Genomic DNA, 72,089 nt, shown 5'->3' on the forward strand with positions numbered 1-72,089 from the left:
TTGGTGCGTAGCATTATTTGACGTGCAGCCTTTTGGATAAGGTGTGTGTTTGAAGCAAAATGCCTTCTGGCTCTTGGCCTCCAGCCTATGGCTACTCTCCAGGAACAAGATAAAGACTCTGAGATTCTTATGAAAAAGGGAAAAGATTCTTTCCCACAACCATCACCATCCATTAGTGTTCTAAGAGAGCTTTGTATAATTTTCTGTTGCCTCTAGGAAGCTCATGTGAAAACACACTTTCTCATCCCTTGCCCGACAAGGAGATTGAGATAGAGCCCTGCTCCAGTTTGGATCACCCAACATGTCCCAAAAGATTTGAGCTGTAGGGCAGTCACAAAACAGGTGCAGATAGAACACAGATGAATCCCGGCTAGGCTTTGGCAGTGTTTCATTCAAATGGAATTAATTGAGTGCTTACTGTGAGCAGAGGACTGTACTAAGCGCTTGGGAAAGTACAATACAGCAGTAAACGGTATTTCAAAAATGTCTCAAATGAGTCATTCAAACGTGCCCTCGTTTTCAAAATGGCAGCACCTGGGGTACCCGGGAGTGGCGCAGTCTAATATATTGAGTTTTCCTTTAGGAGAGGTTATTCAGGCTGGCTCAGTGGAAAGAGCCCGGGCTTGGAAGTCAGAGGTCATGGGTTCGAATCCCGGCTCTGCCACTTGTCAGCTGTGTGACTGTGGGCAAGTCACTTCACTTCTCTGGGCCTCAGTTACCTCATCTATAAAATGGGGATTAACTGTGAGCCTCACGTGGGTCAACCCGATTACCCTGTACCTACCCCAGTGCTTAGAAAAGTGCTCTGCACATAGTAAGCGCTTAACAAATACCAACATTATTATTATTATTCAGAAAAAAAAACCCCACAACATAATAGGAGAACTGAGGATTTCTCTCCATATTCTCTCTCTCTCTCTATGTTCTCTCCACCTCTATCTCTTGTTCACACATTCTCTCTGACTTTTTATCGCATTTTCAGTAGTCTCTTGAAATTGTAGTTGCCTTGGGCTGCCAAACTCCTTTCATTGGGCCTATATTTTCTCTATACGGAGGCTCTTGGCCTCACTCCCTGAGCCCCACTTGCCCCTCCCAGGGGCCTGGAGGAAACATTCTCCCAGCGAGTGCTCCACAAAGGTGGTCTCACTCAAGGGGTGGCTGATCCTTGACCTATGACACGAGGACCATGGCTATAACAAATGTAGCCTCCCTTCTACTGCAACATTAGAGCATTCTGGATTACCGTCCCAAGCTTTGATCACTGTAGGACTCGGGCAAGGGCCATTTTCCACAGGGAATCCACCTCTGAAATTTGCTTCTGTTCTTTATATGACAAAGCTCCCAACTGTTGGGCTTCAGGGCACAAGGCTAGACCCATCTGTTCAATCAGGCGTTTGCTTGATTGTGTGTGTGTGTGTGTGTGTGTGTATGTGTATGTGTGTATGTGCACATTTGTGTGTGTGCACATGTGTGCATGTATTTGAAGGGAGATGCCACTGGCTGAGGAGCATTGGGCATCTTATTAATTTACTTTGCATCACTGGTCAAATGAGTCCAGAGGCCCAGGAGTCAGGTGCCTAAGAACAAATGGAAAGGACAAATCACTAGAAAGCAAGAGCCCGATCACCAGGATCGATGGCTATTAATTCATATTTCTATGTGCTGATAGTGTAGGGACAACTGTTCAAAGTATCAGGGGCCTGATGGAGACAGAACAATTCGATCTGTTTCTCTCCAGGGTGGAACTGAAAACTTGATGGGAATTTTTCTGTTTATCCCAGGAGCAGGTTCTTTCTTTCTGATCCATCAGTCTCCAGGGCAGAATGGCAAGAAAGAGAGAGACCAAACAGTGGACAGATGGATGAGCAAGCTGCTCCAGGGCCTGGGGTAATGTGGTCCTTGTTTCTTGGATCCAGAGGGTTTAGTCAAGATACATACTGGAGCCTAGGAAGTCAGTCAACTCTCAAACTTCCTTTTAATAACTTATATTCTTTCCTCTCTCTCTTTATGCATTTATTCCACTCGGTCTTTGAATTGGACTGCTTTGCGGAGATGCATCATCGTAATTATACGGTGCTGCACTGAATAGAACTACTCTTCATATTTTACCCGTTTCGAGACAAGGGAAATGAATAGATGAAGGATCTTTATGCAGGGATTTTTCAGGGGAGTTCTAATATTGCTTCTCACAATGAGCTAAAGTTATTTGTTTCTCTGACCAGCTACTCCTATGGGTAGAATCAGAGGTCGCAGATCCTTTCCAGATCTGGGGAAGGTATTGACGGCTTTCTCTTGGAGTTTGGGAAAAGCTGACCTGTTGCCGTGGATGGATGACTGGCAGATACTCTCCATGGGCTGGTGATCATGGAATCAATCCAGTTCCTGGGTGTGAGCCCAAGGTTTCTACGCTTTGGGTCCAGCTTGGGGACATCCTAAGGGAGCATTATTTACATCGCTGAAAGCAAGGAAGGTTTTGAAGTCCTTCCTCTCCTCATCTATCCTGGCGGCAGTCGATCAATGAAGGGTATTTATTGAATGTCTTCTGTATTCGGGTTACTGCACTAAGCCCCGAGGAGAGTTCAACAGAATTAGTAGACGGCAGCCCTGCCTTCAAGGAGATCGCAGTCGAGTAGGGGGAGACAGAAGCTGATAAGTTTCAAATTATGTTTAAAAATAAAGTACTGTCTTGAATGAATCTCTATCCTCTAATAAATGGCGAAGGGGAAAAAAATGGAAGGGAGAGCTCTCTCATTACTGCCAGCTTAACTTTGCCAGAAGAGGAGAGGGAACACTGACGGTAAAGAATCCTGGGCTTTGTTTCATTTATTTATTTAAATATTTATTAAGGTATTTGTTAAATGCTTACTATAGGCCAGGCACTGCAGTACTAAGCACTGGGTTAGATACAAGCTAATCAGTTTAGACACAGTCCATGTCCCACACAGGGCTCACAGTCTTAATCCCCATTTTACAGATGTGTAACTGAGACTCAGAGAAGTTAAGCGACCTGCCCAAGGTCACACAGCAGACAAGTGGCAGAGCCGGGATTAGAACCCAGGTTCTTCTGATTCCCAGGCCCGGACTCTATCCATTAGGCCTCTATTCTTCTTCACTTGCAGATTTGGCCCCAGTGCAGTGATGATACCTCCTTGCCCTGTATCTTCAGAATTCATTTGTTCTGGAAGACAAGTAGACATTTTCATTTCCATTACAGAGCTTTGGACTTGGTTGACCAGACAGCTCAAGGAGTTGGCATGGGATCCTAAAGGGCGATGGTAAAAACTGAATTGATCTTAGCTGGTGGTGACTGAAAGCCTAGCCACCCACCAGATATAGGAAGAGGTATCCCTGGGATTCTCTATCTCCTCCAGAATGGCCACACTTCTCCAGGTTCCCTGGGAAAAGAAATTAGAGAATTAAGATATAGCCCAGACCCCCTCTTTCCTCGTCACATCCACCCATGCACCTTTTCGCTTGAAACTTTGGAATGTTTAGGCAGTTAAATAACAAAAGCCTTTTGGGCCAGAATTATGTCAACTCTTGTCTCAGTTAATGACTTTGATGAAGAATTGGCAGATATCTGAGATACCCAGGATGGGTAGGCAAGCTGGACACTTCATTCTTGATGGGGCAGGTTTAGAACGGCTGTCTACACAACCTGAAGTCACTGGATCACCTTCAGCCCTCCTCATCACTCTAAATGGGGGATTCCTGCTCGCGGCTGTCTTCTTCCAAGCTTAGGCTAACAGGACAACAGCGGGAGGCATGACAGCTGTCTGACCTCTCTCCCGTTTCTTTCTTCTTCAGTGTTGTCCCGTTACCTTTTTCTTTGCCTGTTCTCCTGTTTCACGAATTTTTTTTTTCTTTCCTTTTTGCAGCCTGATGCATTATGGAAAGGGAGGCTAAGCCAGTGTATTCTGTGCATAAACAAAGGATTTCCAAAGCTGTAAATGTATTCATTTAAGAATTTATTTTCAATGTTGACAGATGTGAATGTGAGCATTACTGAATGTTTAGTTTTATGTTTGCATTCCTTTCGGTTATATCAATGGGGACATTTTTATAAAATAAGACTGCGTTATTGCTGTTCCTGCAAGTCTTCTGGCTGACTGGGTGCTTGTGTGGATTTAATTAGCTTAAGCACTGTGTTCTTGTGTGCACTTTGATTTGGGGCTCGCTGTGGCAGTGGTTCTGTTTAGGGGTAAACTAGAGAGGGATCAGTTTGGGTTCTCATTATCGTAATATTAAGGCCGTGCAGATGCTATACGTATGAGAGAACTTCAGCGCATACTGAGGAAAGGGCAAATAGACTCCAACGAACTCATAATGCAGTCAGAGTTAGGCTTCCAGAAAAGACTGAGGCAAAGACTCTCCCCCTCTTCAAAGCCTTATTGAAGGCACATCTCCTCCAGGAGCCCTTCCCTGACTCGCTTCCCCACCCTTCCTCTTCTCCCACTCCTTTCTGCCCCACTCTGATCTCCTCCCCTTGTTCTTCCCGGTCCTAACCCCACAGCACTTACCTACATATCTGCCATTTATTTATTTATATTAATGCCTGTCTACCCCCTTCTAGATTGTAAACTCACTGTGAGTAGGGAACGTGTCCGTTCATCGTAGAATTGGACTCTCCCAAGTGTTCGGTACAGTGCTCTATATTCAGTAAGTGCTCGATCGATACCATTGAATGAACGATGAATGAATGAATGAAAGAGATGAACCAAAGTGTGTTTAGGCCTGCCGAAGCCCCAAGGGCCGTGTCTTTTTTCCAGGTGGTTTGCTGAATAGATGGGATAGGAGCTTAGTTTGCGGAAGGATCTGGGTGTGTCTACATTGAATGTGCGTATGAGACTATTTGGGACACATCACCCTATATACACTCTCACGTATCCTTAGGGTAACAGAAGACAATCCCGTCTCCCGAAGGCAGATACATAAAGGAGGAGAAAGACATAGACTTCACATACATTCTGTAGCTGGAGTTTGGCAGCACAAAGACTGAGCAAAACCTTATTCACATACCTTAAAAGACAGTATCAGCCAGTGCTACGAGTGTGCTAAAACCATCTGGCTGCCGCTAGAACAGCACCTCATGGCCCCCGGTGGTCTCCACTGCTGCCCACCTAGGATTAACCTGTCTGCCCTGTAGTCTGAGTTGGCAAAAAAAGCTAATTTCCCCTTTCGGTGAATGAGGGAAAGGAAGGATTTCACAGAAACCCGTAACGAGGGCTTCAGGCCTCAAAACGGGAGGCCAGCAGATTCCCAGAAATTGCCTCCGAACGGAATCCGTTCTCCACCTTTATTTGCTTTGTAATTCCTGACAATCTGCTGGCTCTAGGATTTGGGTGGGGGGAGGGTAAGGAGGAAGAAAGAAAAGAGGATAAGGGAGGTGTTTAGCTTTCCTTTGCAAGCGCGATACCCGCTGCTTTGTTTATGGATTTGATGCTATTCATACAGTCTTTGCAATATTAATTTTTAATTTATGGTGCTCATTAGGAGACACTTAAAACAGAACAATTATCATTTATCTTGATATATTATTTACTAGGACTGACTGTCATGGTTAGGGACTCGTGATTAGTGGGAGGGGAATAGAAAACACTCTCCAGAAGGTGCTAGGCTGAAGGGATAGGAGCTTAGAAAGCAGTTGTCACAACCCAAGGCCCGAAGTTCTGATGTCCAAGCAAAAGCCACGCTGTGCCTAATCAAAACTCAGGAGGACCTTTGAATACAAGCCGGAACAGTACTTAATGAACCTGCAGGATCATATTAATGAGACTCTCTGTTAGGCCACCAGCTCATCAATTATTCATCTAGCTGTATTCCTGATACTTTACCGTCTTCCTCTTCTTTTTGTCTCAACGTGATTGTTTTTGCTTTTAACCCTCCGTCGTCTTACCTGGAAATTAAAGGACATCTCTCGGCTCCAGGTTCAGGTGTCCTTCCCGAGAGATGGTATTATTTCATAAATATCTGGATACAAATTCCCAGCAGGAATTGGAGAACTTTGCAGGGATTTGAAGGGATCTGAAGTACTGGGAGCGTTGGTCCTTGCTCTGCGCTTGTTAGACCTGCTTTCTTAGGTCGGATCTTCCGTGAACAATCACACCATGGGCTGGGAGCTAGGTATTTCAGAGAAAAAAAAGGCTTTTGCCTGAACAATCCAAGATGGGCACCTGTACAGATCTGGCAAGAACACCAGCGAATATTTTAGTACTCACCGAGGCTGGGGTTTCTTAATAAGATAGCTGGTATTTTTTTAAAATTGCCTTTTTAAAGGGCTCTGTCCAAACTCCAAAGTCTTCCAAGAAAATAATTTTCTCTAAATTTCATCAGGATTAAGAATATTTTTTAATAAATTCCTGTTTGTGGGAGAAGGCTGGGTGGAATTTGTTTTTTTATATAGTATTTATTAAACACTTACTGTGTGCCAGGGACCATACTAAGCACTAGGGTAGATACAAAGTAATCGGGCTGGACACAGTCCCCATCCCACATAAGGTTCCCGGTCTTAAACCCTATTTTACAGATGAGGTAACTGAGACGCAGAGAAGTGAAGTGCTTTGCCCGAGGTAACACAGCAAAAAGTGGTCAAGCAGGACTTAGAACCCAGATCCTCAGACTCCCAGGCCCATGCTGTTTCCACCGGGCCACACTGCTTCTCTAAATTAAATTTGGACCATCTGAAACTCGAATGGGACTGAACTCATAACCTGACATGACAAAGTGAAGGATATAGGATAACCAACTATTTGTTCCTAAGGGCAGGGATCAAGTCTACCAACTCTTGAATTGTACTTTCCCAAGTACTTGATACAGTGCTCCGCAAGCAGTAAGCGTTCAATTCATTCATTCGATCATATTTATTGAGAGCTTACTGTGTGCAGAGCACTGTACTATAAATATCATTGATTGAACTACTTATGAATTTTGTCAGGTAAAGGTTTCCAAATATAATAAGAGGATTTTACTAGCAAATTCCCTTCCTCGTTAGAATTTTTGCAGGAATGAGGGTGGACCTAGAGTTAGTTCAGTTCAAAATCTTGATCTTCACTGCCAAGGGTAAATTAGTGTTGAGGAAATTATCCAAATAATTCAGGCAAAAAGAAGCCTCTGGGCAATTGCTTCAATTCTTCACTTTAGAGGTGGAGATTTGACCTGAGTTTTCTGATCTCTTAAGCCAGACTCCTGTTGTTGTTCTACTACGGTCATTTCACCCTTTTGTTTTCTTTCAAGTTTATTTAACTGACATTAGACTGAATTTATTCTTGACCTAAAAATGCATCCTCTAGGGAAGCCCTCTGAAAATGTCTTGAAGCTGGTGTCCGGCACAGCGATCTTGAAACTATAGAGCCGAGAGCTAGAGAGAAGACTGATGAGCACCTTGTCTGATTCATCTCAGTTCCACCATCTCAGAAATGTTGTGAGTGTGCTGATTTCTTTGGAAATGTCTTTGGTCCAGAAGGCAGATTTTTAAGGGCTCTTGCCCATATGAGCAGGCATTTGTTGCATTTATTCGTATGAAGATTGAATAGCTGTTGTATCATTCTTTTCTACCTTTGAGACCAACTCCCTTTTCCTATTCACCATTGCATCACCTTCCCCTTCCCACCAGTCCAGTCCATTATTCAATCATTCACTCTTGTTATATGCAGCTAGTGTTTTTAGTTTACAAAATACGTTCCAAACTGCCTGCTGGGTCCAATCACTCAGTCATATTTATTGAGTGCCTGGACTGGAGTTATGATATGACCCCCTTCCTCTAGAATTTTACAGTTTAGCAGGACAACCCTGGCTATGACTGTAAACTCTTCAGCACAGCAGACGCTTCACTGGCCTGCCCATAATAGATAAATACAGTCAACTAATCAACCCCCGGTGTTTATTGAGCATTTACTGAGTACAGAGCGCATTAGCATTGCTGGGGAATAATAGAGTTGGTAAGCACATTCCCTGCCCAGAAGAAACTTACAGTCTAGAAGGGGAGACAGACATTAAAATCGATTAGGGATATGTACGTAAGTGCTGAGGGGCCGAGGGTAGGGTACGTACCAGGTGCCTAAAGTATACAGATCCAAGTGCACGGGTGACTCAGAAAGGAGAAGGAGTAGGGGAAATTAGAGCTCATTCCGGGAAGGCCTCTTGGAGAAGATGTGATTTTAATAAGTCTTTGAAGGTGGGGAGAGTGGTGGTCTGTCCTATATAAAAGGGGAGGGAATTTGAGGCCAGAGGGAGGATATGGGCATGGGGTTGGTGGTGAGATAGAGGAGATTGAGGCAGAATGAGTAGGTTGGCATTAGAGAAGTCAAGTGCGGGGGCTGTATTTTTTTTAATGGTATTCGTTAAGCACCTACTATGTCCACCAGGTCACACTGCTTATAAATAACGGTGCTCGGCACATAGTAAGCGCTTAACAAATACCAACATCATTATTATAAATCAGCGAGGTAAGGGAGGAGGGGTTGAGCATTGAGTGCTTTGGAGCTGCTGGTAAGGGCTTTCAGTTTGATATGGAGTTGGATGGATAACCACTGGAGAGGTTCTTGAGGAGTGGGAAGACATGGACTGAATGGCTCCCCTCAAGACGTATGCTCCTTGTGGGCTAGGAAGACTTTTACCAATTCTGTTGTACTATGCTCTTCCAAGAACTTAGTACAGTGCTCTGCACATGGTAAGCACTCAATAAATATTTGTTGATTACAAATATCACTGATTGATAGGCATGGTTTTTCCTGCTGCTGAGTGCATAGTGAGCACCCACAGTGAGCTTTTACATCCCTAGTAACAGACATATCAAACCTCTTCTGGTGCATCATTCAGAAAAACAATACCCTGCAAGTGTGTATATACCCCAGTGATGCCTACCCCATAGTATATGAAACCCAGGACTGCCTCCTATCTGCTGATTAATCTCAGTATGCCCTGGACTAATATTGCAGTCAATCATTGCAAGAAACAATATTGTATATAGTGTATAGATATATGTATATTTTTGTGGTATTTCTTAAACGCTCTACTAAGTGCCAGGGTGGATACAAGCAAATCTAGTCGGACACAGTCCCTGTCCCATGTGGGGCTCATAGTCCTGATCCTTATTTTACAGATGAGGTAACTGAGGCACAGAGGAGTGAAGTGCCCAAGGTCACACAGTAGATAAGTGGTGGAGCCAGGGTTAGAACTCATGGCCTTCTGACTCCCAGACCCGTGCTCTAACCGCTCCACCATGCTACTGTTTTTATCTACCTGTGAGGTTTGTCAGTCACATCAGGGCTGTTGTAGAATGTATTTTAACTAATTGCTTGCAGATCTCGGGCCAAATGTACCCCTCAATCCAACCATTCATGATATGCTCAGTTTTTGAAAGACTTTATAATCCATCTGTTTCGTGGTGAATGCTTGTTCTTTCCTGCTTGTATTGTAGGTCTATTTTTCCAAGGGTGTCTCTATCTAGTGATAGTATTTTGCAGGCTGTTCCACTCAGAAGATACTTTTGGGAGATGATGATCATTTATACATGCAAAACACAACCTTGACTTTGGGCAAATCATTTTACTCTCTGTGCCTCATTTGTCTCATCTCTAAAATGGGGATCGAGACTGTGAGCCCCACATGGGCCAGGGACTGTGTCCAACCCGATTTGCTTGAATCCACCCCAGTGCTTAGTACAGCTCCTGGCATATAGTAAGTGCTTTACAAATACCACAATTATTAATTATTATCATTAACCTTTTCCCCAGGCATATCTGTATGAGACCTGTTTGTGCATTTAGGATATGTATTACATTTTGCATAAAACCTTCATTAAAGTCTACCCCAATAAAGCTTCACGTAACTATAACCTTTTACTAGTGCCTCTGCTTAACATTTATTGAGACTTGCCATGAGTCAGACGTCTGACTGAGGACAGGTTCAATCTGAGATCAGTCTTAGTTTGTAACGTAGTTCTAAGATCAGTTTCCAGATCCAGTTGCAACTTTTAAAAATCTTAAGGATCCAATTTTTTTTTTTTTTTGGAAATTTGAGACTTGAGTAGCTCCATCGTCTTTTTAGAACCTCAGATTTTGTTAGCTGGAAAAACAGGGTGACATTGAACCTGGCATTTGGGAAGAGCAACATCAAGAGGGTAGGGGTAGCCATTACAGTTCTGTGAAGAGGGAATTCTGCGTTCTCCAACGTCTAAATATAAGGTGGGCTGAAGAAGGGAGAGATACTGGGGATGGGAGGACAGGAAGGAGGCTGTGGCTTAAGTCCATTTTCCAGAGATCTCAGCCCCTCAACCACCCATGAGCCTCCTCCAGTCTTAGAAATGTGTCATTCCTAAGTGTAGCATTGTGTTCTAGACAGATGCAAGGTTAAGGAAAACCGGTGTTGTAAGACTCAACCCAAGCCTTAAGTTAAGTACACAACCTCCATGTGTACTTAACCCTTTCTTCCCTTCCCACATTCCACTCATCTGGGCAGAGGTGCATTCTCAGAACTTTTCTCAATTCTGCCACCTCGAGCTATCCAAAACGCAGAGTGAAAACATGCACTGAGGCAGGCCTGAATGTATTGAATTACTTTTCAAAGGATGAAAAGAGATGTCTTTTAAATGAATGAGTGAAGGCCACAGAGAATGGTAGCTTCTAAATGCCCGGTGGGTACCAGGTTGTAACTGAGTGTTTTAAGGCCACTCAACTTGGGCCTTTCAAACATTAAGCCCCTCGAAGAAGGAAAATGCAGTGCCCTCAAAGTCTATTATCCAAACTAATTGGCACCAAGATGAATTTAAATAATTGAACATCTGGAGAGCTGAACATATTTGGATTTGGCTGAGTCAGGCCTGCACCTGATTTTGTGTGCTTTTTAGATTTTTTTCTTTCCATTTGTCTAAATTACTCTCCATCTATAGAACTTGTCACCAAATGTCTAAGGTTTGAAGCACTGGCTTTCTACTCTAACAGTAAAGTGGCTTTCCATCCACATCATTTTAGAGAAAGAATTTTACACTCGTATCACAATTACGTCGTGGGGATTTGATGCGGGCATTGATATTCAAACCTGCATCGGCTCCTTTGCTTACATACAGCTACTTAGCTACCTAACAGTAAGAAGTTGTTCTTTAGTTCTTGGGAAAAGTCCAAGTCCCTTTCTCAACCATCCAAAGACATCTCTGCAATTTAAAAGATAATTATAGAATCATTCAAAAACCAAGTGGCAACACCTACTGTAATATGCAATCTCAGCTGAAAAATTGAACTTGAAGCATGCGTGTTGCCATTTAAGGATGATTTCCCTGACTCAGATTTTATTTTGCTATCAATATCATATATTTTTGACTGATCAAAGAGAAAATTCGCCTTTTTACTTCAGATGGCAGATAATGTGAAATGTTGCCGGAAAACACGTATCATCAAAGGAGGACATGCCTCAGAGCTTTCTGTGTCTCGGGCGTTTCACTAACTGGCTTTTTTGTAAATCTGGTCTTGGTTTTGAACTGCTCTCCTTTTTGATAAGATTCTGTTTTCAGAGGAGCTATTAAAGGGGAAATTCAATAAGAGTTTGTGTTACAGAGTAGCGTACCTCACTACTTTTAATCCTAGCCCTTTTTAATCTCGGTAAGGTCATCCAACTTTTCAGATTTTTGCCTAGGGAGAACTTTTCCCTTATTTTAACATATTTCCTTTTGTCTGGTTGGCCCGTAATTGACTTTGTCCTTTTTTCATTTATTTCCCTGCCTCCTGGTTGTAGCATCTTCTCCCCAGAGTCTCAGGTTAGAAGTTTTCCCTTTTGTGAAACCATGACAGGTGCCTAATTGAATGATGAATGTCCCTTTATTACTCTGTAATTGAACTGCCAGCTTTTTGATTGGTTTGTAGAGATGCTCCACTCCTCATCAAACACTGCAGGGGGCTTGGAGGCTGGCAGGCGAGGCCTACACTCCATCTGTCTAATCACATCTATCCCCCACCCGCTTTTTTCGGGGGGGAGGGGAGTCAGGGGGAGGAAAGTCATAATAAATTATGCTAATTCAGTACGGCTCTGACAATGAGAATATCGTATTGTTACGTGCATCGTGGTGGGATACGCTAGAAGACGTTTCATCGTCATGGCTGCCTAGTCTGACAGGCCCTCGATGAAGATTAATGGTCCTCACCTGAGTGACAGAACAGGGGATTGTGGGGCAGAGAGGGTCATTCATCATACTCTGACAGGTGTCATTCAATCCGACAGCAGCCCCACCGTCACCCTGCTAGCGGTTCCATTTTTCTGCCAGTTAAGCAAGGAGTTTAATAACATCCCCAGAATTAAAACTCATTCTTTGTAGCAGTCCTGACAGCTGAAAATAAGAAAATCAATTCTTCACATGTTATAGCCCAGTTAACTGACTGGGGCTCTGACTTTAATTTAGTCTTTGGGCTGAATTTCAAGCAGGGAGCTTTTGTACGACATCATCTATTAAAATTTACCAATATTGCTAACTTAGCTTTTGGTGTTTTCGGGGAGGGGGCGGGGGGACACCCAGGGTTCCATCTTTAATGCTCAATGTCATTTTTGCCAGTTGCGTGCTCACACCCTTTCCCTCTCTTCTTGGGTTCTTCTACTTCATCCTCATTAGCGATGTTTACTGCACCTCTCTTCATTAATATTGATCCCTCCCCACTACCGAGAATAACAAGACAGGCACTAATTTGAAACATTTCGTGTCATTAAAGTGTTTGGATTTTGAGTTTCAGCCACACAAGATATTTCAAAGATTGGGGAGAAAAAAAAAAAGACAGTCAGACCTTGGCTGTGACCAAGGGTCCCAGCTGTCAGTTTGACAAGTTAGATTGGCTAGCGAGTCCTGGCTTCTGGGCCACGGGCTAATGGTGCCAAAGTGCAAGACACTTCTCCCAAAGGGAGAAGGATGTTTAGTGTAATGCAGACGTAGGTCTTTGGAATTAAGACCCCAGGAACACAAGGTAATGCTCTCCTGGGTCAGATCAATGGCCCAACCAGTCCAGTATTCTGTCTCTGACAGTTGTACCGAAAGATGCTTGGCGGAGTAATAAAAAGGTTGCTTTTTGTGAAATCCGTCTTTACAGTCGGGGCAGTTAGGGTTAGTGATATTCCTAACTTTTATCTCTATTAATTCATCATGGGTCTCTCATCCATGAATCTGACTAAAATCTCTTTAAGCCTTTAACGTTACCCTCTAACATCCCGGCCTTCTCCTTTTAATAACCCATTACGGATTTACCAGCCGATGAATTCAACTGCACCTACTGGTATTTTTTCTCTCTATAACTTCCTGCTGTGACAATTTTCATTTGTCACATGAAGCACTTTCTACTTGTCTCAACCCTGCCACTTTCTGGGCCTCAGTAGGGCTCCCCTAGTTCCAGATTTGTGGAATTGGACAGCCAGGTTTCCTCAGCAGCTGGCCAGGTTCAGAGACGTATCTCTTGTGGGGCTTGACAAGTCCCCACTTCCTTGGACTTTTGGCTCACACTAAAGAAAGCCTTTGCGTCTTTGCGTCTTTCCTGAGGAGATAAGAATCTTGGTGGGTGAGGAGAAATGGGGAGTTCAGCTGCTCCACTCCTTTGTGAAATCTTCGTTGTTTGATAGAGAAACTCCAGGAACGGGACTGGCTAATCTGTGGTGCAACACTGAATTGACTGAAATGGGAAATCTGCTGACACTGCATACATTTTCATGGCAGCAAACAAGTATCTGGGAAAGAGCAAACCGGTACATATGGGTGTGGGCCTTAGGTGGGAATTAGTTCTATCCTGGGAAACATTTCTTCAAAATGTTGGTCGCCAGTTTGTGTGTTTTGCTGTGCTGAGGGAAGGATTTCAGAGAAAAGCCTCTTGAATGAACCACACCTATAGGGCCCCCTCCCTGCCTTATCTTTAGCACCCCTAGAGTTCTATTCATTCATTCATTCATTCATTCAATAGTATTTATTGAGCGCTTACTATGTACAGAGCACTCTACTAAGCGCTTGGAATATACAATTCAGCAACAGATAGAGACAATCCCTGCCCATTGACGGGCTTATAGTCTAAATCGGATTGTCTGTTACAGACAAGGTGTTTCTAGTCGACCTCAGGACTCCAAAATGGAAAAAAATCAGTAAGCTTTTTATTAGGATGTGCAGTTGTGTGATGCAGGAAAGGCTAATTCTTTCTCCTCATTCACGTGTATTCATGTGCACCATTGAATTTATTGCCCACACTGCTTGGTGATGTTTTCGTTCCTCTCCTTCTGTTGTGATCTGGTTCTGAGAGCGTCATCCCACTTTTGTTCTTTGATTCCAAAAGGAAGCTTCTGACAGTAGAATAAGGAACTTTCTAGATTATCTCCATCCGTGGTAGGAAAAGGGCACAAATGGTTCGAACCAGAATCTGTAAACCAACTCTGCGAAGCCAAAATTAGAGTTTGACTCCAGTGAATGCGTCGTCAGACATCCTACATACAGCTGGAGTAGAGCCTGAATTTGGCAGCTTTTCATATAATGTAATCTATTTTCTTATTGAAACGATTGTGTTCACTGAGCACTTACTATGTGCCCAGCACTGTATAAGCACTTGGGAATGTACAGTGCAATGGAATTAGTTATACATATCAAGTTAAGGCTCGTGCCCAATTTCTGTCTTTCATTTTTTATGTTTTGGGTGATCGCATTCTGAACTGATGACAAACAGTTGTTCTGAGACTTCAGTATGTTATCACATTAGTTCCATGTATATTTTCTGAGGAAGTTGATGATTTATAACGATTATACCGAGAATACTCATGGACTCTAGTCCAAGACCTAAACTGATGACTTCGTTTCTGTGTTGGCTGTTGTACTTCATCATTAAATCAAAGTCTGGACATGTGGTCATAGCTCACCGAAGAACAATGGTTCTGAACATTTATTATGGGGTCTAATCAGGCACCATCCTAACCAAAGCTAAGCCTGTCATGAACTTTCAATTTCATATGAGGACTTCTAAATTGTAAGCACAACTCGCTGTGGGTTTTGGACTTGACATAGTTTGTTTTGTTTGTTTCTTTCTTTGGTATTTGTGAAGAGCTTACTATGTGCCAAGCACTGTTCTAAGCGCTGGGGGAGATACAGGGTAATCAGGTTGTCCCACGTGGGGCTCACACTTTTAATCCCCATTTTACAGTTGAGGTAACTGAGGCACAGAGAAGGTAAGTGACTTCCCCAAGATCACCCAGCAGACAAGGTGGGATTAGAGTCTTCTGACTCCCAAGCCCGGACTCTTTCCACTAAGGCACATTGAGTTTGTGGTAAAGAGGTGTGCACAGATGCAGTCCAAGGGTTGAGTACAGTCCAAGCACTTAGTACAGTTCTTGCTCACCGTAAACGCTCAATAAATATGGTCGATTGATTGTATAACTGGGCATACATAATGGACTGGATTCTGCCGGGGAAAGCAAACCAGCTGTCTAAAATGGCTACTCGTCACTCAACCTGATAACGAAGTAATTATAGCTGTAACGGTGGCATTCGGTAAATGCTTATTATGTGTCAATGCAAGCAGATCAGTCACAGCCCCGACCCACATAGGGTTCATAGTATAAGGGGAGAGGGAAGAACAGACCCAGCCCAGTTAAGTGACTTGCCTAAGGTCACAGACCGGCCATGTTTTGTAGCCACATTAGAACCCATGTCTCCTTACTCCCAGTTCGGCACGCACAGTTGGACGAGGCTCTCCTGGAAAGTGTAGAGAGAAGTAAAGTAGGATAATTGTAATGCCCAAGCCAATTCAAGTGAATTAATTCCAGTTCCCTTTCTGTTTGTCAAAAGCATCCTTCAAGCTGAACGGAGCTCCATGTCTTGGCGTGTCCTAAAAGAAGCTGATCCGACCAGCTCATTCAGTGGCAGGACGCAAGGTAAATAAATCCATTTTCATCTTCTCAAGCTCGGTTTGCTTTTTCAGGATACACAAATGATGCAGAAAATTGTACCAGATGACTCACGGCTTCATGGCAATTTTACATAGGAGATTGAATGGACCCTCTAGATTCTACCATGTAGGACTACAACTTGGATAGAGGTGGTATGGCCCAAGATCAGGCGAAAGACTTAATGCCTATGAGATGAACGCCTAACCCCTTTTCTTGTGGCTTTTGCTTTTCTGATGTAAACACGGTGCTCCGTCTCTGACGGCTGCAGCTTTCCTCACAGTGCTTCATGGGTGTTCACCCAGGTTTCGTCTAACTGGCCTTTTTCTCTGGGCCGTGCAAAGACAGATCAGAGAAAGACGCATCATGTAACTTGAATTAAATCCCCTGCAAACTCAACTATTCCTTCAGCCACAGCATGCAGTTTACAACTTCCGGGTATTTTTGCCAAAATGAACAAATGTATTTCAGCCAGAAATTTTCCTTTTTTAATGGGGGGAACAGGAAGGAGAGGAGAGGATGGTTGGGATTGCTTGCCAATCCTAATAGACTGATTTAAGAGTCCACATGAAAGGATACAGTAGTGAACAGTTTGGCTTTTATTCGTGGAAGACTGGTCTTTGCTTCGTCGTATATAACCAGCCGATGTCAGCTTATTGTGTTATTCTTTCCTGAACTCTAAGCTCTGCCAATTTATTTCAGGACTTGAAATCAGTGGAATAGTCAAAGTAATATCATAAAGAAATAGTATATTTTCCAATGGGCGCATATAAATTCTTCCCTACTGGGTTTGTCATGGCTTCGTAAGGAAATTAAAAATATGCTTTCCCTAGGAGGAACTACGTTTCTAAAAATCCGGCAAGATCCTAAGCCAAATAAAATAACATCAACAATTTATTGAATGGGAAATCACAGTACCCAAGTAAATCTCCAAGTTTCATTTTCATAAATTCTTCATCTTCTGGTGTTTGCGGTACCTGCCGTGAATGATCACTCTTTGTAGACGTTCTAATTCCTGTTGTCTGTTTTTAAAAACAGTACATTTAAGTACATTTCTGACATATGGATTACTATGGGGAGTGGTGGTAGGGGTAAATAAAGGTTAATCTTATTTGCATTGCTGCTATAAAATTGGAAAATGGTTAGGCAGCACTTGAGCACTGAATCGTATTGTATTGGACAACGGTCAATAAAGGTTAAAAAATCTTGCAATTCTTTAGTCATGATGAATTGCCATTGAGGAATTTCTAAGCAGCAAATAAAGTAATTGTTAAGCTGTTTGTGGTTCTTTGGAATGCTGCCTTATATAATAACAGTAAAAAGAAGAATAGTACTTACTAAGCACTTACTATGTGCCAAGCCCCGTTCTTAACATTGGGGAAGATACAAGTTAATCAGGTTGGACACAGTCCCCGTCCTACATGGGACGCGTAGTCTGAGGAGGCTTTAATCCCCATTTCACAGATGAGGTAACTTGGGCAGAGAAAGTGACTTACCCAAGGTCTCATGGCAGACGTGTGGCAGAGCCTGCATTAGAACCCAGGTCCTCCGACTCCCGAGTCACGTTATGTGGGACTGTCACAGCTCCTCTAACTTTTGTCAGACTGTTGGATGCCAGGTTCAAGGACAGGGTGGAGTATATTGAATGGGGGATTTGGGTAGGAAGACGTCTTCATCACTGTCATCGTGACCATTATCCTCTAGTTTGTAAGCCTGTCGTGTGTGTGTGTCGAGGGGGGAAACGTGTCTACCAACTTGGTATTGTACTTTCCCAAGCACTTAGTAAGGTGTGCTGCACAGGGCCAGCATTCAGTAAATACCATTGATTGACTGATTAGCATTGCTGTTTGTGAACTGTCTTCTAAAAAGGCAGTGGAAGGATTTCTGTCTCCCTGTTCCAGGGGCTCCTTAGAAGAAAGATGCCCCCATTAAAATTGAAAACTCCATTTAACAATGAGCTCTAACACAGCGATTCAGGAACATGGGGTTTTTGGCTATCCAGTAGGTCTTGGGCTATCATTATTATTATTATTGTTATTATTATATTTGTCAAGCTCTAGCTATGTGTTAAACACTGTTCTAAGCCCTGGCCTAGGTACAAGCTAATCATATTTAACACAGTCCCTTTCACACATGGAGCTAGCAGTCTAAGTAAGAAGGGAAACAGCCATGAAATCCCCATTTTCCAGATGAGGAAACTGAAGAACAGAGAAGTTAAGTGACTTGTCCGAGGTCACAGAGCAAGCGATTGGCAGAGCTGGGATTGAAACCTGGGTATTCTGACTCCCAGCCCCATGCTCTTTCCATTAGGCCATGCTGCTTCTCTTCAGTTATTTCAGTTTGGTTTTTTTGGAACTCATTCAAAACCAAGTGCTTCAGGAGAGGTTCAACATTTCAGAAACTACAGATTTGTGCCCAGAGGTGGGAAGCACTGACTTGACTCGGAACTGTTGTAGCTTGTCTCCTATTTGATTTGATCAGGGCAAGTGAAGGTAAGCTGCAGCTTGTCCTAGGCATAAGAGGGGATCTGAGCAAGGCCAGTGTTAGATGAGAGGGGCCAGTGGGCAGATCGATTGGAGTTTGGACCTGCAGAAGGAGGGAGAGATGAGGAGAAATTTAAGCAGTGGAACTACTTTCTTGTGCAGCGCAACCTCTCTTTAGAAGTATCCTGACGAGGACCCCTTCACCACGCTGGTTCGGTGTGTCCTCAAAATTATTTATTTTGAGGACATATTATTTCCCATATTTTTATTTCCAAGTACCCTGTAATTACCCAATCCTAAACTACTTTTATATGTGGAGATAAAATCCAACCTGTGATAGTGCTGTTTTGTAGCTGATCTCTGGCTGAAAGCAAAAATGACCTTGGCCATTCAAGCCACGGCATTTGATGCGGCCCAGTTAGGATGCGATAATTCACCAACTCAGAGGATTAGTCATATCAAACAAGAGACGTGTGAATGCAATAAATGAGTCATTATCTGTTGAGTGCTGACTGTGTGCAGAGCACTGTACTCAGTCCTTGGTTAAATACAATACAACAGAGTTGGTTGAAGCTTCAAGAGAAGCAGCATGGCTCAGTGACAAGAGCCCGGGCTTGAGAGTCAGAGGACATGGGTTCGAATCCCCACTCCGCCACTTGTCAGCTGTGTGACTGTGGGCAAGTCACGTAATTTATCTGTGCCTCAGTTACCTCATCTGAAAAATGGGGATGAAGATTGTGAGCCTCATGTGGGACAACCTGATTACCCTGTATCTACCCCATCACTTAGAACAGTGCTCTGCACATAGTAAGCGCTTAACAAATACCAACATTATTATTATTACTGATAACATTCCCTGCTCACAAGCAGCTTACATTCTACACGGGGAGACAAACATTAAAATGAACTAAGGATGTGTACATTAGTGCTGCGGGGCTGAGGGTAGGGTGAATAATGCATCTTGAAATGCATCAAGCAGTCTCATTTCAAGAAATGAGAAGCAGTTAGGCTTAGTAGAAAGAGCACAGGAGTGAGGACTCAAAACTGAGTTCTGAGCTCAACTTCCCACTTGCCTGCTGTGTGACCCTGGGCAAGCCATTTAACTTCCTGCCTCAGTTTCCTCATCTGTAAAATGAAGATTACATACCTGCTCTGCCTCCTATTTAGAATGTGAGCCCCATGGGGGACAGAGATGGTGTCTGACTTGATTATCTTGTACCTACCCCAGGGCTTAGTAGAATGTTGAACCCCTCTTGAAGCACTTCGTTTTGAAGGAGTTCCAAAAAAATACTGAAATAGCTGAAGAGAAGTGCTTAGTATATGATAAGCACTTAAAAATTATTATTATTGTTATTCCATTCTTTTCCAGTTAGCACTGGGAAGGGGCAGACCCATCATTTTACTTTTATTCAGGATCTGCCAGATCTTCTCTGGGATTAGACATTTTCTACATTTTTCTCTATCTAATTTCTGAACTGGGGCAGAGTGAGTGGAGTGAGTTATTCTCTCAGTTGCAAGAGGCAACTGGTAAACTGTTTACTTTTCTGAGGTCAGATTGTAGCTTCGAGATTATAAAACTGGAACTTGGGCAGACAGACTGCATGCTCCACTGCAACCAAGAAAAGAGTGGGAAGCTGAAGCAGCAAAGGGCTTTAGCAGCAAAAAAGGCAAAAGCGTACTAGTTGTTTCAAATAAAAAATGGGGAATAATCTACGCATGTAAGGGCACGTGTGGGCAGTCTGAGGATTCTGGGTCTCATATTGCCCTTTTTGGTCACAAACAGGCCCATAGATAAGCTTCACTGTCAAAAGCACCATCTCTGAGAGCAATTAATACCCATTCCCAAGGACAACAGTACATCTGAATTATGTAGAATTAGAGAAAGAGAAAAAGGAGCCGTGCAACACAGGCATTGCCGAAGCCACCCTGAGGAAAAATCACACTGTAGTAGTCGCTCCGTGTCTCCTGCTAAACATAAATGCACAACCATTTCTTCTGATACTGTGTAGCAATGTCTCCAGGTGCACGTGTTAGTAGAAGAACATCTAATTATGCCATCACTTTTTATCTGAAATTCTTAGCGAAAACATACTTTCTGTTAGAACTCGGTGCTTTTCGGTCAGGATACTTTTTCCGGGCAAAGAAGGTCTTCCCAAAGGGAGACAATAAATCAATCAATGACATTTACTGAGCATTTATTGTGGGCAGAGCACTATACTGAACATTTGGGCGAGTACAGTACAATAGAGTTGGTAGATGTGTTCCCTGCCCACAAAGAGCTTACGGTCTACAGGGGAAGGCAGATATTAAATTACAGATAGGGAAGATGGGAGGGTATGAGGTTATGTACATATGTGCTGTGGGGCTTGGAGTGAATATCAAGGGTTTAAAGGGTACAGATTGAGTATATAGGTGATGCAGAAGGGAGGGTATATAGGGGAAATGAAGGCTTAGGGAAAGCCTCTTGGAGGAGATGTAATTTTGGAAGGGATTAAAAGGTGGGGAGAGCAGTGGTCTGTCAGATATGAAGGAGGAGGGAGTATGAAGGAGGGGTCAAAACAGTTTAAATGATTGGTAATTGGTTTAATAGAACCAATTAAATGGAAGAGTGAAGAGTTGCAGGCCTCTTCAACCCATGGACATCGAGAAGTCCACTTCCTCCTCCTGGCAAAGGATCCCCAGTCAGACCAAGACTTTTCAACCCACCCAACATTAACCAATTTTTAATTTTGCTCTCTTACTGTAGGGTGGAGCATTGCAATCGTTAATAATGTATTTCTCTCTGAGATGTCACTGTTAATTCTCGGGGGCCTAGACTCATGATTTTCTATCTAGGGTGGAAGGATGTAAATCCAACGGTCAGGTAGATTTTGGAGTAGGTCCTTAGCCTTATTTGCTGCAAAAATGCCGTGGTGGTTATTTACAATCGTGGGCCTCCAGCCTTTCATCACTACAGAGAGATGGGTGTTTTAGAGCATTCACCTTTATGATATCCAGAACACACGCCCGCGATCCTCTGTGGATTGTAAATTTGGGGAGTTGGACTTCTTGGTTCTTGTCTGTGAGGCAAGTTTTACGATCGCTATTACATTATCTCCTCTTCGGTGCCAGGGAGCAGAGAGCCTCTGCTTATCCAGCCGGAAGCCATGCCTTTACTTTTCTGCCAATAAACTCGTCTGAGGCCCGGAGTCCATCCTAATAAGCACCTGGAGAATTGCACCCAAACTAAGAAACGGTTTCCCCTCTGTGTGCCTTAAGCTTCACAATCTCAAGCAGTATACATGTTTCGAAGCTAAGACGAGGCTTACAGCCTAACAGCTTTTTTTATCACCTTCCATCAAGCAGAAAAGCCTCCAGGTGGATTAGGCTACGTATGTAAGAGGCTTATAAGGTAGCAGGTGTCAAGTCTCAGGAAAGGTCATTCTATGACGACTATTCTCTTTCCAGCAATGGCTTTCTTGTGGACTTGTGTAAGGCTGGATCCTGGGGCTTGCTATCCTGCCACTTAAACCTCGGAGGCCTTATAAGTCGAGGGGGGTCCCCGTGGCAGAAGAGTTGGGGGTGATGGTTAAGGGTTCTTGCTGAAGAAGGGTCGTAATTGGAAAGGCCACCGAGGAAGAAATGGGAATAAAACCCTTCCGTTCTTCGGCTCTAGCTGAACGCAGTGGCCAGATCTATTGCGGAGAGGCCATTCTGCAGATGGGCACGGACAGCTATTGATGTGTTTTAATAAAATCTCCAGACGGGCAATGATTCACATCACTGAGGCCCACTGAGCAGAGTTCAGAAATTTCCCAAGGCTACGAGGCCTCAAAGAGCACCAGCTCGAGAGTCAAGAGTCTAGGATTTAGGATTCTGCATTCCTATTGTAACATAGATTTGGATAATAAGAGCTCATTCAGTCCTGTAGAGGGATACAAGACAGGGGTATGGCTGCCTAAAACCATTTGGTCCACATCTCCCCATGCCTCAAGAACCTCCAGTGGCTGCCCATCCACCTCCACATCAAACAAAAACCCCTTACCTTTGACTTTAAAGCACTCAATCACCTCTCCCCCCACCTTACCTACTGTATTTCCTACTACAAGCCAGCCTGCACACTCTGCTCCTCTAACGCCAGTCTACTCACTGTACCTTCATCTCATCTATCTCACAACCTACCCCTTGCCCAAGTTCTCCCTCTGGCCTGGAACTCCCTCCCCTTTCGTAAGTAGCGGACCACCATTCTCTGACCTTCAAAGCCTTATTGAAAACACATCTCCAAGAGGCCCTCCCCGATTAATCCCTCTTTTCCCCTACTTCTCTCCTCTGCATTACTTATGCACTTGGATAAGTACCACTGAATCACTTGATATTCACCCTACCCTCAGCTCCACATCACTTAATATAAATACCCATAATTTCTTTTACTATCTGTCTCCCCCTTTACACTGTAAGCTCCTTTGGGGCAGAAAATGTATTTACCGAGTAGTGTGGTGCTCTGCACATATTAAACACTCAAATGCCATTATTGATTTGATTGATCACATAATAATAATAATAATGTTGGCATTCGTTAAGCGCTTACTATGTACCAAGCACTCTTCTAAGTGCTGGGGTAGATACAAGGTAATCAGGTGGTCCCACGTAGGGCTCACGGTCTTCATCCCCATTTTACAGATGAGGTAACTGAGGCACAGAGAAGTTAAGTTACACAGCTGACAAACAGCGGAGCTGGGATTAGAACCCATGACCTCTGACTCCCATGTCAGGGATACCTGGAATCCCTTATCCGATCATCCTTTACCTGGTTGAAGGGGTGTTGTTAAAAGGGGTTGACCCTCTAATGATCTACATCAGGATTGGTTCAGGATTCAGATACATATGGAATATCTGCCAATCATATAATGCAATCTGACGTCGGCAATTTCTACGATTAACATATGCGTGTCTGCTCCTTCTCATCAGTTTGGGCGGGTCGAGGTGGGGAGAAGAGGAAGATCCTTGTCTGGTGCCTGGTGGTAAGGAAGAGGTACAAAGCCTAAAGTGGATGTTAGTCTATTGCCTTTAAAATGCTCCTCTGTTATTCCTATAGGCCTTCCGGTTGTGTTAAGTCTTTTGTGGCCGGAATGCACACCTTCTTTCACTGAAGCGGTTGATAGGCAGTTTCGCCTAGTGGGTTGAGAGTCCGAGGCTCCAGGTCTGCCCTCGTCTGCTGTATGACCTTGATCGGGTCACTTAACCTCTTTGGATATGTTTCCCCGTCAATAAAACGGGGACAGTAATACCTGCCTTTCTTTATCTCACAGGGTTGTTGTGAAGACCCAGTGAGCTAAGTAATGTGAAAGTCATCCGGGAAAGTAAGACTGTGCTACAATTTCCAGGTATTGTTGCAGGATTTTTAATTGGCTTCGAAGTCACTGGATGTTCTTCATTCTGCAAAATGGACATGACAAAACCTTCTCTTACTCTCCCAGGGATATTATGAGGTTAAAGGATATGAAATATTTCCCTGGAATAAAAGATCAATAAAGATGAATGGGAAGTGATTCTGCTGAAAGGCAGAATAGTCCCATAAATTATTATGATCTAAACTGAGAGAAAATTACTTACTGTTTTCAAGCGTTTGTGTTAGGAAATGTATTTTGCAGTGACAGCAACAACTTTTTGCATACTTTGAAAATAGAACTTGGACCTGGTGAATCTTAACATAATTATTCAGATCTACTTCGGTGGACCAAACTCTCCCTACAAGACTGCCAGAGTCCAGCATCATCTTGGCACCGGGATCATAAAGTCATTTCAGGTCCTGAAAATCTGAGACTTACAAAGTGAAAATTACTTAGCAATTTGTTTAAAATGGGAGAATTCAGACCTGGACATTCAATCAATCAGCAAGGACTAGTAGATAGAGCAAGGGCCTGGGAGTCAGAGGACTTGGGTTCTAATTCCGGCCCCACCATCTGTCTGCTGTGTGACTTTGGGCAAATCATTTAAGTTTTCTGTGCCTCAGTACTTTGTACAGTGTTTGGCACATAGTAAGTGCTTAACATATATCACAGTTATTGTTATGGGGTGTGAATTTAGACACCCTCCAGGCAAGTAAAATAATAGGATAAATCTGAGTAGTCCACAATTCTGGTTTGAATCCGGAGTTCTGGCAGTGTTTTGGATCTCTAGTTGGAGTTTATCCTAATGATTAGCTTTGGAGTGTATGATGAAGTCACCTCTAGGCACAGCTGTTGTGGTAGATCTCAAACCAGAAAACCTTCTCTGGACAGGAGCCAGCAGAGATTGGCAGCATGCCCTTGTGGAGAAAGCATGAGACCAGTGTAACTTTGGGCAAGATACAATCTTTCTGTGCCTCAGTTTTCCCATTTGCAAAATGGGGATGATACCTACAATTTCATGTGGTTTATGGTCTTTTGATTGATCTGATGATATCGTATCTATCCTGGCATTCAACATAGTCCTTGGCATTCAGTAAGCAGTGCATAACTACAATAGTAACCATCTATCCCAGTGCTTGCTATCATATTTTGGCATATAATATTTAGTAAGTGGCATAATTATTTTTATGCGAGTTGATCCAGGCACACAGACTGTGACAGTGTTGGTCTTATTTGCAGTCAATGGTGATTTCTGCATAAAGCGACTCAAACACCAGCTGAAAAGTTTGCATGGAATGTTCTTGGGTCTTCCTGATGCTAATGGTGATCTGATTCAGATTTGGTACTGTACTTTAGCTGCAATTCAGCATATCAAGACTGAAAATCACAGGCCATTTGAGTAGGTAGATTATTTTTTTCCATGAACTTGCATCTGTGTGTATGCGTTTTCTAACGCCCAATTAGTAATGGTTCCTGGAGGGGCAATCCTCACCCCATCAATATGGATCAGAGGAGGGCCCTGAGACCAGCTCTCTCCCTCACCCCATCCCCTCGCCCCCGACAGGATTCCTCCAGTGAAGGGAAAGAATGGGGTTAGTAGCTGAAAAAGTTTCAAGTGTCCTGTCAACCAGGCAGCCTTGCTGATGATGGAATTTCCAAGGACCCAGGACTGGAACTAGTAATGTGCGAATGGAAAATGTTGATCTTATCTGCAAAGTTAGAGTACAGTACTAGTGTTTGATGTCAAACCAGCCCTGGCAATTCTTATGAAAAGTCAAACCCCTTCTTATCATTAGCTTCTGACTACATCAGCATTTAACAGTGGCTTGGGTTATCGCTCTCAGTTGCACGGCTCTGCCTCCATAGTTTGGCCAGTGTCTATGGAGTAGTTCAACTCTGCTTCAAAGGGTTGCCCCCAAACATGATCCCCTAATCATAAAAAATAGTCATGGTTGGAATTATAAACTCGATTTCTTTATCTCCTCCTCTAGCCTTAGATTATGCAACTTCAGGTAGCTGAAAGATATTCACCTCCTGCTGCCTAGATAAGATTATGGACAAAAGGTGTCCCAAATTCTCGCTTCCCCCTGACTTTGGAGTTACAGTGTCACAGCTATTCCAAGCTCACTGGTGGTCCCACTCCACGTCCCCCGCTGGTACGCCATGGAATATTGCCAGACTGATGTGCTTCCGTGATGTTGTCCGGTCTGTGAAAATCCAGTCGATGAATGAATGGTATTTATTCGGCGAATACTGTGGTCATACTGAGGTCCTGAAATAAAAAAGACCTCAAAACTTTCAACTTCAGTTAAGGGCCCCTTCAATAAATCTCAAAGGAGTGTGCTTGGTAATGGATCTGTAAATTTATAGTTTCTTGGGTTGTGTAGTCATTGGAAAAGCTGTGCTGTTGGGGTACCCCGATGGTATTTTAATTAGAATTGCCAGAGGCTGGTTTGATGTCAAAGTCAAACCCATTCTATCATTGGGTGGTCTGAGCATTAAACCCTTGTGGATAGGAAGATGGATGATTTCTAGGAAATGACTCCTAAGAAATTGCGTGAAAAATACGTGTGAAAAACTGTGTGAATCTGAAACACGGCTTGGGTCGTGCATCACCCTTAGCACTATGATGAGTTCAGTATCATCGGAATATTTTCCGGGAACCGTCAGGAACATTATTACCCTTGCCGTTGCCATGACACCATGTAAAACCACCCTCCTCCATCAAGCTATTGGCATTTGGGGCTTTCAGCATGACAATTAGATTGGTTTGCGAGGGGTCTGGAATTGTGCATTTCTAAGTTATTGATGTGGATCGTTATTTCATCAAGGTTGGGAGGAGAGGCTGGGTTTGAGAAAGGGAATGATGCATCTTGTGGAGGCTTTTATGGGTTCCCAGACAGCTGCGATTATTCGTTCTAGGTCATGGTGGACATTTTTAATCTCTCCTATGAAACATCTGGGGAATGGGAGTCACAAATCATATATATTGCAACCCACATTAAACACCTCATAATTTACTACAGTAAATCAATCAGTGGGGCTTGGAACCATTGGAAATGACTTATGGAGTGAGAAGAAATCTCCAGGGGCTCTGTCGCTGCAACATCTCGCCCTTTTAGATGGTTCCTGAAATATTGGAATCTCTTGGGCTTGAAACTATGTGAGAAATTTCATCAGAAGAGGTTTCCTTGAGAGATATCAGAGGGAGACAGATTTGTTTCCCCAGAGTTGGTGACTCCTTTGATAAGTAACATGGTACCTGGTTTCTCTCAAGTGTTGAACTGCAACACCCTCTTCACTTTCGGCAGCTTCGGTCTTTCCTCTTTCCTTAAGTTTTCCAGGGCGTCCTCCCTGGGTTGACCTCTCTGGAGACCACGTCCAGAGTTGCTCTCCGCTATCGCTCAGTGGATTCTTTTTTTTCCGTCCCCTCTAAGCTCCTCTAATTCCCAAGTGGCCTCACCTGGAGTGTTTTCCTCTCATTCTGATGTACCGTCAAAGCAGCCTGCCCTTATTTAGCTGGCAACTGACCACTTGTTGCCCCTTGAGAAACCCTAATTGGCCTAATTTCCTAATTCATTAATATAACATTAGACTTGTTCAGAATATTCAGAATATTTTTTTTCTAACCTTGAGCCCCAGTGTGTTTAACTCGGCAACTTACAGATCACACAATCCGTACCCAAAATCTCAAGAATATGCCTTTAAATTTTGCCATTATTACTTTAATGCAGTATAGATTTTTTTTTTTCCCGGGCATGTTTTGAATGATATTATCCCCTGGTTTCCTTTACAGCCATAGTACTTGAGTTGTTACAGTCCACCTAATATTAAATGTTTCACTGCATTAAAATGTCTGCTCCTTTACCCAGAAACTAAAGGACTATAAGATGGTCTACGGAGAAGCAGTGTGGCCTAGTAGATAGAGTACTGACTGGGGGTCGGAAGGATCTGAGTTCTAATCCTGGCCCTGGTTAAGTGACCTTGGGTAAGTCACAACTTCTCTTTGTCTCAGTTCCCTCGTCCCTCAAATGGGGATTAAGACTGTGAACCCCATGTGGGTCGTGGACTGTGTCCAACCTGATTAGCTTGTATCTACCCCGGCGCTTAGTATGGAGCTTGGCACATAGTAAGCATTTAACAAATACCATTAAAAAAAAACCAGTTTGACCTAATGAGAAGAGCATGGAGCTGAGAGTCAGAGGATCTAGGGTTTAATCCTGACTCCACCATTTGCTTGCTGTATGACTTTGGGCAAGTCACTGAACTTCTCTGTACCTCGATTTACTCATCTGTAAAATGGGGATTAAATATAGCTCTTCTTCCACCACCTCCCTTTAGACTATGAGTTTCATGAGGGATGGACTGTTTGACCTTATTATCTTATATCTACTTCAGTACTTTCTGCAGTGTTTGACACATAATAAACACATAATAAATACCACAATTATTAGTTTCATTAATTATTATTATTATCATTATTATTGTGGTCAGATAAAATGGGTAATATAGACTGATGCAAACCTTCATTCTTTCTTTATTCTTTCTCTGGATGAGATCACTCTTCCTTTGGCTCTTTGATGATGTTGATTCTAGGACCAGACCAGGACCAGAATGGTCATGGGGGATTTTTAATATATACATATATACACTTACATGTATCCAATTAGTACCAGAAAGTGAAATACATATACAAATAATATATATATATATATATATATATACATATGTAATAATAATAATATATAACTATATAAAAATAAATAATACAGATAAGTGGATAGTTTTGATTATATGCTGAATCTGGAAGATAAAGCAGAGAGTCCAAGGGGAAATGGAAACCTTTCATCCAGTTACTATGACATTATCATAATTAAAATTATTATTATTATTATTAGTGCAGTTTGACCAAGATAACCTAACCATGGAAAAATGGTAAAATAGAAGCTATTTTTCCTATTAGCAAAATGATAACAAAACTCTGTTGCGCTTAACACTGCTGAACCAAATTGGCCAATTCTATGTCATAAAAGAGTGGAAAAGTTGATGTCAGTGTAGTGGGTAGAGCACAGACCTGAAAGTCAGAAGATTATGAGTTCTAATCCAGGCTCTGCCACTTATCTACTGTGTGACCTTCTCTGTGCCTCAGTTACCTCACCTGTAAAATGGGAATTAAGACTGTGAACCCCACATGGGACATGGACTGTGTCCAACCTGATTAGCTTGCATCTATCCCAGTGCTTAGTACAGTGCCTGGCACGTAGTAAGAGCTTAACAAATGTTACAATTACTATTATTATTATGTCTTCAGGAAAACAACTTTTGAATATCAAACTAATATTCTATATTAAAGAGTATAGTCCAAAGAGTGATTTGGTAGCATTTGCCTAAATACTTATCTAAAAATGAGTATATTAATCTTTACCCAATTAAACTTCTCAACTTCTCAAAAATCAGCTGCATCAAAGTCATCGGTGGGTCACAATCACTTTGATTTTTCTGCTCCAGAGCTAATGCTTTGCAGATTTATGTGCAGATGTGTCAGGTGGTTGAAGATGTTTTTATAAATGTCAAGATAAGGTTCTGTCCCCTTATCCGTTGCTTCTTGTCAGATGTTCCAAACGAAGGTATGTCTTGCGTGGTTGCTGATTAGAGAGATGGTGAAGACCTTCTTGGTGCGAGAGAAAGTTGATCTGTTCAATCAACTGAATGACCCTCTTCTCAACATGGAAGTCACCTCTGATCCATTTGACATTTGAGGGAGTATGGGGGTTACCATCTGATTGGAGCACCTGTCTTTCAGAAGAAATGCAAAATTGACTTTGAAACAGATTAGGCTCTTAAAAGAAAATCAGTCTTTTTTTTCAGACAAAAGAAATCCAATGCTACAATCCAGTCCAAGGATACTTTACATATCGAAACTCCCCTTGAAACTGTTGGCTAGACAACTGAATCCTTTTTTCTCCCCAAGATCATTCTATAGTTTGGGTGAAGGATGCTAAACCCTGCCAAAATTTCATTCTGGAGGTGGCTGAATTTCAGAGGAAGAGCCGTGATCCACAAACCTGGGTGGAATGTCATCCACAGATATCTTATGAAAAAATGTGCATTATTTTCTCATTAGCTATTGGGCAGTAAATCAATGTAACTCAAACAGAGCCTCTTCTATTTTCTTGTGTCATCCGGAGGGTAGGATTATTCATAATTCTCCAAAATTCCCGCAATAATCGTAGAAGTCATTGTACAGAGGTTGATCAAAGTGATGCAATTATCCAGTTAATTTAATCCCCCAAACTGCCCCCACACCAAGTTTACTAGAAAATGAAGGATAATTATGTACAAAATATATTTTAGACTGGGGAGACCTGGTTGTTTGGTGGATTGTCTCCACCTGGAATTGTCCATGGAAGTAAACTGTCACGATTAACAGTATGGAGAGTAACACAATGCATATTTTAAGTGAGGCACTTGTTGAGTTCCATTTTTTAACTCTAAAATGTTGTGTTTTGTTTTTTTTTAAAAGGGACCCAGTCTGTTGTTTGTGGATAAATATTTAAAAGTTAAAGGTGGGATCTTTCTCTCCCCCCAGTAAAAATGAAGCAAAACTCCTTTCTTTTGGGACCTGGCAAAGTAGGGCTCTCCCCAGACTCAATTGTTTCCTTGGAGTTCTAAGTCAGTGAAAATAGGGGTTAATAATGCAAATGTGACTTCAGCCCTAACGATTGTGTCATGGATAGTGACACTCTAATAAGGGAGAACATAAGAAACCATCAGAAATTACCCACTTTTTTCTTCTAACACATGTTAAATTAGCCAGTAAGCCTTGAAGCTGTGCATACCTGATGATTAATTTACGTTATTTTGTGTTAAAAAAAAGGTTCCATCATACTAGATTTACAGCACTGCAGAATTTCACAATGTTGCAATGCTGTCTTCAATTCAGCCACTTCATATTGAAATTTCACACACAATAATTGGCTGACCTTCACAGCTATGGCAGAAACTAATTAAAGCTGTAAGGCTATGCTAGCTATGCTTTTGTGTGAAATGTGAAGTTTGGTGATAATGAAATATGGGGTGCAGATGTTATTGTCTCAGATAGTCTATGCCCTTGGTTCACACTAATGAAGAACAGCAATTATTAAACAAAAAGTATTTTTTAACCATTAATTATTTGGTGTTGTGATAGCAAGAATAAAAACACAGCGGCATCCCTCCTTCCCATTTCTCCTCAAAGTAATTTTATGGAACTTTACCAGCCGCCTCTTTTATAATGAGACATCCAATTTATACTTTATTCAGCCTGCTGATCTAAGACCTCTGGGAGCCCCAAGCAAGGCTGTGTATAAGGTCAGAGAGCAGAGTGGAAGGGGTGAGGCAAAATGGTCACCCCTGAAGATTTTTAGACAGCTAAAGTATTAAATAAATAAAGCTTTTTGGAAATAACTTCACACACCACGAAGCAATGTCAGTAGAAATATGACCTCTACACTGTTGATGTATTGGTGAGCAGAGGTCACCGGTGCTGCGGAGGTGAAAGCAGAGAAAGCAGGAGGGATTGAGCTTGGCTTCTGTATTGCTAATACTGCAGGGTCCTAGTTGAAGAACCGCACGGATTTTATAGTTTCTCTTTTTCCAGAATAAATTCTAGATCGGTCAATTCTGAAGCGTTCTCCATTTAATTGTCCACTTCACTGGTTTTTCTCCTCCTTCCTCCCGCTCTGTCCTCCTCTTCTGTCTCCTGGCTATTTTTAGGACTCACTACTACCTCCATCAAAGGGGAAGAAAGGAAAGGAGAAGAGATAAAACTCAATCAGTCCAACTGGCGACTTGTTAGCAGCTCCCATAAAAGGGTTGGTGGTGAAGGAGGAAGTTGAAACTACAGTCAGTTTGCCTTTAATGAGGTAGTTGGGCTCTTGAAGAACTTCACGGTTTGAAAAAAATCACGGTTTGACTCACACCGCAAACGACACCATCTTCTTGCGCTGCCTTGTAGATCTCATTCTATCCAGACGGAAGTACTTTAAGGTAAGAACGCTCCCCAGTTGTTCAATAGCATTCTTTCCAAATCAGTTAATGGAAGTGTGCATAATAGAAGAACTGCCTGAATCGACTGAAATGAGATGTTGGAATTAGCTGTGGATTCCATTTGTCCCTCTACTTCTGGTCCCCATGACTACATGTAAGCAAGCATCTGCTCTGCTGGGATGGTCCAGGAAATAGAAAATAATGTAAAATATGCCTTTTGACTAAGATGGCGGGAGGGATGACCCGGACCTCACTTTTTGCTGGAGTCCTTGACATCGCTTGTCAGAACACTGTATTTTACATTGGATCGTAAGCTGCTCATATCCTTTTACCTGGCTTCTGGGGCTGCGGAGGGAGGTATATGAACTGCTTGATCAAAGTAGCATCATTCCTTCATGCGTGTTGTGGGGAGAGGGGCTGCCTCCTTGATCCCCTACCAACCTACCCTATTGTGAGAAGTACGACCCCGAGGCTGCTCAGAGCAAAGATACGTAGCACCCATACATACATACTTATAACTGCTTGCTCTGGTATCTTTGGGGCGGAATCAATCAATTGTATTAATCAAGCTCTTACTATGTGCAGAGCACGCTACCAAGTTCTTGGGAGAGTAGAGTATAACAGAGTTGGTAGACATGTTCTCGGCCCACAGTAAGCTTACGTTCTAGAGAGGGATATAGACATTAATATAAATAAATTACAGATATGGACACTAGCGCTATGAGGATGAGGGAGGGGTGAATAGAGGATGCAGATCCCAGTGCAAAAGCGATGCATAGGGAATGGGAGAAGAGGAAATGTGGGCTTAGTCAGGGAAGGTCTCCTGGAGGAGATGTGGTTTGAAAAAATGGGAGGAAGGGCAAGCAGTCCTAGGAAATATGCAGTCTTGACTTCTGAGGTTCAGTGAGAAAGTAATAGTGAAGGGATCTTCAGCATTAACATCAGCTTTCATTGAGTTTACTTCCTTCCAAATGAGGCATTCAGGGCCAACAGCTCTGAAGGCAGCAAGTAAAACTGGGATCGCGTTGCAGTCAGGCTCTAAAAGCAACTCCCCACCCTAACACTGCTAAATTGTAAGCCTCTTGGGGGCAGGGATTGCATCTACTGACTCTCTTGTCCTCTCCCCAGTGCTTAGTTCTGTGGTCTGCCCACGACAGGCACTCAACAAATACTATTGATCAACTGATTAACTCAACTGTCACTCAGACTCAGGATCACCTCAGTAGGTCATTTAGCCCTAGGGAAGCCTCTGCCGGCTCAGCTCTCTAGACCAGAACTCTTCTCTAGGGTAAAAAAGGAACAAGCCTGCAGATATTTCATTTTTAGTCATTAGGTCTCACTCACACGAAAACAGTTCAAGCAGTTCAAGAATGCTCCCTTCTTTCCCACCCCATTTTAAACTCTTCTTCCACAGCTCCATTTCTAATTTCTCATCCCCTCACTCATGGGTACTGATTTAGGTCTCTTTCATTATCCCCTAAAAGCTTTCTCCATTCATCTTCCAACATGGGCTTTCACTGCCATATTGAGTGGCGGGGGGCTGTGTCTTTTTTCAGGCCCTTCAGCCACCAGACGGCATCCATATTTTTTCCTAATATTATTTATTTTCTTATGTCCATGTTTCACTCCTTAGAGAGTCTACCCCAGCACCTATCTGCAGCACGTTGTGAGCAGGAAACACATATACCAACTCTGTTGTACTCTTCCAAGTGCTTATTTCAGTGCTCTGCACTCAGTAGATGCTCAAAAAGTACCATCGATTGATTGATTTAGCAGGTCTATCTAAATAACAGTCATTTTAGTTCAGTGGCAGGAACAAGCTACATGAAGTAATGTGAATGGTTAACATGTTCTTTATAATAGTCTGTGGATTTTCACCTTTAGTTTCTTTCATTCATAATCAATTTAAGCTGTGAGCCTTGGGTTCTAGTAACAACAGCGCTCTGCTCCGACATCTAAGGCAAGGCAACTAACCTCCCTGCATCTCAGTTTCTATATCTGGAGGACGAGGATAACTCCACCCACCCCATTGCCCTGAAGGGAAATGAGGGAATGTATCTGAAAGTACTTTGAGCTCATCGGTCGCAAAAACACCATATAAATCTAAGGCAATGTCGCATTTGCATAGCTCAAGTCGACATTTCCCGAACTCCACCTAAACACAGAGATGCAAAAATTCTGTCTTATCACCAAGGTGCATATCCACAAGAGCTCACCGTTGCCTTCGGCAATATAATCATCACTTCCCCACAGCAAATGCACGATCGTCCACATTACGATCAATAGCGGAGTGAGATATAGTTAAATAGAGCAGTTAAAGAGATCCAGCGGGCCACGTTAATAAGCGACGAGGCTAAACAATGAAAACCTGCCAGTCACCGGGGGAAGAAATCTTCTCCCCAGGAAATTAAACTTTTGCTTCTGTAGTCTGTACCTGGGGAGAGCTGGAGAGGGAGTTATATGTGCACGTGGAGGGTACGATGACCCCTGGGAAGAGTATCATCAGTGGAAAATAGCTTTTTCCAGTTTGGTAGGAGAAAGAAGTGAAAAATAACTTGTTCAGGGGAGATGAATGGTCCAGAGTCCTACCCTGAAAAGACCTAGGCCAGTCCTCCTGCCCCTGAGTCTCTCTAAGGCCAGCTTCCCTTAGTAGAGATACAGTCAAACCTTTCAAGCCCAAACTCCAGGGACCTCTAAAATGGACTGCCTAGTACAACTGATCTTTAAGAAAGGTAGGGCAAAATGGTTCCCGGAATCTCAGAGGGCCTTCTGAGCGGACTCTGAAGAAAGGGCTTACTTCTAGGAGGCTGTCCTTAGTGTGTGTTTTCACTGATATTTCAACCGGTGAGGCTCTGCTTTCTACTTTCAGAAGCATGAAAATCATCAAGCTAAAATGGGCTGTATGGTGGAAGCCAAGACATCTGTCTCTGTAAGCTGTTGTGTTTTGGTCTTAGTGGAGATATTCTTATACCCAGGCTCTCAGGAGAAGCTTTGGAATTAGCCCCAACCTGACAATGATCATTTGTGTGATCTGTTTTGTACCCCAGGCTTCATAGGTGTATGGATATTCATTTAAAATAAGTGAACATTTTTTTGGTTTGGAAAGGCAGAGTTTTAGTTACCAAAACCATCTTCCTTGTCTGTCATGTTGACCACATCACTCCCCTGCTTAAATCCCTCCAATGACTCCTCCCTTCCTCTGTCACAATTACAAATTCCTTGATCTTCATTTCTAGTCTCTCCAGCCTTTCCTGATCTTCCCAATTCCTTCTCATTCCCCACCCTAACAGGGCTCTTCCCTTTGATCTTGGAAAGCAGTTCTTCTCCTACCCAGATTTGATTATGTTCCCTCTCCTCTTGACTTACATTTTCTCCCCCAGCATCAACAGTAATTTTTTTAAGCATCAATCAGAGAGAAGCAGCATGGCTCAGTGGACAGAGCCCGGGTTTGGGAGTCAGAGGTCGTGGGTTCTAATCCTGGCTCCACCACTTGGCAGTTCTGTGACCTTGGGCAAGTCGCTTAACTTCTCTGTGCCTGATTCACCTTGTCTGTAAAATGGGGACTAAGACTGTGAGCCCTACGTGGGACAATCTGATTACCTTATATCTACCCCAGTGCTTAGAACAGTGCCTGGCACAACGAAAGTGCTTAAAAAATACCATCCTTATTATTATCATTATTATTAGTCCCCTGCTCAAAAAAACCCAACACTTGGGTGCTTCTTATTGCAAACAATAATAATAATTGCGATTGTTTTAAATGCTTGCTACTCAATTAATCAGTGGTGTTTACTGAGCACTTACTGTGCAGATACTAAGCCCTTGGGGGAATACGGCACGATATCTACCCTTAAGGAGTTTGCAGACTAGAAGCGGAGTTTGTAAACTAGTACCAGCACCGGCTCTGTACTTGGGAAAGGTCTGATACGATCAAACTTTTAATGATGGGCTCTGGGGTTCACCACCAGTGACTCTCTCCCATACTCAAGTGTTTTCTTCTTCAGCTCCATCTAAGCTTATACTCTCTGTTTTCCCCAGTCAACTACTCAACATCCTTGTCCATGTCTCTCTCATCTTTAAGTCATTCCCTCCGACCAGAATGACTTTCTCCTTGGATTTTACAAAAGCACATCCTTCCCCTATTTATAAATCCTATTAAAGTGCCCCTCCTTCAGGAAGCCTTCTTAGATCAGAACGTTTCATCCCAAATGTAGTCCCCATAACTCTTCCAACTGTCCTAGCTCTGAAATTTTTAAATCCTGGGATTATATATTTATAATACATAGATAATGCTATATATGATATTTATAATACCAATTTCTATCCCTACGTACAAAATAAGTGGTCCTTAATATTTTTGACCCTGGAATTTGAATTTACATTCAAATTGTACTTTTGCTGTCTTTCCCCATTAGATTGCAGACTTCCTATGGTCAGGGTTATGTCTTCTTTTGTAATTTCCTAAAGCATGTCAAACAGTGCTCCATACCAAACAGACTCTTATTGTACACTGCTGAGATAACGATGATGATGTTACCAGAAGGAAGTATTTTTTCTAAGCCCAACCCAGTCTTGTGCTACAGGACAAACACACACACACACACACACACACAGTATTTTATGCTCATATTTACTTTTTCTTGTCTCTATCAGATTGTTAGCTCTTCAAAGGCCTCTTGGTGTAGGCTTATGTACTTAGTCAATCACCCTACATACTGGAACTGTGCAATAAATTAAATTTTGACAATAACTGCACTATAGCAAGAATGGAATCTGGAGATATAATTTGGGACCAACATTTCAAGTATACTTAAAATAATAATAATAATAATGATCATTGTTAAGCTCCTATTTTTTGCTGAGTGCTCAGGTGGATGTGTTCTAAATAAATAAAATAAATAAATTGTGATATTTGTTAAGCGCTTACTATGTGCAAAGCACTGTTCTAAGCACTGGGGGATACAAGGTGATCAGTTTGTCCCACGTGGGGCTCACAGTTTTAATCCCCATTTGACAGATGAGGTAACTGAGGCACAGAGAAGTTAAGTGATTTGCCCAAGGTCACACAGCTGGCTAGCGGCGGAGCGGGATTAGAACCCGTGATCTCTGACTCCCAAGCATGTGCTCTTTCCACTGAGCCACGCTGCTTCTCAATAGAGCTTACACAGTCCAGGTCCCACAAAGACCTAAGGGGGATGGAGAGCAGTTATTTGATCCCCATTCCACAGAGGAAGAAACTGAGGCACAGTTAAATTAAGTGACTTGCCCAAAGTGAGCCAGCTTTCTTGACTCTCAGATCTGTGCTTTTTCGTTTGAGCTCTGCTGAGAAAGAACATTCCTAATGTAAATTATTATATCAGTGACACTTGAAGATGTCATTTGCAATTTAGGACATGTGATGGACCAAATTTTTAAACCATAAAGGAAACATAAGACTGCAGATAGGTGACAAGAAACAACAAAATAAGCCTGTTCCCATTATTATTTTGGATTTGCAGCCTCTAATCACTCTTTTCATGGAAGTAAATTTCAGGAGGGAAAAGCCAAAGCTGACTCAATTTCTCAAAAAGAGTGTAGGACTTGGAAGAAATTGAATATTCCAATCAATGTGGGCATATAATGGCACTGCACAGTTTCCTAATTTCAGGAAACCCTGCAAGTAAACTGGATGTTCAGGAATGAAGTCACATTTATTTCTGATAGCTAGTATCCCTCAGGATAAGCAGACGGACAGTCTCCCATTTCATATGGAAGAGAGAGAATGATCCATGCTTTTCAATAAAGCAAGAGTTGATCCAACAATGAAAAACATAATAACGCTCCACGGATTGGGACATTAACAAAATGGAGGGGAAGTGGCCTACACAGTTCATACATGAACAAAGATTTGGGACGTACTTTGGACCTTGCTTTCAGGGCTTCAGTATTAGAAGCCGGAACAAATCATTCCAAAGTCTGAAGTATTGACTCTTATATTTCCAAAAAGCTGCTACCTGTCAACCTTCAGTTTACACATGGGACAGTTCATACACTAGGAGATTTGCCCTGGAATGATTTGTAATCTGGGGATTTAAGAAATTGAGCTTTTAGATAACGATTATCATTTGCAGCATGTTAAATTAATTTCCTTCAGTTTTGAGTTTCTCAAGAAATTCAATAGGTATAGTTTAAAAATACGATAGTGTATTTTTAATTAACTAGCTTTTTAAAGGGAAATTAAGGAACACCTCCATCTTAAAAAAAATCCTTCATTTCATTCAACTTGACCAAACTTAAGAAATTTGAAAGTTAGATTTTAGCATCTGTAAGTCACCTTGGTAACAAGACCTAATTTTATATGAAGACATATTTGCATGGATGTATGTGTGTGTGCGTATGTGTGCATGTGTTTGGACCGCATTTGCATTGATTATGTTTAAGGGAAGGAATAGAATTATTTGAAGCATTGTGAATTTGGTTATGTGTTGGAAACTCTATGACGAAGTGTTGATTATCTCCTTACTCTAAGATCTATTGATTACCTCTATTAGTTCAACTCATTCAAACCCTTAATTTCTAAAATTCACAGCCCCTCTTTCTTTGAGTGATTTGACAGTCTGAAAGTTAAGTAATAGTATCTTCAGAAAGCGCTATTGTGAGGCTGGAGTTCGGTAATTGACACCAATAACATAACAACATTAAATCATCCACATTTTTATAGTGGATAAGCTGGACTGCTTGTAAATATGTGAAAGGATAGCACGTAGGTGGCAGAAGAATTATGCTACAATTTTAACAGCTAATAAATCTTTATTTAAGCATGGGACCTCTAAAATTTAATTAGGCATATGAAAGCAGAGATTATTCTGAGAGTAAAAATATGCCAATGCTCACAAGAAAAGACATCTGCTTCATGGAAAATTTTCAACTTAAAATTTACTCTTCCATTATTGTGTCAATAGAAAGCCCTTCCAGATGGAACAGTGAAAGTTTAACTTTAAAACTGATACGGGGGCAAATGGGAGGCTGTTGATGGCACATGTTGGAGGAGAGAAAGCGCACTGCCCATTTGTGAGACTCCATCTCCACAGTCAACAGAGAGAGGTACGCTCCTTTCGTTACCCTTCAGGATTGGGCGGAAGCAGTGGAACATCTTGGGAAAAATGAAGCTGTCTGCTGACTGATCCCAATCAGGATTCTTACATTTGAAGAAAAGGAGTTTGGCATTTTAAGCAAGGTGGGTTTACCGACTGGGGTAATCGGATTAGCAGCATGCAGCATGCAGCAAAGGAATACCGGCAGATGCTATGAAGAACCTCGTTCATTTGAAAAAAACAATACTTTCACTCATCTTTGTTTTAAGATTAGAGGTTTTATTAGATTCTGCCTCCACTGGGGTTAACTGCAGCATCCTTTAGGAGAAATCCTGGAGCTGTTTTTGTCCCTCGACTGATATTTCCATTAAATCACTTACTTGGTGTTAAGAAATGAACTTTGGTGGTTCACTTTAAATGTCAACAAGCATCATAAATAATGAATATAGACCATGGCTCATATAGTCCAATTAAACAGCCTCCTCATTTGATCAAATGTTATTCAGGGTTTTTCTGCACTTCCTTTTTATGTTGCCTCAAAAGTGAGCCAGAATAGAAAAGAAATACTCTTTGTAAATAGTCCCTGCCTATTCCTTGTAGGCAGCACCTTCCTGGTTTCTCTTGACGGTCATATTACTCGTTTGCTATTGCTGCTGTTTACACTCTTGAGTCTTGTTCTTATTAATGCAAGAAACTCAGATTTTGTTGGAAATAAAGTGTTTTGCTCTTACAGGGGCTTAATATTATAGCGGAATCTGCCATCTCCAAAACTGAGTAAAAGTGCAGCCATTCTTCCCCCTTCATACTTCCACATGTTGAGGAATGACAGAGGCTTATTGGGAACATTTGTGAGAGACCAAGTTATCACAGACAATAGAACGATATTTTTATGCAGACATTTTTCAGTGGTGATTTTCTACAAGCTCTGCTTTCCAGGGTTCCCTCCAATTATTTTCCTTTTCTGGGCTAAACTCAAAGTCACAGGCAATACCTTGATCTGTACTGTTTCCACGGTCTCTCTTTTTCTGTACCCTGGATTATCAGCTCCATGGTGAGATTGTTGGATACACATTTGCAAAAAAGTTTGACAAGAGGCAGTTCTTCTTTGCTTTACAGATAAAAATCCTCAACCAAACTACCAAACTTGGGTTGGATGCATCAAAGATGCTCACATAGGTAGCGGTTGAAATGGCAGGTCTGGGGAAAAACTGTATGCAACCTAGAATGAAAATCAGTTCATCCACCCACGTAAATAAGCAGTGGTCCACTTGCTTAGGGCATAAAAGAAATCTGGTGAGTCCTAATGAGCACCAGGAAGAAGATCTAAAAGAAATTCATTGTTCAGTTTTGCTCAGAAGATGTAAACCCCTGGAGATAAGATGACCTGATAAAATGTGATGCTTCAGAATGGAAGGATTCATTTACACATTCATCCTTTTCCTGACCTCTATGTACCTGCCACTTGCTTCCTGTCTTTATAAAGTTACCCCACATTATGCTCTCTCTGCCTGTCCTACTTTGCCCCAGTTAATATTATTATTATTATTTAATTAACTCTTACAGAAGAGGGACCAGAGTTTGGGGTAAAGAGGGATTAAGAACCAAGACTCCCTAGACATTCATGCATATAAAACAACAGAAGCAAGTACAGACCTAAAGTGGAAATGGGGTAGAGAGAAAGACCCACAAAGTATACCATAGATATAGATCTTACTTTTTGCTCTACCTCTTCTTCTAGCATATAGCTGAATTTGCTTAAGAATAAGTAATGAATATCATTGTGGGTTTAAAAAGTGATCACTTGGGGAAAATTTGTGTTGTATTTTTAATTCAGGTAAAAAAATAGGGATTTCATTAAAAATAAATTCCCCGGTCTGGGTAATCCTTGGCAAAGCAGCTTGGCTTTGTGGAAAGAGCCTGGGTTTAGGAGTAAGAGGGCGTGGGTTCTAATTCCGGCTCTGCCATTTTTCAGCTGTGTGACCTTGGGCAAATCACTTCACTTCTCTGTGCCTCAGTTACCTCATCTGTAAAATGAGGATTAAGACTGTGATCCCCACGTGGGGCTTAGAACAGTGCTTGGCACATAGTAAGCAATTAACAAATACTGCCATCATCAAAGGGAACAGTGGCACAATCAGTCAGTGGTATTTATTTAAGGCTGACTGCTTGCAGAACACAACATTTAGGGTTTGGGTGAGTACAGAGTTGGAAGGCAATGTCACTTTGCTGGATTGCTTGCAGTGAGGGTGACACCAGTGGTGTGTGCAGAAGCTGTTTGCATCTGGAATTCTTTCAGAGATACAAGCCTTAGTTTTGGTTAGGAATAGGGAATGGATGGGAGGCTGAACATGTTGGAAAGGATTATTCATCCCAATCTGCTGCTCCTCTTGGTTCAGAAACACAATTTGTGTTTTGGGGATGTTGATCCAAATTTGAAAAGAGAAATATCAAATTTAGATTTGAGATTTAGATAGAGACTGGGGTGACATTTGATATGCCCTGAAAAATACCCGTCCTATTTAAGCACAAAAGTGAGGGGAAAGAAACCATAGGCGGAAGGTGAAGAGAACTGAATTGGGATAATAATTCCAATTTTAGATGCTCTTAATCTGGCTTCTTTAAAAGACTTGGGTCGGAAACAATATGGATCTCTTCTTTCTGCTTCCTTTTTGTTTGTTTCCAATAGGGATAGGAATTGAGGAAACCACTGCACAGAGATCTATCTAGCTGTCTCCCCTCCTTTCTTCTCACCTCCCCCGGGTCACTGGAGAGGTTGCCGGGCAGGGCGCCGTGGAAGGAAGTGCAGATGAATGTGTGGGGTAACTGGGGAAGATGCCATTGCTAATGCGGGCAAGGCCAATGCAGATTCTGCAGGCCAAATAGAATTCTGCAGCCTAATGGTTTTAGAGCGCTATTCTCACAGTTGATTGAACAAAATACACATTTTGAACAGTAACAGATTCAGGGTTCCCAGAATAAATCATTTCTATTGCCACCTTTGCTCCTTCTTCAAGAACCTTTCAGCAAAACGAGCAGCATTCCAGAGAATGCTCCAATTAAGTTTCAGACCAATCTGCCTTGCTCGATGGCTTCTGTTAAAAATGAGGCCAGAGTTCACTGAGGGTCAGCCACAGATGAGAAGGAGTCTAGGCATAAGGTGACCGTATTTAACAGAGTGTGGGGACGGACTTTCAGGGGATGGGGTCAACTAGGCAAAAAGAGAGGGACTTTGGAAGAAAGGAAGAGAGAGTATGTAAGGCAGATTTGGTGGAGTTGGGAACAAGAGGGAGGAGCAGGGAGAGAGACTAAGAGATGGAGGGGAAGCTGAGGATGCAAGAGCGGGACAGATTGGGACAGGGGCTCCAGATAATATTCAGAAAACGCAGACATATACAGAGAACAATGAAATCCCCTCCATCTTTCTAACCCTTCCCAGCTTCCTTCTCCTCTTTCTCCTCCTCCTCTTCTGCTCCTCTGACTGCTGTGGCTACAGCTGCTTGGGGCTCTTTGTTTTTGCATTATTTTGGTTTTCCATTGCGGCTGCACTGCGAAGCAGCATGGTGTAGCGGATTGAGCATGGGTCTGGAATCAGAGGGTCATGGGTTCTAATCTCGGCTCCACCACTTGTCTGCTGTGTGACCTTGGGTAAGTCACTTCACTTCTCTGGGCCTCAGATACCTCATCTGTAAAATGGAGATTAAGGATGTGAGTCCCAGGTGGGACAGGGACTGTGTCCAATGTGATTAATTTGTGTCTACCCCAGTGCTTAGAAAAGTGCTTGGAACAGAGCAAGTACTTAACAAGTACCATAATAATAATAATAATAATAATAATATTCATACTGAATCAGGGATCCTGCACTTTACTAATAATAATAATAATAGCATTATTATTATTGTTATCCGTCATCTGTAAAAATGGGGAATAAGATGCCTCTTCTTCTCCCCTTAGACTCTAAGCCCCATGTGAAACAAGAACTGTAACCAATCAGCTAACATTGTATCTATTCCAGCATTTAGTATATTTCTTGGCACATAGTAAGTGCTTAAAAATACTATAATTATTCATAATTACTATCATTATATAAAGCACACCACTACAACGTAGGCTACAGGAATGGGCCTATAAAAATACATACTGCGAGGAGGGTACTTGCCATTAGATAATAATGCAAGTAAATGTTTCAAGTTTCATGTATGAAATTCATTATCCAAAAGTATTTCTGTATATAAATACAAAGCTTTACTTTTAGCATTATTGTTCTGTTGTCGTCATTATTTTGGTTGAGTTTCATGTTGAACTCCAGGGTATATTTGAACCTGAAACACTAATCAAAACTGCGAGCAATTTGATAATCCCCATGAATTCAACTGAAGGGTTTTTCATGAAAGCCCTGCAAACTGAAGTCATTGAATTTTGAATAGCTCTCATACCAGTAGACAGAAGCAGATGTCACAAACCAAACATACTAGATTTAGTACACTTTTTCATTGGCTTTAATGGACAGATGTTTTGACTATGACATGGCAAGACAAGGATTTGAAATGGTGGATTGGAAAGATTTTGTTCATAAAAGTAATTGCTCTTACATTACAAAGTGCAGGATTTACATGTGGAAAATGTCAGCCTCTTGCAGGATCTCATGATGGATCACATTACCACAAGCCATTGAGTTCCCTGGAAACAACAGTCTCGCTTCTGAAAGCCATGCATGCATGCGAGTCCCAATTGACTTTAACGGGAGTCACGCATATACGGGCTGGAGGATGCAGTCGCAAGGCTGCAACTCGGGGCAGCTTGTATTGGGGGGTTTCGATGGTCTCATCGACTTCCCTGTGACTAAATCCTACGTGTTCTATCTTTCGTCTACCGCTCTCATCAGTTAATCAATTCTTTACTACATCCTCTCTCCTCCCTTTCCTTCCCTTTGGCAAATCCAAATCTCTTCGTCGATTGGGCCGGGGGCATTCTCAGCACTAAAAGGAGGGCGAGTCTCCCATCAGTAACCCTTGTAATCCCGCAGGGTTCAAGCCCAGATTCTCCTATACCAGAACTTTTTGGCGTTCCACTTTTAGGACTGAATGGGGTGGTGGTGGCGTTCAATCAGTCAAGCAATCAGTGGTCTTTATTGAATGCTTACTGCGTGCAGAGCACTTAGAAAAGTACAATTCAACAGAATTGGTCGACGCGATCACTGCCCACATCTGGATTCTAATCTTGGTTCCGCCACTTGTCTGCTGTGTGACCATGGGCAGGTCTCTTAACTAGTCTGTGCCTCAGATACGTCATCTGTAAAGTAGGGATTAAGACTGAAACCCCTGCGGAACACTGTTCATCCTTATTATCTTGAATCTACCCCAGTATATTGCCTGGAGTACAGTAAGTGCTTAATACCATAAAACAAGCTTACTCTTGACTGATCTCCTGACTCTGCTCTTGCCCAGCTGTGAGTGGTGGAAGTACAATTCATTCATTCATTCAGTTGTATTTATCAAGTACTTACTGTGTGCAGAGCACTCTACTAAGTGCTTGGAAAGTTCAAAGCTCTCAGATGGGGCTGTGTTGGCTGACAGGAGAACCGCCAGACTGTGCGAAGAAACCACTGGTGTCGGGAATTAGTACATTCATCTAAAACAACAGAATTTTGTAGACACGTTGCCAGCCCACAGGGAGTTTACAGCCTAGAGGGGAGCTTACGGTCTAGAGAAGAGACATTCAGTCTATGTCTTCCCACCTTTCAAGAACCCCAGTGGTTGCCCATCTACCTCTTCGAAGGACAGAAACTCCTTACCATCGACTTCAAAGCACCATCAGGTTGCCCTCTCCTATCTTACTTCACTGATCTACTAAAGACCAGCCCCCACACTTTGCTCTTCTAGTGCCAGGTTACTCACTGTGCCCAAATCTCTTCTATCACACCGCCAATCTCTTTTCCACATCTTTCCTCTGGCCTGGACCTCCCTCCCTCTCCGTAAACACCAGACCACCACTCTTCCCACCTTTAAGCCTCGTTATGATCACATCTCCTCTTAGAGGCCTTCCCTGATTAAGCTCTCTTTTCCCATTTCCCTCTCCCTTATGAATTATCTGTGTACTTAGATCTGTACTCTTTGGGCCCTTGGTATTCACCCCACCCTCAGGCCCACAGCACTTATCGATCATTCAATCACGTTCATTGAGCACTTACCGTGTGCAGAGCACTGGACTAAACACTTGGCAGAGTACAATATAACAGACACATTCCTTGCCCACAACAAGCTTACATTCTAGAGTCTACAGTCTAATGTACATATAAGTATTGTTTTTAGTGGTATTAATGTCTATCTCCCCCTCTAGAGGGTAAGCTCATTGTGGGAAGGGAACATAACTGTGAAATCTGTTTTATTCTTCTCTCCCAAGTGTTAATACAGTGTTCTGCAAACAGTAAGCACTTAATAAATACCATTGATTGATTGGTTGATTGATTGAATGAGGTTACAGGCTAAAGGTTTAGAATCTAGAGCTTGCAATCTAGAGTTTATAGTCTACATTTCTAACTTCAGTTGCAGGACTGTAGGGGCTTAGAGGGTCATCCAACGTGCTTAGCTCAGAAACCGTCCATAACCTGCAAATTCTGTGGTGGCAGTCATTCTCTCGATGACTTAATTAGAATGAAAGACAGTCGAGAAGATCAGGGAACTGCACGGTAGAAGGAAATAGACTTGAAGTAAGCTGATATAGGTAAATGTTTTGGAAACCTGGCTGAATGTTGCCGCTCTGCAGACAAATGACGGGAAGAAAGATCAGAGAATTAGGTGGCTGTGGAGAAAACTGTGAGGAGAAGGAGTTGGGGCTGCCAGGAAAGAACAGGAGGAGGAATGGCTTAAGAACTTAAAGAGCTTAGACTATTCAGTGCTCTTTGGTAGGATGAGATAAAAGCTGCCAAGGATAGTCACGCTGTCTCTGTTTGTGTTGTGCGGTAGCCTATATTAGTGCAGGAGTCGGTCCGTTGACCGCTTCTAACTTGGTAAACTTTCAAAACGCGGCCATAGGGGGGGCATAGCCTGAAAACAACCTGAATTGGAACAGGAGAAAGGAGAGTAGCCATAAAACCAGACGTCTTGTCATTCTCCTGCCTTTCCTGGCAGTTCACCGCCTCACGGCTGTGGGAGGAGAACTGCCCAAAAGGTCTGCGGGGCAAAGGAGCCTGGGTGTGTTTCTAGGGCTACTAGATGAAACAAAATCTCAATTTGTTTACCCTCCTCCAACGGCAGGAGCTGTTGAAATATATTTCATGCACTGGTGTAAGATAAAGAAACCCAAGTGTTCTTCTGGAGCTGAACCCACTGAACAGAGTTTGAGGCTCAGTCCAGCCCTTAGTCATTCGTTAGTAAATATAATTTCATCTTCACTTGACACTAATAAATGTTGGAGGGGATGAAGTTTTGACATTGTTTCTTTATCCTTGTGCTCCAGATAAACAGTAGTTGTTGAACTGGCAGCTTGATGCCTGCATATAAACCCCTGTTTACATAGTTTGAGTGGCCGTTGCTTTTTTCTGCTTTGTCTGCAAAATAAATGGAATAGAAAAAAAAGCATCAAAAGTAGAATTTTGCAAGTTTGAAAAAAAATATTTGGACCACTGGGCAACTGAGGGAATCTCTGTTTACATGTTTCTGCCCTTTATGTCATTTACAGCTGTATTAGAGCTAGTAACAACTAATCCTTTTGGGGACATAATAAAGACAATTTTAAGTCATTTCTTCAAAATGGACCTAACGGTCAGCGATTTTACTCTTCTTATCTGAGTGCACAAGTTAGAGTTGCAGAAGGGAATTTCCTCTAATATGGATTTTTATTTAAAGAGTATTTTTGGCAAAAGCAATAGACATAAAACGATTCAGAGGCATTAAACTGAATCTAAAGAATCAAGCTGGTTAGAAATTAGTTCTCATTTTATATTGATGAAAAAAAAAACAAAAACCAAAAACTGGTCAGTTTCTGCTTTTCCACTTCTAACAATTCATTACTTAGGCAGTGAGCCCCATGCAGGACAGGGATTATGTTTAACCCGATTAACTCGTATCTACTCCAATGCTTAGTACAGTGCTTGGCACATAGGGCTTAACAAATACCATTATTTATTATTGCTATTATTATTACTAATATTATTACATTAGGCAGGGAAAGGTGGGAATAAGAAACCCCTAAACAGAATGCTAAGTGTCATGCTGTTATATGGGGATAAGACCTATTGTAAATTCAGAACTGGATTGTGTCAATCCCCCATTGCTATTCACCTGAAAATATTGATCACACTAAAACTACACCTTTTCACGTATTAAAAAATAACCCAAATGAAGTCGATCCTTCTGATATCTGTTCTGTTCATTTTCAGCTGCCACGCTGTGGGCGTCTTAAAAAAAAATATTTTTTAACACCTCCCAAATAATCCAAAGGTAAATTCACACTCCAGCTTCATTTAGGGGATGTGTAATAACAGTTTGCTATGCAGTGGTGTGGTTTTCCCAGCCTCGGAATAGACTTAATGGTGTCTCAAGGCCTGGGACCTTAGAGCCCAGCAGGGGGTAGCCAAGCACTGGTAACGGGAAAAGGAATTATTCTCCATGGGATCCTTCATTATAAAGAACCGAGCACACAGGATCTGTAAACAGCCTTAATTTACTGGTGCTGTGAAATATTTACCAAAGAACAGCTCTTCCTCTCTAAAAGAAAACCACTTGCATAAAACCCGAGTATGTACTTAGGAGACATTACAATAGGAGCTTTTAGAGAAACCCTAAGAAGGAAAATGTGCTTTTCCAAATGCCGTAAGGGCAAAATGAATCTTGCGATAAATAATATCAAGTGGATACTTCTCAAGCTTTTCCTTCTTTGATGACTGACAGAACGCCAAACTGCACAAGAGACAGTGGGAGATAATGGGAGAGATTAGGGTCGTGAGTAACAGGACCTTCAGTGCAATCACTAGCTCTTTGGTAAGGTGGGGAAACGTTAAGCAAAATCTCCCTCGAAAACATACAGAACTTGACAGATCAGAGTCACCTCGAGCAGCAGGTTGAGAGGAATCATCTGCCAAGGATCGAACGGAAATGCCCAGATTCGTAGCTGGGGGTCGGGGGGATGCCAAGCTGAACTAGCCATACTGTCTTAAGACGAGATGACAAGGTCGCCGGATAAATACTGTGTCTGTTTTAAACGGTGGTAGAACTCCTATTACCACCAACACGACAAATGTTTCTAGCATCCCTCAGCCCCATTCACTGCATTACTCAACCACCCATGCCATTTGAGGTTGGCGTTGCTTTTCTTTGTTCTGTTTTCTTCCAGTGCAATGAACCCTTACATTATGAGTTTCTGTTGTAGTTCTAACCTCTAATATACAACCATTACATCTTATCTCGTCTCCTAAATTACTCTAAAATCCAATTATAAAATCCCTTTTCCTTCAATAGCACACAACTTGCCACATTACTGAAATGCTGGGTAGCTCTTTTGTTTTTCTAAATTAATAATAACCACCATTTTCCGTCTGCTCTAAGCAGGAAAGTCTTTTATATCACTACACAGCTTTCCATAATGCATATTATGACTTTTTCGCATCTTAGCCGGGATAGAAAAGTGCCTGAGATGATTTTCAAAATATTCATAAAAGATCTGTCAGCTGACTTTCTGGTATCAAAACATTTGAATCTGTATAATCCTTAATGGGGAAAAATTTAAGTTTATCAGTTAGATTTGCACCACTGCCGTGTGACTGCTATCAAGCGATGGCAATCCATCATTTTTAAGGTTTTAAAAGGTTAGCATGGATTTGGCTTTGTTATTTTAAAATTTTCATTGATTGTAAACCTATAAGAGGAAAACCTCCGAAACCCAAGGAGCGTTTTAACCTAGCTTCCCCTGCAGTCTTTGTGTCTGTATCAGTGAGCATATTCTGAAGCTTCAAGATAAGATGAAAATCTCATAGAAGAGAACTAGACAAAGAAGCCAGATGTTTTTATGAAGGTGAAAATGCCAACTAAATTCCCGGGAGAAGCTCCGGACTGCTGGGTACCTCTTAAGCCAATTTTCCAAATACAGGATGAGGCAGAATTTTGAATGTACAGTGACCTCAAGAAAGATCTTTGCTAGATAAACTCAACATACACCAAATAAATATGTTTCAGAACAGTGCCTAGAAATTTGGAGTTAGATAACTGAGCGCTATCTATTTTTTCTTCCTTGAAAAGTGTTTGGGTTTGAGACTGGACTGTAAGCTATTTGTGGACCGGAAACATGTCTACCAACTCTGTTATGTTGTACTTTCCCAAGTGCTGAGTACGGTGCTCTGCACACAGTAAGCGCTCAAACACGACTTATTGATAGACTGTTTGATCGATTCCTTTCAACACCCTTGTTCTACCTGAATGCATCATTTCAGGAACATGGCTGTTGTACAGATACGAGAGAGGCCCAATAAGACAAGTTGTTTACAGCTTCACAGGCTCCAGAAATGTTCCACAAGGCTCTTTAGCGTAGAGTTTGAGTTTATGAACTCTTTTTAATATGAAAATCCTTAACTGCCTGGGACGAGCGTCTTATAAACCTTTGGAGGATCTGAAAGGTCCTGGGATAGAAGCTGGAGCTTCAGTCAAATATTTATTTCTTCAGATCTTTAGTTAGGGTTTTCATAAATTGATCATGCCCTGAAGTTAAAGCTTTGCCTCTTTAAAAATGAAATATGCGAAATGCTCGCCACTTCTCGATAAGAAATGGAACGTACTGGAAGCATGGTCTGAAGCCAGATGAGAGGCACACTGATAAAGGTTGCAGGGCAGCTGATGATACACTGTGTAGACTTTATAAGTGGAGTGAGATTGACCAGAAGAACACTCTAATCACTAAATAACATAATCACATGCAAAAAAGAAATAACATAATCACCGTCACGTGCAACGTATTAGCGAAAAGAAGACTCCAAGAAAATGAGAAAAACTTCATCAGAGGAAAAAAGGGAAAGGTATCTTTTCATAAAATCCAAAGACAAGCTTTAGAAGGGATTTTTTTAGTTGTGGCCGATAGACCTTACCATATAAGCTATATTAAAGCATGATGGAAAAATCGCACGGTGAACTGCGTTGGTCAGCGTCGTGGAGGTGCCGTTTGGGAGTCAACATTAGAAAAAGGGAGATAGCTGTTCTTTTGAATTTAGATTCAAATCTACATTGTAAAAGTACCCATTTGTTCAAGAACAAGACTTTTACCTGCCTTATCAATGATGTGTCATTTCTTCCATTAACAACAGTGGCACAGTGTGAAGACAGCAATATTCTTCACTTTTTCCTTTAAGGGTCACAATTTTGAGAGGTAGACTACCCACTTCTTTGGAAATCCATGTTCCTAAACCTCCCTCCTAAATGCCCTGTCTATATTTTTGGCAGACTTTACAGAAATGTATAGTCATCATGCAATGCCATCACTGATTCACAATTTCTTCTAGTCACACAGTAGAGAGTTCCCAGTTAGTTCAACTTAGACAATTAAAATTGTGTAATTTTGTTCCTCGAGAACCATAGGAAAACTTTTGTCTCACACACTTTCTGCTTGGTAAATGGCAAAATAAGGTCAACATGGAATTCATAGGAAGGGAGACTTGCAAAACGAACCCATAAAAAAATATTACATGCACATGTCATCTTCAGGGGCCTGTTTCTCTCAGTGCCTTTCTATATACCATTTTGGGGAAGGGATAAATGATAATAATTATTATGGTATTTGTTAAGTGCTTACTTTGTGTCGAGCACTCTATTAAGCACTGGTGTGGATACAAGTAAATCAAGTTGGACACAGTCCCTGTCCCACGTGGCATCAGAATCTCAATCCCCATTTTAAGGATGGGTTAACTGAGGAACAGAGAAGAGTGACTCGACAAGAGTGATTTGCCCAGGATCACACAGCAGATATGTGGTGGAGCTGGAATTAGAACCCATGACCTTCTCCGTGCTTCACTTACCTCATCTGTAAAATGGGGATTAAGACTGTGAGCACCGAGTGAGACAGCCTGATTAACTTGTACCTAGCCCAGAGTTTATAACAGTGTTTCTCACATAGTAAGTGCTTAACAAATGCCATTATTATTATTATTACTACATTTCTTGCTGGGTGTAAATGAGGTACTTCCATAGGGGCTACATAAACTTGGTCACACCACTAGGGGACCACTTAATAATAATAATAATAATAATGTTGGTATTTGTTAAGCGCTTACTATGTGCAGAGCACTCTTCTAAGCGCTGGGGTAGATACAGGATAATCAGGTTGTCCCACATGAGGTTCACAGTCTTCATCCCCATTTTACAGATGAGGGAACTGAGGCACAGAGAAGTTAAGTGATGCCCACAGTCACACAGCTGACAAGTGGCAGTGTCGTGATTCGAACCCATGACCTCTGACTCCCAAGCCCGGGCTCTTTCCACTGAGCCACGCTGCTTCTCAATAATATGCCGGTACCTTGCACGGAATGATTTACAAGCCACCTGGCAAAGCTGATGCTTCTCCCACCCTCGGTCCCCAGTTTACACCCAGTGAACGGCTTGCATACTAAGACGGTCTAAGAAATAGCCAATATTTCACAGCGGATTTTTCTCTTTGTATAACCCAAGTTCTCAGAATCAATATGACTCCTTTCACAAGGTCCTTACCTCTAGCCATGCTGCGAATGCCATTTTACCTTCTCAAAATGGAAATTCCCTCATTTACAGGCAGTTCCATTGAGATTATAACACATACAAGGATGTTGATTGTATTGGAGATCATTAATTTGTTTTTCTTACCACATTTGTTCTTCTCTTTTCTTATGTGTTCCTCCAGTGATACTGATTATTTTCAAGTGGAGAGGGCCCATGTGAGCTTCACACTTCCTCCATGCGAAATTGAAGCTGAATCTGGACCAGGACTGAGTCTCATTTAGTCCTGGCAAACTGAAATATCCTTATCTAAAGAAAGGAGGTTTGAAGTCGAGTAAACAAGGCTCCAGGATCCTGAACTACCAAATAGTTATTGTTATTGTTGTTGTTATTGTTGTTTTTATGGGATTTGGGAAGTACTTACCATGTGCCAGGCACTGCACTAAACACTGGGGTAGACACGAGCTAGTCAGGCTGGACACAGTTCGTGTCCCACAAGGGGCTCACAGTCTTAATCCCCATTTTACAGATGAGGGAACTGAGGCACAAGGAAGTGAAGTGACTCGCCTAAAGTCACACAGCAGACAAGTGGCAGATCTGGGATTAGAACCAGGTCCTCTGACTCCCAGGACTGTGTTCTTTCCACTAGGCCATGCTGCTTCTCTATTTTTGTTTCTTTCCCTGCACACACCCTTAGGTTTAATATTAAGTAGAGAGATAGGCTCAGTTTCATAAAATATTCTGAGTTTTCCAAATTTAAAATGTAGTAAAAATAATATGAGATGTTTAACTATCTCAAAATATCACTTTACGTGTTTCGTAGACTGAAACCCAACGAACAGTACTCCTCCATTTTTTTGTAATTGGTATAATCTTTCTTTCTTTTTGCAACCTCAAAACCTCACCTTCATCATAGTAATTAGCTTAAAATTTCCAATATTAAGTAGGAACTAATGCCAATTAAATGTGACTATTTTCTCTGAATAAAGGTGCTAGTTCCAACTAACTTTTCCTTTTTTGAAAATAGACTAAGTGACTAGTCCGAGAGTTAAAACTGGCAGTTTCTATTGAACTGGGGGTTAAAAGAAAAATCCCGACATTGGTAGTTGTTTAGAAAATCCTGGGGATGCATGTCTTTTTCTAAATTCAAGTTCAAGGTAAGATTTAAATGAATAATTATTTACTATTTTGCTAAATGTTGACACGTATGGCAGCCATCTTATATTAGTACAAATGCTTTTCTGTTTAGAATGGCTCATTAGTTTCCTTGTAGGACTGTACTGGGTTTAAGATTCAGATTTAAATTCTCTTCTGATTTTTCTGTTCAATCTTTGGCAGCAGGCCAGTGGCAGATATGCATAATATTTCACTGTTAGACCTTGCAAACAGAATATCCTGCTGTGCTAAAGAAAACATTGTGTTTCTTACCACATGAAAATAATCCATCACTTTTCAATCAGCACACAAAAAAAAGGCATACCTGTTTTTTCCATCAGACTCAAGAAAAATTAATGGCCCCGATGTGAAAGGTGGACTTTCCGTACATGATCCATTAAAGTACAAACTAATCAAAATATATCTAGCAACTGATTTGCTAAGCAAGATGGAACAAAAGAGGTGTGATGAAAAAATAGAGCTTGCAAGGACCTGAACAACCTTGTACTATCGGTATTAACCTTATTTATTTTAAATATTTGAGGACATAAATAAAAGATCATGGAGAAGATGAGTTGTATTCGCTCGCTTCAGAGAGGTGCTACATCTTTACATAGAACAGATAGGTAAAGACAAGCAAACATGGCTCAGAATTAATTTTATTACAAAAATGCATAGAAAATTGATCAAGAAATACATTCCTGGTATTGTCCAATTATTGTCAGAACAAATGTTTTCCTTTAAAATAGACACTGTTGTCAGTTATGTGTCTTTAAGCTTTTAGGCTTTCAAGGTCAGTTCATCAATCAGTGGTATTTGAGTGCTTACTCTGTGTAGACCACTGTGCTAAGCACTTGGGAGAGTACAGTACAACAGAGTTGGTAATCACGTCCCCTGCTCCCAAGGATATCTTAGCCCTAGCTAAGATATTGCTAATTTTATCTTATAGGGTCATATGACCTTGAGTCCACTGATCCCAGAGTCCTTCCCAAAATAGCAAAAACATCTTAATTCAATGCAGATGAGAAGCTTTCTCTCATTTTAAACTTGATACTGTAGTTCTGTTCGAATCATTTGCTTTTACTTGGATCTCTGTTGACCAACCTGCTGCCTGGAATAAGGGTTAAAAAAACTGTGATTTTCTTTCCAGTTGGGTTCAGGTTTTTTCACAGTTGGGTACCTAAAATGTTAGTCTAATAGATATGTCTGCTAGAGTGTAAGCTCCTTGAGGCCAGAGTTCTGTCTTCTAATTCTGTGGTACATTTCTAAGCACTTAAGTGAAGCTCTCTAAAGGTGCAGGGTTGCATTGTATACACTAGTTTTCCAGAGAGCAGATGCTTTGATAACACTTCATTTGGTAGCATTTTAAACAAGAGAATATTTTTAAATGGGCATTTTTTCTATCAGAAAATTTGTCAAATAAAAGCGTATTTCCCGCGGCTGCTATAATTCAGCGTGGCTCACTGGAAAGAGCACGGGCTTTGGAGTCAGAGGTCATGGGTTCGAACCCCGGCTCTGCCACTTGTCAGCTGGGTGACTTTGGGCAAGTCACTTAACTTCTCGGTGCCTCAGTTCCCTCATCTGTAAAATGGGGATTAAGACTGTGAGCCCCACGTGGGACAACCTGATTCCCCTGTGTCTACCCCAGCGCTTAGAACAGTGCTCGGCACATAGTAAGCGCTTAACAAATACCAGCATTATTATTATTATTATTAATTCAAACATTTATTTTAAGCCCAGAAATATCAATATTCTTAGATATCTGTTGTGTAGATGTAAGAAAACCTTCCACTATCACGTTGTCTTCTTCTTTAAGAGTGCTTTTTACTGATCAAGAACCCTCAGGTTTCTGTGGTGTTAGGACTGTCCACATCTTGCCAAAATAATCCTTTTGGGAGAAAGTGACTAGAAAAGAAGCAGTGTCTTTTCTGAAGAGCTGCTGCTTAACTTTCGATTATCTATTTTGAGTAATCTCTTTGTAAATTATTTTAGTGTCTGTCTTCTCCACTGCATTGTAAATTTCTGGAGGCCAAGGATCATGTCTACTAACTCTATTGTACTCTCTCAAGCACTTAGTATAGTAGTTTGCCAGATTAGAGAAGCAGCGTGGCTAGGTGTAAAGAGCACGGGCTTAAGAGTCAGAGGTCATGGGTTCTAATCCCGGCTCCACCATCTGTCAGCTGTGTGACTTGGGCAAGTCACTTAACTTCTCGGTGCCTCAGTTACCTCATCTGTACAATGGGGATTAAGACTGTGAGCCTCACATGGGACAACCTGATTACCCTGTATCTACCCCAGCGCATAGAACAGTGCTCTGCACATAGTAAGCGCTTAACAAATACCAACATTATTATTATTATTATTGATGATACTCCTATTACTCTTCCTGCTGATCCTACTATTACCTGCCTGAAGATATCCAATATTGGATATTGGAAGATATTGGAAGGGTTTGACCATCACTCTAAATCACTCTACTAGGCAAAGGAAGATGAGGGAAAGAGATGGAGCAAGTCTTCTATGTTGGTTCAGAAAAAAACACTTAAATTGGCTCTTGGTCAGAAAGCAATAAAAATAATTGTTTATCAGTTAAGCACTTATTTCCTTCCAGATATTTTACTAAGTACTGGGGTAGATGTTTGGTTCAGACGAAGTCCCTGTCACATTTAGGGCACACAGTTTTAATCCCCATTTCACAGATTAGACTGTGAGCCCGTCAATGGGCAGGGATTGTCCCTATCTGTTGCCGAATTGTACTTTCCAAGTGCTTAGTACAGTGCTCTGCACATAGTAAATACTCAATAAATGCTATTGAATGAATGAATGAATGAACAGATGAGGTAACTGAGACACAGAGAAAGTAAATGACTTGCCCAAGGTCACAGCAGAAAAGTGGCAAAGTCAGGATTAGAACCCAGATCCTTTCTGGCTTCCTTGCTGCTTCTCTATATGGAAACAACTTTTATATATTTAGCTATAAGTTCAGTGGGAATTGAAAGAAACAGCCCAGGGGAGAGATTTTATCTGTAAGTACAATTGATAAAAATAATGACCCACAACCCCGTCTATCCAGTGTTCAATGAGAGATTGCCCCGTATTTAGCTGTACTGTACAGAGGCATCTATTCATAGAAAATGGGTCCATTAGATGTGGCCCCTATGCAGTCTATATTTTCCCAACATGCCACTGAAATGCACTGTTCGGGTAGCAAAACACAGAATGAAGGATAGCAGGACATTAACCTTGGTTCTTAAGTTTTCCAGTTCTCTGGAGTATTAGCATTTGACCTTTGCTCAGGGCAAGATGATGATGATGGAGCCTCCCATCAGGAATGACGGATAAGCCTTGCTCCCGAGATTTCAGGCCCGAGAACCAGTACAGAGGAATTGATTATGGTACGAATGCTTTGCCCGGCTCCACTCATGTTCTCTCTTCCCTCTCAGTCATGCAAACGCTGAACAACAGAATACAGTGAGCCAGATAGGCAGGAAGATCTGCAGCACCTTGCCAAGGGCCTATGAGATCTTTGCCCACGTTGGCCAGCTACAGACAGAACCAGACGCTGAATCCCAGTTCTTCTGCTTCCCAGAGCAGTAGTTTTGTTTCCCAAAGGACTAATAGCAGGGCTCAGAACAGAATACAGGAGGAGTGAAACAACGGTGTGAGATATTTTACATATTTTTCCTTTGCTACCATGAGGCCCCAAGGACCACTGGAACAGTATACTCTATTCTTCTCACATTTTCCACCCAGCTACGCTCTGTCACTGGGAGACCTTCCTTAATGCCAATGATATGAAAGCTTTCTGGGTCCCCTTTTTTGGTAATCTTCACCTTCCATTTGAATACTGGTGGAACTGCTTGGGAAGCTAGATTTGTTTTCTGTTACAGACCCAGTTGTGGATCCAATAGCTTTTTATACTTGCAACCTGTCTGTCACATTGTCTTAATGTCCTATTGTCACACTCCTCTTGTCAGTCAACAGTAAAGTCTTGTTGACCTTTTTATTCTTTTTTCTACTCATTTTTCTAACTGGGCTTTTTTGGATAACTGCTTCCTAGGTAGCAGAATTCATTCAATCAATTGATCAGTTAGTATTTACCTACTGCTTACTGTGTGTCGAGCACTGTACTAGGTGCTTGGGAGAGAATAGTACAGTACAGTTGATGGGCATGTTCCCTGCCTACAAGAAGCTCAGAGTCTGGAGGAGCTCACAGTCATTAAAATAAATTACTGGTAGGGGAAATGGAGAGAGTGTAAGGATATACAAATGAGTGTAATGGGGCTGTGCATAGACAACACAGAAGAGAGGGAAAATAAAAGTGAGGGCCTAGTCAGGGAAGACTTGCCTGAGGAGTTATGATTTTTGTTAGGGCTTTGAAGATAGGGAGAGAGGCGGCATATCAGTCAGTCAGTTGTATTTATTGAGCGCTTACTGTACGCTGAGCCCTGTACTAAACACGTAGGAGAGTACAATATAGCAAACAATCCCCGCCCACAAAGAGCTTACAGTCTAGACATCAGATATGATATCATTGAGTTCTAGGCATCAGATATGATATCATTGAGTTCTGTGGTGTTGCTGAAGGTCTTCATTTGAGGGTATAGTTTCCTGGGTGGAGGCTAGTATATCACTGCAGATTTCTTCAGCCAAAAGCACTGAGATGAATCTGCAGAGCAATTCTTAATCATTTAATAATAGTAGTAATAGTATTTATTAAAGCACTTACTAGTAACGACAACAGTGGTAACGACAAATAGTAATATAAGATTTCCATTGCTGCTAATATCCCTTTGTAATATTGCAATGTTAAATGGGGATATGGAAAAAAAAAAGATCTGGGGAATTTGCACTGGAAAGTACAGAACAAATTGCATAGAACCATTTTGTGTAAGCAAGACTTTCAGTATCCTACATGGGAAAACAGTCTACAATGGTCTGGGTCTCTTAAAAAGAGGAAGTACTGCAAGACAAGGGTAGAAATGTCAAACAAGTATAGCTGAATTGATTTTCATCAAATCAAAATCACAGGGACTAAAAATAAAAGTCAGGAGAAGTTCAGAGAAGGTCAGGGGATCGTCTATGAGAAGAATTTCATTCCCCTTGATCTATAGAGAGTTTGCTGGTTCATTCATTCGATCGTTCAACGGTATTTATTGAGTATTTACTGTGTGCAGAGCACTGTACTGAGATCTTGGGAGAGTACAATATAAAAATAAACAGACACATTCATTCAGTCATATTTATTGAGCACTTACTGGTGCAGAGCACTGTACTAAGCCCTTGGAAGAGTAAAATACAACAATAAACACATTCCCTGCCATTCTCTGCTCACAACTATCACTATCCATCCCTGTAACCTGTTTTCCCATCTGTCTCCTCCACTGGAGTGTAAACTCCTCAAGGGCAGGGATTATGTCTAATTACCCTGTTGTACTCTACCAAACTCTTAGTACAGCTTTGCACCCAGTAAAGCCCTCAAATGCCACTGAATGACCTTTCAGTGGGATAAGTACTGGGGAAGTTCTCTGCCTTGGAAAACTTGTGATTCCTGGGATTTGATTCCTCGGGTTTGGGAAGCAGTGACAGGATAATTACAGGGGCTGTGCCGGAAGAGCAATTCAAATTCACTTGCTCTTCTGGAGCAGGGCAAGGAGCATCAGATAGGGAAGCTGTGTCCCTGTCTCGGGACAAGGTGAGTGGTCCGTAATTACACAGAAATGCACAGTCAAGAAGAAGCTACTGCAAACCTATTTCCACAGCCATGTCATGGGAGCTAACTGCTTCCAATTCTTCATGTCACCAGTTAATAGGGTTATTTTCAGGTAATTCACCTCCCCTATCACAGCGGCCAGGTTGTTATAATGCCAGGTGAATTGTGCTGGTTGGGTGTTCCTGGAAGAGCCCGACTTGGGGAAGATATAGGAACTTAAGAACAAATTTAGGCTCTACTTTTCCAGTTAATTGGTCCACAGGGGTGTTTCAACCCTCCAGGACTTTTCAGCACCCAAGAGCGCTGCAAATCCCCAGCAGATATAATTGTGATGGCATGACAATTAACCTAACTTCTCTGCTGTCTGTCAGTTTGAGTTTACTCCATCGTAGAAGGAAATCTCACTTCCTGCCCAGGAAAACTGCCCCATAGGCTGGGATGATTGACTAGCAAGATTAGCCCGCTGAAAGTGACTCTCCCATTTGTATGTATAGCTCCATTCTCATAAGCCGTGTCTGCTTGGGGCAAGCCTAATGATAGTTTAAAAATGTTAGGAATTCCACTTGTGTTTAAGGGCAAAAACAGCATTATTCTGGTTAGGCAGCCTCCTTGGAATGGATTTGAAACTTGGGCTTTTTATCTGAGTTCAGTTTGGGAAGGCTAAAATGTATTAGGTTCAGGTCATATAGACACCGTAAGCTTGCCTTTTATCTCCTGCATGGTTTTTGTTTAACCCAGGATTCTACCCAACTGACATCCACAGTTCAGGAATTTTGGCCTCTCCTGGTTTCCATAACATCAGCATGCATGGAGCCAGGTCCTTGCTTCCTCAGAGCGGCAGTAGGTGAGGGTAAAGAGCTGGGGTTGTGGAAAAACTTGAAATGTCTGTAATTATCTGAGTGTGCTGCCATTAATTAATCCAAAATGGTTGACCCTGGCTACATTCTGCCATTTCTGTTAACGCTGATGCTCCTTAACCCATCAGTGGTATTTACTAAGCGCTTACTGTGCCGAGCACTGTACCAAGTGTAAAGTATGCTTGGTGCTGTTGCAAGCCCCAGGCAGAGTTTCCTACAATCCAAAAACAGATTTGGCCCAAACAAGAAGCCTGAGCAAAAGATTCTTCACAAGTGGCCTTAATCCAGGTGGAGACGGAGTAAGAGAGCATTGAGGAAGGTGCCTCAATCAGTCAGTCATCAGGTACTTAATGCATGCCCACAGGGTATACAGTTTTGGGCTACATCCTAGGAAGAAAAAGAAAAGTTCCAGCCCTCTAATCAAGTCATATAATAGCTCCCGGTATGATCATTTAATCAGCCAATCAATCAATGGTATGTCATTCATTCATTTATTCAATCATATTTCTTGAACGCCTACCATGTGCAGTGTATTGTATTTATTGAGCAGTTACTTGGTGCAGAGCAGTGTATTAAGTGCTTGGGAGAGTACAATATTTAAATAATACTAATTTTAATGGTCTTTGTTAAGTGCTTACTGTGTGCCAAGCACTGTTATAAGCACTGGGGTAGATATGAGGTAATCCGGTTGTCCCACGTGAGGCTCACAGTCTTAATCCCCATTTTACTGATGAGGTAACTGAGGCAGAGAGAAGTTAAGTGGCTTGCCCAAGGTGACAAAATGGACAAGCAGCAGAGCCGGGATCTGGGCTTAGAACCCACTTCCTTCCTCTGACTCCCAAGCGCGTGCTCTTTCTGCTTGTTCTGTGTTTCTGTACACACACATTCATTTAATCAATCAATCAATTGTATTTATTGAGTGCTCACCATGTACAGAGCCCTATACTAAGTGCCTGGAAAATACAGTATAACGGAGTTGGTAGACAGGTTCCCGGCGCACAGTTTTATTAGAAAATAATAATAAACATGAGTTGAGATGAGGCCTCCTATCTAATTGGCTGAATGGCTCTCAATCTGGATAACTATCAGTTAATGAATGAAGATATCAAGAATAGAAAATCTCTTACTCCAGCATATGATTATTCGGCAGCTCAGCATGTTTATTAACCATCGTGCACAATTAAAATGGCATTTAATCCCTCTAATTAAAGCAAGTGATTCCCCGAGGCTAGCACCTGAACTAATGAAGCCTGGTTGCCTATGGATTATATAGCCGGAGAAGGGAAATAATCTAGAAAGCAACAAGTTTAGCAAGTTTCCTAGGCAAAATCCAAGTAGTTTATGACATCACAGGGCAGCAGTGAGGGATCGACAGTTACGTTAAAGATGTAGCAGTTCCTCAAAATTAAGTTACAAAGTCACCTTTAGCGCCTCTTGTTTTTCTTACTAGCTGTTGTCCCTTTTCTCTTTCTCCCACTAAAATGAAAGGCAGCTTTTCATTTTGCCAGTTTAAATTTGATTGTACTGATTGTCTTGTTATCTGTCAGGGTTTCATTGAGCCCCTACTGAAAGCAGGCCACTGTACTTGGCAGTAGACAGCATGCGATAGAAATAGAAGACAGAATCGCTGCCTTCGAGGCACTTGCAATCTAATGCTCAGTGGCAAGTAGGCATCAGATTGCATCGTATGAGTGGGAGAGGGAGGTGGTGCCATGTTGGGTCATATAAAGTTCATCTCCTTCCCCTCAAGATCTGTAAAATTGACAGGACTCCCAAGCAATTTTGTAAGGCAACCAAATGCTTCGTGTAAATCATACCTCCATCAGGGATTCCCACTGGGGAGAAGCAGGGCTTTCTGAGGGGGCCAGGAACTGGACATGGGTAATATTTGGACTAATCCTGCTTTGATGCTTTCTTAATGGCATTGCCAATATTTTAGGACTATACATTTTTGATATAGAACTCTGATCTTTCCCAGTTCACCATAGATTAATAAAAATAATAATAATAATGTTGGTATTTGTTAAGCACTTACTATGTGCAGAGCACTGTTCTAAGAATTGGGGTAGATACAGGGTAATCCAGTTTTCCCACGTGAGGCTCACAGTCTTAATCCTCGTTTTACAGATGAGGTCATTGAGGCCCAGGGAAGTTAAGTGACTTGCCCACAGTCACACAGCTGACAGGTGGTAGAGCCGGGATTTGAACCCATGACCTCTGACTCCCAAGCCCAGTCTCTTTCCACTGAGCCACGAGGCAGATATGGGTCAATTCCTAATATACCCAGGATTATTGGGATTTGATTCTTTCCTGGTATCACAAGAAGACTTGGCTAGCATTATAGACTGAGCTCCTCCTGTAGACTGTAAGCTTCTTGTGGGCAGGACTGTGTCTATTAACTCTGCTGTACTTTCCCAAGTGCTTAGTACAGGTCTCTGCACACAGAAAGTGCTCAATAAATAGCACTGATGGATTATGAGCTACTGGCATGGCTCTTCTCCAGCTTTCCCCATTTTATACATCAATTTTTGTCATCTATGTCTCCCCTGGGTGCACTTGCACTCTTCACCCTCCCATATTTACTTTCAAACTGCACCTCTTTCTTTCTAAGCTCTCCTACCTCTGACCCTTGCTCAAAGTGTTCCTCTGTCCTGGGACCTCTCTCTCTCTCTCTCCTCCTATATTTAACAGATCACAGCCTTCCCCCTATTCAGAACCTTCCTGTAAACACAAAAAGGCCTTGTCTAGCTAATTTCCAACACTCCAAATCACATCAACTCAACAGCTATCCTAAGTTCTTGTGTATTTCATATTCCTCCTCAACACCTGTATACATATATTCGCAAATGTGTTTATATGAATGTATACTTTATATGTATATATATATATATACATTTTTATATATTCATATATTTACCATCCCTGCCATTCATGCTATCTATTTTATCTTTGTTCATCCTCGTCCTGTTCTAATTATTTGGAAAGAATTCTTGTCTCTCATCAAAAGATTGTCAGCTTCTAGATCCCAGGGATTGTTTGCCTTCTTAGGGTATCCATAAAGTGCTTACTATCTGCCAGGCAGTGTACACAGACCTGGGGAAGATACAAGATGAACAGGTTGGACGCAGTTCATGTCCACAGGAGCTCACTGTCTAAAGTGGAGGGAGGAGGATTTAATCCTTGTGTTATAAGTGAGGAAACTGAGGTACAGAGAAGTTTTGACTTGCCAATGTCCCACAAAAGATAGGTGACTGAGCAGACCATAATCTCACTGTGGACAGCGAATGTGTCTGTTCATTTTTATATTATACTCTCCCCAGCGCTTAGTACATTGCTCTGCAAAAGCACCCAATAAATGTGACTGGGTGACAGAACCCAGGTTCTCTGACTCTTTCCACTAGACCGCAGTGCTTTGCCCAGTGGGAAAGGCAGCTTGAACGGGGTACTAGTTTCAGCTTTATCACACGTCTGCTGTGTAACCTCGGGTAAATCACTTAACTACTCTGTGCCTCAGCTACCTCATCTGTAAAATGGGAATTAAGACTGTGAGTCTCATGTGGACACTGAGTGGGTCCAACTTGATTAGCTTTTCTTTATCCCAGTGCTCAGTACAGCTCCTGGCAAATAGTAAGCACTTAAAAAATGACATAGGAAACAAAATCTCAGGAAAACAAATCCTACATGATATACCCACATTTTTGAGGAATTTATTAGGTACAAATCCCACGTTTACCTGCATCTTGATTGATTGAATGGCAGTTGGTCTAGTTTCTCCTGCTGAATTGTGGGCAGGGGCTGCTCCTGTTTTAGGAACGTGAGCTTGACCTTCCCGGCCATACGCATGGAGAGGCTCAATAAATGCCCATGGGTTGACTGACAGCTGGATGGTACAAAGGATTAATTAGGAAATGACATGACCACTTCCCTCATGAGTTCACAAGTTGAGTTGACAGAGACACACTGAGCTAACGTCCTTTGGCTGACTTACTTGAGCATCTCTCTGCCTAGCTTGATGAGAGAAAAGTGATGCGTGCTATTTTTGGACTGAAGAGCATATAAACCATTCACCCACCCAGACAACACCAACGCACAATAAAAGCCTGCTCCAACAAAGAGAAAGAGTGATGCAGACACGCATCATGATCTTCTGCAAACATCTTTTGGAGCCAACAGACAACTTTGAAGAACACATCCATCACCAAAGGGAGTAGATTTCCTTCTCATTGAATTTGTATTTACCCAGGTATTTCTAATCTTTCTTCCCCGTTAAAAAGTTGGATAGCCATTTTTTAATCTTTGACATTCAGCTACACACTCGGTAGAGATTGTAAGAAAGCGAGATAAGGTTCACTAATTGGAAGAGTTTAAATCACCCAAAGCCTTGGGACTAGGAAAGAAAAGGGAGGGAAAGCATTGGAGGGGGAGGGAGAAGAAATCCCCTGGCACAATTCCAACCCGGTTCAAGATTAATACCCATCCTAGACCGTCTTGAGTTTCTCTAGGGGATGTATACAGTAACACAGAGACTACAAAACTTATGAAGCATAAAAGAACACTACAATGTCTGCTAAAGAATTGGTGTCACCTAACCAAGACAAAGGATAGCGGGGAGCCAAACTCCCAGAGGGCAGAGGTGTCCAGTTACGCCACCAGGAGAATTAAGAGAAAATCAACCAGCTCTTTATCATACACAAGGATACTTGTTCCTGTGGCTGGGGCGTTGGATAACATATGATCTCAGAAGACACAGGGTTTTAATCAGACACTCTCAAGCTTAGTCCTATTGGAGTATATTGTCAATTAGTTGGAATACCAGTAAGTTCCTTATAGTGTTTATATTTGAACCGGGCAGTCATTCGATTATATTTATTGAGCACTTACTGTGTGCACAGCATTCATTCATTCAATAGCATTTATTAAACGCTTACTATGTGCAGAGCACTGTACTAAGTGCTTGGACTATACAATTCGGCAACAGAGACAATCCCCGCCCGATAACGGGCTCGCAGTCTACACGGGGGAGACAGCAAAGCAAAACAGAACAAAACAAAACAAGCAGTCGAGCGCAGACATCATCAAGATAAATAGAACCACTGTACTAAGTGCTTGGGCGAGTACAAGGATCCCATGATATGTAGCCTGAACCTTCCCTAAAGAGAGATCCTCACCTCCACAGAGGCCAAGGGGTGACACAGTTAGATGGATTTTTATCTGGTTTTAACCAGGCAGTTTAGATTTCAGTTTGTCCGCCTCCCGTTAGAGCCAGGATGGACCCAGGCATGTTTGTGTCAGGTTTGAAGTTACAGCAACGAGCCTCCCTCTGCCACGAATTCTACTGCCGAATTCCACGGCACCGGCATACCCGTGGACCTGCCAGGGGAATGCCATGCCCCTGGATCAACTGGAGGAGTTGGTTAAACTCTCTAGATTCGGCCAAACTAGGGCTAAAATCAGGAAAGCGGCACTTGAGTCATCTTCACATCACTCTGCATGTCCATGTGACAGATATGGCATCACATGTGTCTCCTTGCCCGGAAGTCTATCGGTGGCCACCCAAGCCACCACCATGTCCTCTACATTTGCCAAGAGGAGACTGCGCGTTCGCTGTCTTGGCAGTCAGAGGAGATAAGACCAAAGGTCTGGGGAATTGAGAGAGGGGGAGGCTCCCAATCCAGGTCATAAGCACACTGAGGGCAGGGAATGGGTCTCTTTATTCTTATATCGTACTCTCTCGAGCACTTAGTACAGCACTCTGCACACAGTAAGTGCTCAATCAATACAACTTAATGAATAGCAGCTCCCACTCAGGCCTCTCTCTGGGTGGACAGGTAATGGAGGGGTGAATTTTCCCACTTCTCCTGTCCAATGGATCCTGAATTGTTTGCTATTTGTTTTTCCCTTTTCCATTCTGATTCCAACGTGCCAGTTTTTTGGCTAAAAGTCTAATCCAGCATAAGAATTCTTTAGTCACTGGCCTGGATTAAATCTCAATAAATAGGAAAAGACTAAAGGGGGAGGATGCAATAGGTAAAATGAATTCTCTCCCACTTTAGTCAGCCAATCATGTTTTTGAGTGGTTACAGTGAGCAGAGTACTGTACTAAGCACTTCGGAGAGTACAAGATAGCAATGAGACATATCCTCTGCCCACAATGAGCTTACAGTCTAGAGGGGGAGATAGACAGCAATATAAGTAAATAAATTACAGGTATGTACATAAGAGCTGTGGGGCTGAGACGGGCTTGTCTGATCACACCCAAGCACTAGCTGCAAAGGCCAGCCTCACTAGATTGATTCCTTCCATCAAGCCCTGTTCTTTCTGAGCATTTCATCTGGAACACCTGCACCTGTTGATAGTCCAACTCCCACCCTCCCCCTGAGTATTTCCATCTCCCCCACCCGCTCCTCCTGGCAAAGAAGCCTACTGCCCATCTCTGCTCAGTGAAACAGCTCCTGAGAGGTCAGACCAGTCTCTGCAAGGCACACAGCTGTTCCTCTGTCCTCAGCTCCCCGAAACCCAGGATCAACCTCAACGAGCTCCTCTCATCCAGCCAACGGTCAGGCAGGAGGGTGAGCTTTCTGCTGCTCCCTGACAAGGCAACATTTCACAGTTTGCAGTTGGCTAGTAAGCTATTTGGCAGGCAACCTCAATTCTCATACACTGTCTCCCATGAGATGATTCCACAATCTTATTCTCCAACTTGGCAGTGCGTGTGAAAGGGAAGAGCTGTCAGACCTCGCTACCTCTGTACCTAATCCTGATGTAGCAAATCTGCTTATAGATATGTATGTCAGGCTAAAACATGAATTTAGACTACAACAGTGCCAGACATCTCTATACTGTGGCCTAATGGAAAGAGCACAGGAATGGGAGTCAATACCTGCAAGGGGATCTTGGACAAATCACTTAACCTCTCTGGACCTCAGTTTCATTATCTGTAAAATGGGGATGGCAGATAGTGTGTCCCAAGTGGGACTCGAGCTGTTTGATCTCATTACCTTGCAACCATTCAATGCCTAACGCACAGTAAGTGCTGAATAAATTACGACGGTATTATTGCTACATAACTAAATTTGGATCGGCAGAAGAGCAAATTGTGTGATGAGACCAGAGGAGGGATATTTTATTTAACCGTAGAGTTCACGTTTAACTGCGTGTGTGTCGATGGTAAAGAAACGCATGTTCAGAAGGCAGAAAAGCTAGTAACAGAAGGTCACAAGAGTAGCAAAAAAAATCTGCTGTTCAGAGCTCTTGGAAAGGAACTAAGAGCGATCTGGGTTCAGAAAGATTTAAGTTTAACTTCAGCCACTTGAAAAGAACAAACATGAGGAGGAATGCACATCTGAACAGCTCAAAAATAATGGAAACATGAATAATAACAGGATATACAAAACAAATCACTCCAGACAAAGGAGAACTTTTGGGAGCGAGAGAGTGATAAAATTAGCAAATAAACAGAATGCTCTAGATGAAGGCAATATATCTCAGTTTTAGTGAATCATTTCATGCAATGCCTCACATGCAAAATTAATTCCAATTGGCTCAGATAGGAACACTATCCCCAGGACTGGTAATGATAAATGACAAAGGGCAATAATAAATGACAATATATCGAGGTGAGGGGAGATGCTTAATGCCGAGCAGAGAGGCTTGGAATTTGGCCTGGTTTTATTTAACATCTTCATTAATGATCTGTAAGAGGGAGTAAACAACATATTAATGAAATCTACAGATCTAAATTGAAAAGTGAACCCCGTAGAAATGATGCAGGAGGAACCCGAGAGATTAGAAATCGAGGCAGGAAATAAAGTGAAAGTCAGCCAGAGGAAAATATAACCTGGGACATCTCGAGGAAGCAATCTAAGAGAGGGACAGTTAATCAGATGGAAAACCTAGAAAGCAGTTCTGGTAAACAATACTGAAAGAGCTTCGGGCTGCTTCGGGCTCACAGCGAGCAGTAAATAGGATGGAAGGGGAGGGAATGCATTCTAGTCACACAGATCACTAGATTCTTAAGGTTCCTCAGAGCTTTGAAGTCTACTAGTCCATTTCCCTGCTGTCAGGTAGGGTACAGTGGATATTTTCTAGAGAGTCTCTGGTATGGCTTAGGGGAAAGAGAGAACAACCGGATGTCAGGAAACCTTCGTTCTAGTCAGATGTTTGACACAGTTCATCCTATGTGACCTTGGGTCTCAGTTTCCTCATCTAGAAAATGGTGATAAGAAACTGGCTCTGCCCATCTCTTAATTTATAAGCCCTGGGATGGACAGGAATTGTGAACCATCTGATATTTTTGAATCTATCCCAGGACTTAACTTGGTGCCTGGCTTTTAGAGAGTGCATAAAAAGTAGAAAAATAGTATTCTGTCAGAGCAATCTCATTCCAGTAGTGCTACCTGAATAAGTAGTACCCTCTGTGTATTCTTTGGGTTCTCAATAGACATTTGTTGAGTGGCTGGTCATTTTCAGCTTGGAGGCGGAGAGAAGAAGTGAAGTGGAACACGTTCATGTATTCCTCCTGTTGGAGTAGTTGGTGAGAGTGAAACAATTTTTCCTCCTATTGAGACTCTGAGCTCCAGGGGGGACTGGGACTGATTAATTTGCATCTATCCCAGCTTTTAGAACAGTGCTTCACCCATCATCACTGTCATTATCAATTGTATTTATTGAGCACTTTATGCAGAGCACTCTAGTAAGCGCTTAAGAGTACAACAGAGTTGGTAGGCAAGTTCCCTGCCCACAATGATATAACAGTCTAGAAACATAGTAAGTGCTTTACAAATACCATAATAATTATGATAATAAAAAAAATTAAATGCCAGAGCTAATTGCGACATATATTGCAGCACTTGAACCATAAATTAAGAAGATAAAAGAAATTCCAATGCCTTGAGTGATTTCTGATTTTTTAAATTAGAGTAAATGATTCTGGGAGTCAGAAGGACCCGAGTTCTAATCCCGACTCTGCCACTTGTCTGCTGTGTGACTTGGGCAAGTCACTTCACTACTCTGGGCCTCAGTTATCTCTGCTATAAAATGGGGATGAAGACTGTGAGCCCCATGGGGGCCAGGGACTATGTCCAACCCTAGTTGCTTTTATCTCGAGAAGCAGCGTGGCTTAGTGGAAAGGGCACGGGCTTGGGACTTAGAGGTCGTGGGTTCAAATCCCAGCTCTGGCATTTGTAAGCTGTGTGACTTTGGGCAAGTCACTTAGCATCTCTGTGCCTCAGTTACCTCATCTGTAAAATGGGGATTAAGACTGTGAGCCCAACATGGGACAATCTGATGACCTTGTATCTACCCCAGTGCTTATAACAGCACTTGGCACATAGTAAGTGCTTAGCAAATACCATCATTATTATTATTATTATTATTATTCCCCAGCACTAGGTACAGTGCCCAGAACATAGTAAGTGCTTAACAAATACCACCAATATTGCAATTATTGTTTTAATTAAAAGCTCAAGTAAATTACATAAACCAGAGGTCATCTTCTTTGATGTTCTATCATTAGGGAAATATTTCACAATTCTGAATAAATCCTGGGAAAGAATCTCCAGTTGGGAACCAGGCCAAACGTAGGTATTCCTTTTTGAATATTTTATTCCATTAACTTAGCTGTTAGACGTGCCAGATCTGAAGATCACCCCCAAAACTACAGAATTTAAGATATCCATATTTGGAAAGTGGTTTGAGACACCCCTGTGGAAAATTTATGACAGCAAACAATGTCTTCCCTAGGAAAAAAAAATCCTTGGAGACGACTCGTAAGTCAGGAAGAAAAGACACTGATATCCCTGTTGAGCCGACTGCAAAATAATTTTCAAAGAAACTTCTTCAGCAGTAACCTGCTCTATTTCCCTGCTGTCCTGGCAGCTGTGCTTCTCTACTGTAGCAACACATTATTCTTGGGAAATATTCCTCCCATCAAGCCGTTGCCTTCGAACCTCATTCACTGAGATTCAGACATCTTCCAATGAACCAAATCCCTGATTTTCACTTTTCTTTGGGAGTTCTGAGTGAAGGAATCATGTTTTCTGGAACTCACAAAGTGGTAATGATATCCAAGTGATTATTGGAGGTGGAACTGCAGTCAAGGGACTCAAGAAGAAGTAGGAAACTTACTCTTGCAACTCCTGTTTTCCGGGACCTTTATTTCCCAGAAATCAGTTGCCTATATTATCCATAATCATCTATAGATGAAAAGCAATCAGCCAGCTGTTTGGACTCTTTTAAATTCAAGAGCCTTGACAGAGGCTCTCTCTTCCTACTGGCTGGATTGCTCTCAAGTATATGAGTGCATGTGCTCAGAACTTTGTGTATCTAGGGAAATTTGTTTTTATACAAGTAGACAGACACGCTTAATGTTTCGCTGAGAAGACAGCTGGAGAAAGTTATAAAAACAGCAGTCGATGCTGTTGACTACCTGAAATTCTTGCTGCTGCTTCCGACGGGTGCCCTTCTCCAAGGGGTGAAGGGAGGGATTCCAGCAAGTTGAGGGAAGTGGCCTCAGTCAACCTCCCCCGTTCCTTGCTTTCTTTTGCCATTGTTGTTTCCCCTGTTCCAACTCTTCAAGGCCAATCCTCTCCATGCTCACTGGGGCAAAGAGGATTTGTGCCAACTCCCCACCGGAAGGCTGAACCAGACCATAAAATTGTGACTCTCCATTCAATGTGGGCCAGGCGGTCACGTTAAGTTAGAGTTTGATCGATAAATACTATTTATTGAGCACTTTGTGCAGAGCACTGGACTAAGCACTTGGGAGGGTGCAGTACGATAGAATTGGTAGACATGATCCCCATCCTTAAGGATCTTACAGTCTAATGGGAATTGGGCTAATCTAAGGCAGGAGCAATGTAGGGAGGAACTAAAGGGGTCAGCCTTTTCTCCTCCTCTTTAAGAATCAACCTCTTTCATTCCAACAAGGTCTAGCCCAAATCGGGTCATGAGACTTCTAGTCTGTGGATCAACTGGAATCGTAAGACAATTTGTTTCCTGATACAGTTCATGTGGCTGCGTGGAAGCAGCATGGCCTAGTGGAAAGAGCACAGGCTGAGAGACACAGGACCTGGGTTCCAAACCCTGATCTGCTATTTGCCTGCAGTGTGGTCTTGGTCAAGTCACTTAATTTCTTCATAACTCAGCTTTCTAAGATGTAAAATGGGAATTAAATACCTGCTGTCTCTCCTCTTTAAACTGGGAGCCCCATATGAGACACATGTTGTACCCAATCTGCTTATCTTGGATCTCTCCCAGACCCTAGAGCCTGGCATGTAATAATCGCCTAACAAATATCAGTTATTCTTATCTACATAGGTCAGGTGGGAGGCTTGAAGTAATTTTTTGGATATTTTCTTCTTCCCTCAGATGCTTCCTTTTCTCTATTCTTCTCTTCCCCTCCCCAAAATGACTCATAGTGAGGAAATCAGATTCTTCAGTCTGAATCAGACCATTTTGGCTTTCCACATTCATCAATTTAATCATCTAAATGGAGATCACTGAGCTTCTGTAAGTCCATGTAGCTGCTTGACTTCAGGCTCACCAAGAAGAACTGACCCCACCCAGGCCTTGCTGGGCTTTTCCAAACTCTGACCTTGGTGGCCCAGCAGTGGGGAGAGAATTGGAAATTTCTCTCTTGTTGATTCCAAATTAACTTCTTTGCTCTGGGTCTGTGTGGGGGGATTTTTTTCAAACCTTTTTTCTGCAGATTTCTCTGCTTCCCCAGCAGGTGCGTTTGCTAATAACTGCTGCTGTTGCTGATCCCATCATTTTTCATCCTTTTCCTTTGATTTATTGCTGTTTGGTGTTTAAATTTGGAACCTTTTGCTTATTTCATAGCATACTAATGAAACTCTCTATTGTACAATGTGCAAGGGAGATTTCTTTTTTTTCCTTCCTGCATACATTATTTGTAAGACACCAAATTTCATTGGTGAATGTCATATGCCCATTCTATGATCCAATACTTTTTTCCCAAATAGATAAAAAAAAGGTTTGAAAAAATAAACTTAAACATAAAAGTGCATTCTCTGGGTATCACCCCTTTTACCATGTCTTTTTTGAAATTTATTGTCATTTACGATTTATTGGGTATCAGCAGTTTACTAAGTGCTGGTCAGACTTCCTGAGCCTAGTCATTGCTCTCCAAGGCCCTCCTTCCTTTATTTATTTATTCAACTAAAGCTTAAAGGAGTTGTTTGAGGGTTGCCCTTGTCTCCTTCCCTAATAATCTGGAAACACTGCTTCCGCAAAGTACTGTTTTCCCTCTATCTTTTTCCTTTTGGCTGCAGCTTCTACACCTCTCAAATGTTTATGAAAAAAGCACTTAAAGGGTCAGATTTGGGCCTCCCCCTGCACTCTCCATTTCTCTGAAGTCATTTCCTCACTCATTCTTTTAACAAACAAATAAAAAGCACTAAGTTGTGCTATTTTCTTTACCTTCTGTCCTTTTTTACACGGGCTCTTTGAGAAGCTATTCCAGTCTGACCTCTAGTTCACCTTTATCCCCCATTCCCCATCCCCAGTCCACTCTCCCATCCCCAATGTCCCATTTCCAATTCCGTTTCCCAGTTCCCTACTTCTCATCCCCTGCCTCTCACCTCAATCCCCTTTCTCCATTCCTCCTTTCACATCACCAATTCCCCATTCCCCATCCCTGATCCTTCATTCACCATTCCCTGTTCCCTGCTACCCATCCCTCATTCCCCTTCTCTAATCCCCCTTCCCCATTTCCAATCCCCCGTTTTTCCTGGCACACCTGCACATTAGCGCACTTCTACCCCCTAAACAATTCATATCCGAATCAGATTGTGGTATAATGCAGTGTTCAGTCAAACGGAGGTTGTCAAATAATAAAACATA

General features: G+C 42.1%; 1 long non-coding RNA gene across 2 annotated transcripts; it reads left to right on the forward strand.

Moving 5' to 3' along the window:
* Positions 1 to 15,784: 15,784 nt before the first annotated feature.
* On the forward strand, positions 15,785 to 51,859 carry LOC114814332. 2 transcript variants are annotated; one of them, XR_005660379.1, is made up of 4 exons: positions 15,785 to 15,870; positions 31,490 to 31,762; positions 38,704 to 38,845; positions 51,688 to 51,859. It is a non-coding gene; the product is annotated as an uncharacterized LOC114814332 (long non-coding RNA). The 2 variants fall into 2 exon arrangements; XR_005660380.1 differs by lacking the exon at positions 15,785 to 15,870 and adding an exon at positions 23,652 to 23,728.
* Positions 51,860 to 72,089: the final 20,230 nt, after the last annotated feature.

This window comes from Ornithorhynchus anatinus, chromosome 9 (genome assembly GCF_004115215.2).
Source record: "Ornithorhynchus anatinus isolate Pmale09 chromosome 9, mOrnAna1.pri.v4, whole genome shotgun sequence".
Taxonomy (NCBI): Eukaryota; Metazoa; Chordata; class Mammalia; order Monotremata; family Ornithorhynchidae; genus Ornithorhynchus; species Ornithorhynchus anatinus.